At 36.5% G+C, this 70,503-nt stretch overlaps 7 protein-coding genes across 9 annotated transcripts in view; 3 read left to right on the top strand and 4 right to left on the bottom strand.

Annotated features, from left to right (window-relative positions):
- Positions 1-259, bottom strand: part of LOC135640478 (NAD(P)H-quinone oxidoreductase subunit T, chloroplastic-like) — a 967-nt gene extending 708 nt beyond the window's left edge. Inside the window, exon 1 of the mRNA XM_065154942.1 lies at positions 1-259. This exon is cut by the window's left edge and continues 78 nt beyond it. Within this exon, the coding sequence (XP_065011014.1) occupies positions 1-200 (200 nt within the window). The 5' untranslated portion in view covers positions 201-259.
- A 2,450-nt stretch (positions 260-2,709) lies between these two features.
- On the bottom strand, positions 2,710-12,519 carry LOC103989382 (protein ACTIVITY OF BC1 COMPLEX KINASE 1, chloroplastic). Of its 2 annotated transcripts, XM_009408209.3 has the most exons (14): positions 12,072-12,519; positions 11,768-11,974; positions 11,584-11,673; positions 11,355-11,501; positions 10,540-10,704; positions 10,297-10,437; positions 9,947-10,126; positions 7,400-7,595; positions 6,398-6,525; positions 6,118-6,189; positions 5,094-5,209; positions 4,863-5,010; positions 3,163-3,232; positions 2,710-3,074 (listed from the first exon to the last, which is right to left on the bottom strand). In XM_009408209.3, exons 1-14 carry the CDS (start codon positions 12,387-12,389, stop codon positions 3,007-3,009), a joined length of 2,046 nt encoding a protein of 681 aa, XP_009406484.2. In that variant the 5' UTR covers positions 12,390-12,519; the 3' UTR covers positions 2,710-3,006. The 2 variants fall into 2 exon arrangements, with proteins under 2 accessions (XP_009406484.2, XP_065010189.1); XM_065154117.1 differs by lacking the exon at positions 12,072-12,519 and having other exon boundaries at positions 11,773-11,897.
- Positions 12,520-14,998: 2,479 nt separating this feature from the next.
- On the top strand, positions 14,999-20,891 carry LOC103989381 (methylthioribose-1-phosphate isomerase). The gene is made up of 9 exons (XM_009408208.3): positions 14,999-15,158; positions 15,254-15,309; positions 16,294-16,449; positions 16,603-16,702; positions 18,446-18,588; positions 18,798-18,903; positions 19,624-19,762; positions 19,875-20,143; positions 20,534-20,891. The coding sequence occupies exons 1-9, from the start codon at positions 15,057-15,059 to the stop codon at positions 20,600-20,602; spliced, it is 1,140 nt and encodes a 379-aa protein (XP_009406483.2). The 5' UTR covers positions 14,999-15,056; the 3' UTR covers positions 20,603-20,891.
- A 3,414-nt stretch (positions 20,892-24,305) lies between these two features.
- On the bottom strand, positions 24,306-31,761 carry LOC103989380 (MICOS complex subunit MIC10). Its single transcript, XM_009408207.3, has 3 exons — positions 31,528-31,761; positions 25,502-25,653; positions 24,306-24,565 (listed from the first exon to the last, which is right to left on the bottom strand). Exons 1-3 carry the CDS (start codon positions 31,673-31,675, stop codon positions 24,551-24,553), a joined length of 315 nt encoding a protein of 104 aa, XP_009406482.2. The 5' UTR covers positions 31,676-31,761; the 3' UTR covers positions 24,306-24,550.
- A 1,533-nt stretch (positions 31,762-33,294) lies between these two features.
- LOC135639403 (serine/arginine-rich splicing factor SR45-like) lies at positions 33,295-41,408 on the bottom strand. Its single transcript, XM_065153144.1, has 12 exons — positions 41,096-41,408; positions 39,631-39,696; positions 38,517-38,605; positions 37,690-37,736; positions 37,526-37,606; positions 37,276-37,441; positions 36,823-37,048; positions 36,667-36,732; positions 34,714-34,839; positions 34,041-34,110; positions 33,894-33,931; positions 33,295-33,622 (listed from the first exon to the last, which is right to left on the bottom strand). Exons 1-12 carry the CDS (start codon positions 41,293-41,295, stop codon positions 33,562-33,564), a joined length of 1,236 nt encoding a protein of 411 aa, XP_065009216.1. The 5' UTR covers positions 41,296-41,408; the 3' UTR covers positions 33,295-33,561.
- Positions 41,409-45,489: 4,081 nt separating this feature from the next.
- LOC135586829 (calmodulin-interacting protein 111-like) lies at positions 45,490-57,564 on the top strand. Of its 2 annotated transcripts, none has more exons than XM_065153224.1 (11): positions 45,490-45,940; positions 47,689-47,847; positions 48,070-48,935; positions 51,572-51,761; positions 53,216-53,423; positions 53,969-54,411; positions 54,888-55,314; positions 56,011-56,091; positions 56,223-56,413; positions 56,810-56,959; positions 57,259-57,564. In XM_065153224.1, exons 1-10 carry the CDS (start codon positions 45,620-45,622, stop codon positions 56,951-56,953), a joined length of 3,030 nt encoding a protein of 1,009 aa, XP_065009296.1. In that variant the 5' UTR covers positions 45,490-45,619; the 3' UTR covers positions 56,954-56,959; positions 57,259-57,564. The 2 variants fall into 2 exon arrangements, with proteins under 2 accessions (XP_065009296.1, XP_065009297.1); XM_065153225.1 differs by having other exon boundaries at positions 45,491-45,940; positions 48,070-48,133; positions 51,580-51,761.
- Positions 57,565-59,065: 1,501 nt separating this feature from the next.
- On the top strand, positions 59,066-66,500 carry LOC103989377 (auxin-responsive protein IAA25-like). The gene is made up of 11 exons (XM_009408204.3): positions 59,066-59,284; positions 60,419-60,445; positions 60,533-60,650; positions 61,307-61,537; positions 61,754-61,837; positions 63,083-63,269; positions 63,342-64,162; positions 65,146-65,429; positions 65,935-66,049; positions 66,140-66,201; positions 66,286-66,500. The coding sequence occupies exons 7-11, from the start codon at positions 63,774-63,776 to the stop codon at positions 66,321-66,323; spliced, it is 888 nt and encodes a 295-aa protein (XP_009406479.2). The 5' UTR covers positions 59,066-59,284; positions 60,419-60,445; positions 60,533-60,650; positions 61,307-61,537; positions 61,754-61,837; positions 63,083-63,269; positions 63,342-63,773; the 3' UTR covers positions 66,324-66,500.
- Positions 66,501-70,503: the final 4,003 nt, after the last annotated feature.

Here is a 70,503-nt window from a genome sequence, read left to right as displayed (position 1 = left end):
GTGTCGGGCTTGGTCTTTCCCCCGACCCAACCTTCGTCCGGGCTGGACCAGTGAATCCTGGTGTCGACGCGGCGCTTTCGAGTTGGTTCGCCGGAGGAATCCGGTGCTGCTGCGACGACGTGCATCTGCCGCACTGCGGGTGTTGCCTGCTTCCTCCCACAGAAAAGCGGAGAGAAGGAAGGCGAGGCCGTGGAGGCCATTGCAAGAGTAACAGCAAAGCTGAGAAGACGACGACACAGAACCAATAGATTTAGTAAGAAGACATTAACCCACAGGAAAGAACGAGTGACGCAGAAAAGAAGAGGTTGAGCTCTCTTTCTACATTTTTGTGGTTCATATTTCACAATTTTTCACATGAAAACAAAGAAAGAAAGAAAAAAAAGGTTCTCGAGACTAGACATGTTTGATTCAGAATTTGTATGGTTAGGAGTCGGCAGGGGATAACATAACATCTGCCGTATACGAGACCAGTGTTCTGACCATATGACACAAGCCCTTTTTCTTTTTAAGTTTTAGTGTTCTTTCCATTCAAGAATTATTGTACTAAACAATTACCGCACAAATCATATATCCTCTTAGCCATATGGTCAGTGTGTTAAATCTTAATAATGCTCTCTAAAGAGATTGTTACTTATTGAACTTTAGGTTTAATATAATGATACGTGTAATTTAAACTTAGAAAATGATTAAGATTTATCTTGTCGAGGAATGGGAAGTGGCGGAGGTCGTAACGATGGACGAAGGCGGAGAGGTAAAGATAGAATAGGCCAGAGGCGGAGGTGAAGGAGAGATGGACCACCACATCGTAAGCGCAACGAGTGGGGGCGCAGGAGAAGACGAAGTGGGAAGCAGTAGGAACGAAGATGCCCTGGAGAAGGAAGAGGGACCAAGAGACTATTATATTTCAACGCTCATCAACTTGAGGTAAGATCGGAAGCTCCTGAGTTCATCGTTAGCGCAGGAGAGGCTATGTGCGTATGACACCCTACTAGGTAGCAATGACTCGATGTTGCTACTAGTGATCGCTTCCATGACAACGCCTTCTTCCACCATTGATGGTAGTCTCAATTTTTTTTAACTTAAATTACATATGTCATTATATTAATAGTTTATTATGAGTCAGCATATCACGTAAGCATATTCTATTCTAACGTCTGTTAATTCAAACTTGATGAGAAGAGCTTATATGCTACGTTTTTAAAAATATATGAGTTATTTTAGATATAAATAAACCATAAGAGCTTAAGTGATCCATGGCCAAAATTACAAGGGCTAAAATAAACCTTAATCCTTTTTAAACTTAAATTATATACCATTATATTAATAGTTTATTGTGAGTCAACATATCATATAAGTAAACTCTAGCGTTTATTAACTCATACTTGATGGGAGGGACTTATATGCTACGTTCTTTAAAATGTATGAGTTATTTTAGACACGAGTAAACTATAAAGGCTTAAGTGGGTACCACACATTTCAAGAAAATACCTCAGGTTGAGGTCCACTTGACCCTTGCAATGGTCTTCCGAGATGAAGTTAACGTAGCAAAGACAAAGACTCCTTAGAGATCGTATAAGATCATAATCGAGCAAGCAATGAATTGTCACATGATCGTGTATAAAATGATGCATCGATGGACATATTGTGAGATCAAGTGGGGGAGTGACACCAAAGAATAAGGCATATAATAAAACTATGAGAATGGACATTGAGCTCAACGGATGGTTGACTTGTGTAATAGTGGTTGCAACGGCCACAACTATATCTTTTAAGGAACTTAATCATACAAAGGAAGGTTGGAGCTCTGTGAGCAACACCACAAAAAAAAAAAACTACAAACTAAAGGAGTGTGTTCTATGGTACCATCTAGGTTGATCTTTTGTATGCACACCAAATTCACATCAGTTGAAGGCTGCAAAAATGTATAGTATCATAGAGGTCGATCATCAAAGTGCATATCAGTATCACGAGAGACTTGATTATATGAACGTACGATTAGAGCTTCTAGATTATAAATTTCTCGAGAACTCATATTTGCTCGAGCGAGCTCCAACACAATCAACAAACAAGGTCAGCATTGCTATCGATGACACATGCAAAGAGGAGAGTCGGTATTAGACTTGCAATACAATGGCAAATGTCATACAAGAGTTGTGGTCTTTTTTTCATTGATTAAATGAGAATTATTGAGAGAATATAGCAGTGCTAAAGAAAGAAGCGAAGTAGTGATAATGATTAAAAAAAATTAACTATTAAAAAAAAGAGAAATGATAATGAAAGTGAACTCGGAAGGAGTGTCACGATGCCAAAATGATATATTCAAAAGAAAAGAATGCATAGACAACATGATTAACAATCGAGTCATTGGCATGATTTAAAGATGATCCAACTGTTAAGATCCAATGCGTTTATAAACAGTTCTCTGGTCCACGTGTCTTAGTAATGGAGTGGATTGATGGCATTCGATACGCTAATCCACAGCTTAAACTAAAGTCGTATCGACCATTTACCACATCTTCCTTGTCAGGCACAGTAAAATATTAGACCACATCAGAAATGACAATAATATTTTAACGTTTCATCCACATCGTCGTTAATCCAGACTACAACTAGCAAAAATGTAGAAGACATGAGAGGTTCTAATACATTCATGAATCACTCGATCCAGTATAATATGCATTGGACTTCTTTCTGTGTCAAAGACCAAGAGAAACAACTAGTTTCATTCTTATACCATGCCTACTATACTCGTATTTCATATCTGCTTTGTTGTACAAAGAAATGTGCCAAAAAAATGGGCATACTTTGGATACATTTAAAAAGACTTTACATATTAGAGCCTATAAGATTACAACTTATTCTACAATACAGTGAGGTGAGGAGAGGGTTTAGGATTAGTAGATAGAAAGAAAAAAGAGGTGATTGGGAGGGAGGTGTGAGAAAATCCAAAACTTGGGACATGGCAAGATCCTGGATGCATACCAGACTGCAGTGCAATCGCCACCGTTACCACCGGTCTGATAGGACAGAATCACTCCATGCAAGCATAAAATCACGTGTGACGTTAGGCAAGTCTGCATCAACAACCAATACGAGCATTCACTTCATAGGATCCACCAAACAAAAAACATATTTTGAGTTGCAGACTGGCAAGTACTTCACCTTGCAGAACCTCCAAAGCAACAGAAGGTATATCTATTTGATCCTCGACCAACCTGTATACATCTACAAGCTAACAAAAAGAGACCGAGCACATTTCAGTAGATCAGCAACAACAGATAGAAAATTGTTTCTATTTTCTAACTTATAATTCAGAATGTCAGGAATTTTAGCAGGTATTGCATCAGAGAGAAAAAACAATCAATAACGGATACATTATGGTGTGAGAGGCAACCAGTGGTGCAGTAATGGTAACACGAGACAATAATTCTAAAGGAAAAAAAATATAGTTCTTCTGCTGGTTTAAATCAGGACATTCTTACTTTAAGCATGATACTATCTTAATCAGCACCCACTAATAAGAAGACAAATTGCAAATTATAGTGCATGGATAAAGAAGATATTCAAGTAGTTTATTCCTTTTCATGATAAAACACCAAATAGTTTTGGCATAATATGAAGATCTTCACAGGAAGGATGAGATAACCAATTATAAGAACTCACAATGGCTAAAATGACCAAAATGACCTATTAGTTGGTTGGATGATGCATATAGAGTAACCCTTCATTCCATGCAACATGACCCAAAGAGAATTAAACAAAGTTATTAGCAGGCCAATAAATCCATATATATAAGTCCATCATTTCATTATTTTTCGATGGAGGACTAACACAATATACCCTGTTCAGATTTTTAAGATCTTCATCAGGAACCTCTTATAGGTCCAACACGTTACAAGCTCAAAATAAACTCCAGATCAGTAAGCAGAAATAAACCACCATATTATCATATGTTAGCTCACATAGAGAGGCCTGCACTGTCCTTGATACCTAGTATTCACTAAGAAAGATTGTAATAAATTGGAATATTCTATAAGGTCTTTATCCTTCAGCAAAAAAGAAAGAAAATCCAGTAAACATTTCAGTATTGAGTATATTTTCATAGTTACATGAAGAATGCTTTGTCTACATCATAGACCTGATAAATTCAAAAGCTGCATAAAAAAAATAAATAATGTCACAATATCAGAATACTAACTCTAGGTCAAGGTCTACAACTCCAATGAGGCCACTATCACGATCAAAAGTGAACTGGATAAAGTCATCAGGTAGGAACCACCAGATGCATAGAATGTTGCTCCAGCGATCAAATATTCTATAACCCAGATATTGATCTTAATTGATGTACCAGATATAGTTTGCTTTCAAGATTTGAGAGGTAACGTAACAGCCATGAATTATATAATTGTTACAATATTATGAATTCAGTGTTGCTTGCAAGTTAAAGTTTGAGATAGCTGGCTGTATTAGTTTTCACCATAACTAACAATGAGATAGATGAAATGAACTTAATGGTTCCGAAAAAGATCCAAAACATGGTAATGAAATCCACTAAGAACCTATCGTGCAATAAGAATCAGTTATATTTGTTCATTCATACTAACTGGTTGCAGAAGAAGCAACGAAGATACCGAGCTACCATTTTCATTATTTAATATTTATATCGAAACAACTACTAGCATCAGTCAATGGTGCCAATCAAACTCCTTGATGAACCACAACTTTATCTTCTCTTCAGATATCTTTTCTAGTAAATATAATATTCATTGACATGCAAATTTCTTATTAGTGCTTCTAGTGTATATCACACGTTTCAATCTGATATTCCATAATGCTAGATTTCAGCAAAATATGTTGCAAACCTCTTGAATGTGAAGCTTGGAGTCTTCTGTTAGAGCCATGATGAGTTGACGTCGAATCCCAGCATCAATTAGAAACATACGTGCTCCATCTTTTATGGTTTCTGTGAGGTCCAGTTTCTTCTCAACTTGCAAGCTCCTTGAACTTCGGCTGAATAGTGATCATAAATTAGGTTGTGAGATGCCAAATACACATTAAAACAGTAAACACAACAAGTGGTTCATGTTACAGACGTGCTGCTCTTTTGTTGTAATGCAGGGTTGCTGTTCATCTTAGCCACATTTTCCTTGGCAAGAATTATAAGGTTTTCAAGTCGTTTCCACTGAAACACTCCATCTTTAAACAGAACCTACAAACATTAAGTAATATAAGGCCAGATTACCATTTGCAATAAGAAAACAATTTTTAACATTAACACACTGTAGAATGCTTTAGGCTTGCAACTTGGAATATCTACCAAAAGGCCTGGCAAATTTCAATTCATCAAAGATGAGAATAATATGCTAAATCTATTCCTCCAAAATGAAAGCTCATCTCCAACCAATGTTTTAAATACCCCAATCCAGCACCAGTTTCAGCAACCTGTCAGATCAGTATGATTCTTGTATATTAAGTGGCATACCGACATGCACTGCCCAATATCATTAGACAACAAATAAAAAGTTAAATGTCGACCAGGTGCTTGGTCTATATGATACAATAAAATGCTTGGTTGGTTGACAATTACTGGTCGATATTTGAAACTTCATCTCCAACAACACTGTTATTTCCTGAAAAGTGGAGTCAATATAATGCTTCATGAAGACATTTCTAAACCTTCAGCTTAAACAATCAATTTCAGGTTTCATCCCCATGTGGGATTCACGCCCTACTTTAATTTCTACAAAAATCTAGGAAACTGCAGCAGATTTCTCAAATAACTAAGACAAAATTCAAGGGAGAAACTTGGGTTAAAAAATGAAAACAACAATTTTAAGCACTCTCACCTTCTCTGATCGAGTATTTAATGATCTCCCAGATGATATTAGCGACTTCCAACAATTGATTAGATGAACATTGAGAGATAAATAAATAAAAATTAAACTTAAGTAGAACTAGCATGATCAGTCCCACCTCTCTGTTTTAAATTAGGAGAAATTGGAAAAATAAACAAAAATAACACTCCAAACATATAGCACTCATACAACCACAACACTTTTAGATGAAAGAATTTATAGTGGGTAATACCAATCAAAGAAAGAATTGTTAGAAACTAACCTGTATGAGACGTTCACGAAGCGCAGGATTTGGATCTGTTAAAAGGCGCTTTGCTACATATGGATATGCAACCTACATAAATGTATATTTCAGTAACAAGCACCTCAGAATATGAAAGGAAAACATCTATATACAAATTATTCAAATATTATCAATAATCAAAGACTGCTCTCCGGATATTTTGAAATATATGAATGCAAAAGATCTATATATAAATTATAAAAAGTTACAAATAATCAAGAACTGCTCTCAAGAAAATAACAATAAGATCTTATATCACCTCAAGAAATTTAAAATCTGGCTTAAGCGTGAAGCAGATTCCTTCTTGAGTCAGCAAAGAACGAATAACAAGAGAAAATCTCTCCGGAATGCGAATTGGGTAATTATAGACAAGTTGATTGAACTTCCCTGAAAATTAATTTTGGAAAGCAACAACTATCATCAAGATATGGCAATTCCTCAAATTGTGCACAAAAAAGAAACCAAAGTATGTCATAAATGTCTTATGATGTGTTTAGTAATGTGGTTTCATATTTGCACCAGCTCAAACTACCACTGCAGAAGTCTTATGTGCTGACATTAAAAGAGATTGCATAATAGAATATGCTAAGATCATGCACATATTTACACTAGTTCTAATTTTCTTAACATGCCTGATAAGGAAGCAATATGTCAATGCTCCCTCTCCCTTTCTCCCTCATCACCTGCAATCTTTATATAGCAAATAGCTGTTCCTTAAAAACATAATTTGGAACCTTCAAACAGACAAATGTCTTCCATTAATTATTTAATCCTGTTTAAAGGTCCAAATGCCAGTGGTTATAGTTTTGTTTAGAGCCTATGCTTGTTCCCAGTGAACTCTCATAAAATGCTAATCACCTGCCATATAATGGGATGACAACGGGAGAAGGTACCATCTAATATGAAGTGGTCACATTAAAGACCAGGACCAGAAAACCAATAAGAGAACACTGTATGGACCTGCCTTGGCAAATTGACAGGCTCAGTTCTATGGCTTGTTGCTGCATAAGAAGCTTTTGACAGAAATCAGTGAGAACCGAAAGATTATTGCATATAAAACATTCACATATGTCAAATCTAATGAGATGGTTCACTCATTGAGGGAACAATATGATTATATAGGTCCAATCTAAAAAAAGATAAGCAGAAGCCAAGTGGTAAATTATGCAGAGTCAAAGAGAAGCAGTGGTATGTGAAAAAAACCGTTTGAGAAAATTGTAACTAAAAACAATGTTGAAGACTGCAGGATTAGAAGCTGTACCAGTGACACTTCGAAAATTGAAGTCAGACAATCCTTTCCCAACTGAGTTCTGCCATATAGCCTCTAACGCTGGAATAATAGGAGAGACATCTGTTCCACTAGCAAGGAAGCCAAGCCTAGTGAAGTCATTTGCCATCTCAGCATAATCCTCATTGACAGCATGGACAACGGCATCAATCAAAATTTGCTTATTTTGCTGAAATTCAAAGAATAGGAAAAAATACACTTTCAGAAATGGAATATAAGCCAGATAACTCGTAGACTAGCTCTAATTAAAAGCTCCAGAATCCATAGTTTATAAAAGGAAGAACATTTTTTGAGAATTTCCAACAACTTGGATAATTTCTAAACTTTAACAAAAAAAGAGAGTTCCAACTAGAGGAGCTCCCATTCTACAAGGTCAAAACCCTTTTTTACTCCAAAACTTTATTTCAGCTACAAATCTTTGCTCTTTCAGCAAAGGGATAGTTGTGTTCCAGGCAGTACCTTATCCTGTGCAATGTATCATGCTAATATGCTGAAGACAAGATCAAATGTCACACTCAACATCTGTATGCAGACGCACAAATGTCTAAATTTTGTATAGTATCTAACTATCTATAAGTATAACCTATAAGATCTTTTGTCATTAGGTTGCCAATGAGTTCTCTGTCATTTATGTGTTCTATCTTCTGAGATTGGTCATGCCTCCTTTTATAACAAACCACCATAGTTCCCTAGTTCCCATCTAGAAAAAGCCACTGTCTTTCGAGATCAGGAAACATTTGCACTACAGAATCACTTTTGAGAAAAAGAAACTAGCTCCCTATCTAGTTTTTATCCACGCTCTCTAATGAACAGATCCACATGGTGGACATTCAGCTGTGACATCGAGTGGGTTTATCATGATTGTAAATAAAGATTTATCAGCCTATAGCAGCAAGAGGAGCAAGGTGGCTTTTCCCCAATTTAAGCTGTCAACACACTGAAATAGGCACAGTAACAAAACAGCATGTTGAGTGCCCATAACCCTGTTGAATCTAAGTTTTGGTCCAAGTACGTATATTTAATATGGCTTTGTTTGACATGGGATAAGCCACCAGAAAAAAAATACTATACAAAAATTATCAACATAAGAAAGGGGTGTTTGAAAAGAGAAGAGAGGAAAACATCCATAACAGAAAAGAAAATAAGTTCAAGAAAAGGAAGAAAGAATGAGCAGGTACATTTCCAGACACACACACACCAAAAAAGAAAACCCTAAAAGAACACCTAAAGCAAAAGGAAAAGAACCACAGAACAAATACAACACTATGGCAGCAAATGAGTTTGAAGAACATGATCATCATCCTTCAGTTTGGTTTCCAGTCATATCTTACCTTAATGTTTGAAGTCAAGTAGGATGTTTTATAACTAAAATCAGAATTCTTAATTTATAAAAAAAGATATAACATGCCTTAGACATATCATACAATTTGCTATCAAGAAGAATCAAAGAAGAGTCTTGATGAAGTATGTGTTCAAAATTTTCCCACAGGAAATATTAGATCAAGTTATCAAAGGAAAATATTAGAAAACGGTAGAGAAATAGAGAAAAGAACATATCAGATACGAAATAGCAGAACTCATGGCCGAAGGAAACTATAACCTTTCAGTTACAAGTCATCAATAGAACATTGTTTCATCAGCAGAATGCATAGATATATAGATGGCCTAGCTATATCTTACTTCCTAGTCAATCTAGGGCAAAAAATAAGGGAAAATTGATGAATGAATATTGCCATTCTTAGAGAATCCATAATCATTCAACTTTCAACAAAATATTTGGAATTCTTCAGATTTAAATACTAATGGCTTAACAATTCCCTTAGTCCATATTAGACCTGAATTAACTATTCATAAGCATAAAAAAAACTCAAAAATAAGAGACTAAAATTCCTCAAAGACATTTAACAGAAACAAGGAAAACTACAAAAAATACCAACGTATGACTAAACTCAATCGACTCAACTCCAACTCAACTGAGGCTAAGTCACAACTTGTCCAAGACAATATGTCTTTGATATATAGATGAATTTAGAATATGCATGTGAAATTTTCAAAGATCATGTGTATGTCTATACATGTGGATGAATAAGTGTGCATAATTAAATGTGCACAAACAAAAGTTTCTTACATAGACACAACAGAAGATAAAGAATCTTTCAGCAAGTTTAATCTAATGATCAAAGAAGCAAACTCACAAAAACATAACCCTGTCTATTTTGGTTTTGAATAATTACTAAATAGTTTATGAAATGTTATAGTCCTCTTGGCTTAAACAAAAAGGACATGTTACCATGTTATTTTCAGTTTTGTAGATAGATAACATCGTTACATGTTTTCTTATTGAAGTGGCACATAAAAATTTTCAAAAAACCATAAAAAGACTGAAACAAGTATAAATACATTTTGCAATATATGTTGTACCAGAACTGACATTCTTCTCAAAAACTAAGATAACATCACAGAAAAAACCCATCACCCTTCAACAAGGCAGAGGCACCTTGAAAATTATTTCCAACTCACCTGACTAAGCTCGGCCACATTTCCAAAATCAACATAAGCAATACGGCCATCACGCATGGCAAAGATATTTCCAGGATGTGGATCTCCATGGAACAGCCCAAATTCTAGCAACTGCCTCAATGCAGCACTAACCCCAATTGTCAAAAAACCATTTACATCGATGCCTGCTGCTTTAATGGCCTGATTTTACCAAAAGTAAGTTAAGAAAAATCAATTACTAATGTTAAATGAATAAATGTGCAATATTTTCTTCCAACTTCACAATAAAGAAATGCATGTAAAGTTCAGAAGATTCAGCTAAAATAAACTTGTGGAATAACAGAGACATCATTTCTCATTAGCAAATTAACCTGTGGATTAGTGCATCGAATGCCATCAATCCACTCCATTACTAAGACACGTGGACCAGAGAATTGTTTATAAACGCGTGGGATCTTAACAGTTGGATCATCTTTAAAGTTCTCCAAAAAGTCCTCAATGTTCCGAGCTTCCTGTTCAGACATTAGCAAAAATAAGGTATCTTCCATAATATGGTTTCAATTAAAATGAGTTCAGTACCATTTGTTTTCAAAAACAGCATCAGGCAGACTTACAAGAGTGTAGTCAAGTTCTTCCAATAGCTTTTCACCAAATTCATCAACAATAAGCTCTGCATTGCAACCTAGTTTCTGCAGACTGATACCATTCAAAAATGAAGCCAGATTGCGGAAGAGAAAAAGATCTCGGTAAATTATAGGCTCTATCTCTGGTCTTTGCACCTGAAGATCATACTAGTTAGTTCAAAAATTACAAGATTTGAGAAGAGAAAACAATTACCATGCATCATTTATTCATTTCTCATCTAATGAAATATAAGACTCAGAATTATATTCTACAGTGACTTATAGTATGCATCTGGTCATAAAAAGGAAGGGCATGTGAAAAAATTAATAACACGTCTCCAATAACTTCCCACTCAATGCTTTCTGAATTACTGTTTTTCATACCATATGAGCTATTTGCATTGGTACTCACATCGGATGGCTAAAAACTAATAAAATTAATACATTATAAAATGTTCAAGGCATAACTTGAGATGTTTCCTAACAACTTAAGCTTTTGATAAGAAATAGAAGCTATAAAGTGCTAAACTATAGATTGAACTCTTTCCTAATAACTTAAGCTTATAGGATAAATGGTAGCTCAACAAAAATCTTTATCATGGTATCAGAGTATGTCATGAGTTTGAATTCTGGCTCCTCTCTTATTATTTTACCTGGGAGGATTTGTGCAATGTTCAACGACCTGTGAAGGAAAATGTTAAGAGTTTTATTACAAATTGGGTCCTTTCATAATAGCTTAAGTATTTGGGATAGTTGGAAACTCAATTTACTATTCAGTAAGTGTGTTTAGTTGATAGTTTTCGAACCTTTATAGCAACATCCTCCCCTGTTTCTCGTAGAGTGGCACGGTAAACTTGACCTAAGCTGGCAGCCGCTATAGTCTGCGACGAAATTCTACTGAACACCTGTTCGAGTGGTTGCCCAAGATCCTCTTCAATGATAGCAAATGCCACCTGCAAGTTAGCTCCATGCTCAAAGTCAATCAGGAGAAATCCTCAACCCAGAAATTATTTGTAGCAGCAATCAAAACCCCACCTGACTCGGGAAAGGAGGGACATCATCTTGGAGAATGCAGAGCTCGTTCATGTAATCTTCTCGAATTATATCCGGTCTATTTGCTAGCACCTAAACAACGATTGCATGCATCGGCCAATTTCAGCAACTAGTAACTAAAGACCATCTAGATAAGGAGGCCAAAAGAAATGGGACAGTCATTGACCTGACCGGCTTTGATAAAAGATGGGCCAAGGTCGCAGAGAAGCTTGCGAAGCTGGCGAGCGCGGTAAGGGACTACTTCCTCATCCCTTCCAACTAAGCAGTCGTAGGTGAGTGCCGACCAGTAGAGGCCCAAGTTCCAGACGATCTCCACGCCACGGCCGATTAGCGACAGTATCGACCCCCTCGATTCCAGAACCTTGTTCCTGACCTAACGTCAATCCAAGTCGAGCAATTATCTTCAGCGACGCGAGGAATCGAACACCCGCAAAGCCGAAACAATGGCATATCAAGTCGAGGGTTCCTACCGTCTCGGGAGTGTACTTGCGGAAGGGGATGCAGACGCCGCGCTCGATGTCGAGCTGCTCCATGGCGCTGGTCACCCTCTCCGCCGGCTCGTTCCGCCTCGATATCGGCACCAGCTTCCTGGTTGCAGTCTCGGTCGCCGCCGCAGCAGCAGCAATCGAAAAGCGAAGCGACGAGGTCCTCCGATTCCTCCTACCCCTCCCCCTCCTCCTAGACAAATTAAGGCTGCTGGAGTTGGAGACATGGCTGCCCCATCCCGGCAAGAAGTGGCAAGACGCATCCGAAGAAATCGACAGCTTCGTGGAGTAGTACAATTCCATGTCCCGCTGAACCCTACTTTTCGGGGGAGAGAGAGAGAGAGAGATCGATCCCAGAAGGATTCACACAGCCACGGGTTTGATTTATAGGCCGTACAGTAGCTATGGAACGCTGCTTCCAGATGAGTGTTGAGGAATGATGGGCAAATTAATTGAAGGACATCGTTGCTGTGATGTGAAACGAGATAAGACCGTGGAGAAGTCTGCCCCGTGAGACGTGCTCGCTTCCGCACCACTGTTAACTGCTGCTTTTGGATGACCACACAACAATCAACATGGGATGAGAGGATCTCATCCAGGAGTTGGTCTCGTCTTTATCTCAATCCATCAGTTACTGTACTTGAATGGGAATGCTTTGAGCATCAATGATTTGTCTTATTATTTGTCTTTTTTTTATCTTTTTCTATGCACTGTATTTTGTATTGAGTTAGATACGGAGGGATAGGAACTTGTAACTGATTCCTAGCCTAACAAATTTTGATAAGGAGTTTGAATCCAACGCCACAGCAGGTCTAACTCTTTACCTCGATGGTTTGATTGGCGTATGATCGATAATTTTATATATAATTTTACAATCAACTTCAACTATTACACTTCATCTTTTAATCTAATCCTAATTAAATTAGGGGGTGTGGTGGCTATGATTTTTTGAGAAAAAAAATGACAATAATAAGGAGGACAACACAGAGACGGTTCTCGATCATCCAAAAGTGTTATCATCTCATGTTAGATCAGATCTATAGTAGATTCTTGCTACGATTACTTTAGAAGAATTTGGATATTGTGCACGGTGACATAATCCTTCTATCCTAATTATTCTCTTAAGATTATTGATAAAGTTTTGAGTAAGAGATTAATATTTATATATTCATTATTATTATAGTGGATTTTCTCTAGTTTGTCCTGTGATTTTTATTCTTCATATTGGAGAGGTTTTCCACGTAAATCTTGGTGTTCTATTTTATTATGATTCCATTTAATTATAATACGTATTATGATCTACTAATATTTATTCATATACAAAAGTTTATTTCTTCTTTATATCCCATCAACTTAAGCTAATTTTCTTCCTAAGCTCTCTAGAATAATTTGAGTGTATAACTTATTTCTACTTTCCAAATCCATCAAACATCATTCTAACTTAACAATTGAATAAGTTTTATCGAACCCTCTTGCTTGCCGTCAATAAGCTTGCATCAAGCTCATGTTAATTTAACTTGACACGAAGAATCATGCTAATCTAACATGGTTTGAATTAAAATATTAAATACTAAAACAATATGATGATAATTAGTTGACAACATAATTCATTCATTGGTTAGATGTTATAAAGATGTAAATGTTCAATTTAGACATTGAAAATCACTTTATATATATATATATATATATATATATATATATATATATATATATATATATATATATATATATATATATATATATATATATATATTAACATAATTATTTTGTGGTATAAAGTTATTATAAGAATTGGCAAGGAAACCTCCACTATAACAACTTTTGGGCACAAATAATGGCAACTAGCATGGCTTAGTTAATTACTAGTCAATAAAAATAAATTTTAAATTTTATCGGACGATGATATACTCGTATATCAGTTAAAAAAATTTTAAATGATAATTTTTTTTTAAATAACATCAAAATGTATATACGATCTAAGATTATTTAATTTTTATTCTTCATATTAAAATCTTTTTTATATAATAAACATATAATTTTAATTTTAATACTTAGACCGTCACAATATCACATGCAATGGAGCTGACAGATAACATCATTCATTGGTTCTAACCCTGTGAGTTACTTAAATTATATCAAATTGGTGCGGTCATGTCTGCCAAAATAGTATTCTCTCGCCATCTTGCTCATCAATTATCATTACTTTATATTGTACTACCACACTATTTCATGGTGCTCATGATTTCAACCATTATTAAATCATTTGAGCTAAACACATAATTTTATTATTATTTCCTTAGCATGCTATAATGATTCTTAAAGTCTGTGACAGAGCTGTCAATTTGACAGAGAATAAACAAAAAGGAGATGCCCCATCAACAGAGACAAAGAAACTGACATGCATGCACCAATTGTTGCATTGCACATCCCCTTTTATGTGCACAATGATATGGTAATCAGTGAGCATACAAAGTAAAACCCTGAGATTATTTTTCTAAGGACTCTACTGATAATGTAAATAGTATAAATTTTAAGGGAAATATTCCCTTATAAAATCCAATTTTCATCCAGCAGGCTTTTTCTAATGGAAATAATCAAGCAATGATCAATAAAATTACATCTAATAATATTAATACTACAAAATTATATATATATATATATATATATATGCACTCTGAAAAAAGAGAATAATTTAATTTCTGGGTTTGACGGAGATACCATTTAGAATTGGAAACTTTGAAGGGCTTTAGGGTAATTACGTCTTTCGCGTTGTTACTGCTACGGCTTAAATGTACATCTTTTAACGGCTGTGATGGGCCGATGCTGCAAATCCAACGGATCAAAATAATTTCGAGATTTAAGGGGTTAAATAATAGACTGTAGCTGGAGGAGTCCAATACATATACTGTCGTCACTTCTCTCGAGCTCCTGAAGGATCGGAGAGTAATCATCTAGGGCTGAATTCCAAGGATGTCGGCAGAAGCGAACGGTTCCTCCGCGGCCGCTACCACCGCCGGTGGCTCGCTCCAGTCCATCTGCTACGAGCGCGGATCGCTTCGTCTCCTTGATCAGGTCCGTACAGCCTCCGTCTTTGCTTGATGGATGCTTGGTATTATTCGTCGCCTCGCGCGAAACTCTGTAACGAGATTTGATTTGGTGTCGGACAGAGAAAGCTTCCCCTCGAAACCGTCTATTTGGATGTTAAGGATTCAACGGACGGATGGTGAGTTTAATCTGTTTCCTTTTCTTCCTTATTTGTTTCTTTGTCGGTATTAAATTGATGTGCTTATCTGGTTTTTGTTAGCGCTTTGGATTCTTCTTTTGGTTCAAGTAATGATTTTTGAGGTGAATCAAGCAGAGTTAGCGTGTGCGGGTTTCGACCACTGCCATCATTTCATTTTCATAGCACGTGCTTGTGATTTTTTGATTATATGTTGCATTTCAAATCGATAATCGTTCACTTGTAAATTGCTGCATTTTTAAATAAGGTAAGATGTCAATTTTCTCGATTTGTATTAAATTAATTGCCTTTCGGTTGTTCATTGCAGCGCTATCTAATCTTATTAGGTAAGTGAACTGATATGGCACTTAGGAGCAGTTTGCGTATTGGTTAAACTTGGAAGAAATGGATTGTGTTGTCAACAAGATTTAACACATTCATTTATTCTCGAATTCTGAGTGCATAAACCTTTTGTGTTGTCTTTTCCCTTTGGAACATAGGTGGCTATGGGAAATGAAGGGCCTTAAGTATTCACCTTATAAAAAAAAATGCCACTTGATTCTCTTAACCAAGAAGATAATATATCGCAGTTCTTCTGAGAGGTAGTTTGAATGCAATTATTAAATAGGCATGAGCTAACCATCTGAATATCTGATTATTTTTTTCCTACAACTTATTGAACTGTAACAGATATGTACTTCAAGCCAATTTTGTCACACATGTTGTTTTTGAATTTTTTCATGATCTTCTATGGTCCTTAGGTTTTTGTCATGATCCTCAAGAAACATTGGCTTTTATTTTATAAGATTTTGTTGGGCTTTTTCTTTGAAAATAATTGTCAACAATATGAGGAATTCAACAGATGGTTTATTCATCAGAATTTACCTTTATTATGATATTGTCTTGAGTTGAAGTTCTTATGCTTTATTTTCTTTTAGTTTGATGTCATCTGTCTCTTCCTTTACAAACCTCTTTTTTACTTTACAGGACTGCGATAAGGGACATGGTGGTCCGTGGTGCACCTGCAATTGCAATAGCAGCAGCCCTCTCACTAGCTGTAGAAGTTTGGAACCTTGACTTTAATGGAACATCAGAAGATGCTTCTTCTTTACTCATCAAGAAATTGGAATACCTTGTTTCTAGGTACCATTTGATGGTTTAACGCTAATTCAGACATTGTCAAACTAATAGCACAATGATAAGCATTCTTATTCTGCATTAGTTGTTATTAAGTGTGGTGAACTTCTGCCATTGCATGGTCCATTGTGCTTATTTGACACGACTTGTTTATGGCAGCCGGCCAACCGCTGTGAATCTTTCGGATGCTGTTGAAAAGCTTCGGAGCCTTGTGTTAAAGACGGTAGAGACAGCCACTGAGGCAAAAACTGTTTTTCAGGTTGGTTATATTAGTTGCATCTTTGAAGTACCATATTATGATTCCTTAGTATGAGAACATTTATGTTCAACGGGCCTAGGTTGTGATTGATGAAGTTTATGACTTTCATTACAAAGTGATATTTTATGATCATCCAAAATCCAAATGTATTTCTCCTTTGGTATTACAAAATTAATCAGTATATTCATCCCCAAATTTGATAATAGAATTCTCGCAGAACCAATGATAAAAATTGAAACATGAAAGCATCTACACATAAGGTCATTTAATGGATTTGTTTTATTACAATAGAAAAATAAGTAGATGTTTTTCGAAGGATAAAATAGGGCTTGAACTGTTAGCATCATTATTTTAATTAAAAAACAATTTTCGTTTTATTAAAGAATTGCTGTTCAGTTGATATCAGCTACATAAATGGCACTTGCAATTTCTGTAAAACTCATTTTTTGTCCTTCACTATACTTCTAGCTTTCTGGTGACATACTTGAACAAAGTGACATTCTTGGCTATGCTTGTCTCTCAATCTCATTCATATGTTCACTGCCACAATGACAGTATTATTATTTGGCTAGATTTATGAACCTGAAGATTGAAACTGCAGCTCTTTCTGCAGTATACTAATTTGTAAAATTGGATTTTCTTTTTACCAAGGATTGCCCATCTGCATGCAGAGCATGTTCCATTTCCTCATGGTCCATGCCAGTTGCATTCTATACTAAGATGTTTTTTTTGTGAACCTTGAACCCTGGTCACCTAGGTGGCAAAGGAGCAGCTGTGGTGCTGCAGGTCACCCTCTTTTGTAGACAACTTCATTCTCTTATATCTCAATAAATTTCTCTGTTCTTTCGAAAACAGCCATTTATCTACTCCTCCCATCTTTTCTTCCAATTTGGTTCCCATTGTTCTATTTAGATGACACTTCCAAATTCCAACTATCTTGTCCTTGATTTTGATCCTCTTATCCAAGGCAAATTTTCTTTTGGAATTATTTGCTTCCATGATAATTAAATTACCATCTGAACCAGCTTCCCATTGATTGTTTATTAGACTGCCATCTGATTGCATTTGTACGTTCTCCTCTGTCTTTAATTATTTTTAAAACCTTTATTTTTCGGTTTAACACTTCCTTAACCTGAAAATTGTTGGTGAAACTGGGATGAGTATTGCTAGGTGGAAGCAAGAAAATATTTATTAACAAGCCAAAGTGGCCATGTACAACAATGTTCTTCCCCCAAAAGGGGCCAAATATTATGTGCCTATTTTTAGAATTCTTTTGAAACAATATGGGGCTGGCCACATATTCATTGGGTATTAATGCAATATCTTCTTTTGAGAATTAGCACGCTTATGATATTGTCTTTTGTATCCATGTAAACACATTTACATTTTTCCTATGGGCTTCACGCCTAACTTACCTAGAAAAGCAGTTAAGCAGTTTTTTGTAGTTGTCAGTTGTGCTAGTAAGATTATCAGTCAGCATTTGCAATAATTTGTATAACTTCTCTGCTAAAATATGGTTATCAGTGACGTTTACTTGTCATCCAGGTGGTCAATAACTTGTAGTATAAATTAAACATTGAAGTTTAAATAATACTTGCTATATTAACAAAAATTACCCCCGTATATGTATGTTTTCTGCTATTTTTTGATCTTATACATATTATACCTATCTCCAAAAAATTATACCTTCATGGTGATATCTCCACTTTATATGCTTGTGCTCTAACACCCCTTTGTTTCCAGGCTTATATTGATGCTGCTGAAACTATGCTTATTGATGATGTTGCTTCTAACAAGGCAATTGGATTTCATGGAGCCAAACATCTTCGATCCAACCTAGACAGCTTGGAAAAGATTTCTGTTTTAACACATTGTAACACTGGAAGGTTAATATACTTGATTTTTGTCCATGTATAATGTCTTAGAAAGATAAGATTTTGAGTCAAAGAAACAGTCTCTCTGCTTGCTGGGGTAAGGTTGTGCACATTGACTCTCCTTAGATCATAACAGGAGCTTTGTGCACTGGGCCACCCTTTTGTCTAATATGATTAACAAGAATATCATGCATTGTTGTTCTTTCTTTTCAATTTGACAGTCTTGCTACTGCTGGATATGGAACTGCACTTGGTGTTATTCGTGCCCTTCGGAGTGAAGGATTCTTAGAAAAAGCTTTCTGCACCGAAACACGACCATTTAACCAGGCACGTTGCAGCACTACAGTTGAACTTGTTTTAATTTCTTGGTTTTATTTTTCATTTGTTTGCTTGAAACTATGGTGCTCAGTTTTGTTGCTTTTTTTTTCGTCTTGTCATCAACCACATATGAAGATCAATAGCTTAGTTCACTTTTGTTCTTTTCTTGTCATTACTGGCAGTGGAGCTGCATTTCCTGTTCGTTGATTAGGAGTCTTTCTGTAAATTTTTTTTTTTAGCAATAGTCCATTAGGAACATGTATATTAGTCTGTCAATTCTTCATTTTTTAAATCCCTGTACTCTGAAACCATGTATGTGCATTCAAGTTCCTTTGAGCACATTTAACAATGATATAAAGGAAATTTCAAAGAATATTCCTTTAAGGAAGCTTAGTAAAAATAGTGTTAAGATATTTTAGAATTTTTATCATTTCTTCGATGTTAAAGTTTAATGGTCATGAAGTTCAAAGGAGTAATTTTTTCTTGTTGTGATGCTTTTGCAATTTTTTAAAAACTTTGGGCCATCCTGTTATGTTTCCGTACTATTATTTTTTGTACTTAATCTATTTGATTTTATTTATTACTTAGAAGTATTTTGGAATGAGATTTTCATTTTTTATAGGTTTAGTCCATCCTTCAATCTTGTTGATTAATATGTTCATTTTCTTATAATATATCAACTGACCATTTGATTTCTCTGTTTGCTTTCAATACACAATTAAATTGCAGGGTTCCAGGCTCACAGCCTTTGAACTTGTTCATGACCGAATACCTGCAACTTTGATAGCTGACTCTGCTGTGGCAGCTTTGATGAAAGCTGGGCGTGTCAATGCAGTCATCGTTGGTGCTGACCGTATTGCTGCAAATGGTACATATGAGCAAAATGGAAAACTAAATTGTTAATTGAATGTGAATACATATATAGCGCATAATTACCCAGGAAAAAGAGGTGTTAATATAGTGCATGAATTGCTTTCCAGGTGATACTGCCAACAAAATTGGAACCTACAATGTTGCGCTCTCAGCATTTCACCATGGGATACAATTCTATGTTGCTGCACCGATAACATCTATAGATCTCTCAATTTCTTCAGGAGAACAAATTGTTATAGAGGAACGATCAGCAAAGGAGTTGTTGCATTCTGATGGAGGACGAGGAAAGCAAGTTGCTGCTTCTGGGATTTCAGTTTGGAACCCGGCTTTCGATGTTACCCCGGCAAGACTTATAACAGCCATAATAACTGAAAAGGTATCACAATTTAGCAATAACCATGACCTTAGATTATTCTGTTACTTTTATTACTTTGATGATACCCTCTGTATTCCAGAACACTCGTAGAAACATAATGGTTTTATGATGCCATGCAAATAGACAGAAATATAATCCAAGTTTACACAATCTTGGGCTTATGCTTTTTGTTGAGCTCAATGCATGAATGCCGATATAGGTGGGTGAAGCAAGTAGCCAACTTGGATTGGAAAATCCAATCATTTATGTGGCCAAGCCTCTTTCTGGTGCTTGCTTTTTCTTCATTTGGATTGGAAAATCAAATCATTTGGTTGTTCTGATAAGGAGGTCCCTGTAGATCTGTTTGTGATTATTTTTTCCACTAACATTTGTCTTTTTTTCAATGTACAGGGTGTCATCATAAAAAAGGCTAGCGATGAGGCTTTCGATATAAAAGGTTTCATAGAGAATGCCAAGTAAAAGGAGCTGGATTAATATTTGCATCTGGTTTCTGGGGATCCAACAGGCCACCTGGCTCCCATAGTAGATAAGGGATTTGGTTAGCATCTTCTTCGTCTGTTTGATCCATGTTTAACTGTAGAACTGTCTATTTCTCTTGTTAAGTGAAGAAGGTGACCAAGTAAAGAAACCCATAATGGTATATTTGTATTATCTTGTGGCAAGGTCGTTTGGAGTGTAGTATCTTCAGTCTGGTCTGGAAAGACTACCGGATACAAACCTTTGGAATAAAATATGAGAATTCCAGAAATTGGCAGTGGTTGAAATGGCACGGAATAATTCTCATAGTTTGTTGTTGCAGGCACATGTGATTTGGTCTGGCCACCTTTTGGCAAATGTGGAATAAATATGGTATGACACCTGTTTGGGGAAATCGTTGTCCACGTCCAAGTCAGTTGGACATGGTCCAAACGCACAGGAGCGTCTGAAGTGGCTCCGAGGTGTGTATATAAGGTGGGGGGTCGAGATTTCGAAATGTAACATGCACTAAGGCCGTTATTGAGAGAATTTTTTTATCTTAATCCCGTCGATGTTTAAGTTAACGTAAGGTCTTTTTTGGGGTATGAATTTTTCTCGAAAATATAATCCCTCGGTATAATATCGAGGGTTAGCTTTTATACTTTATCTATGGAGGGGATAGCCTGCAATTACCCCAACGTATGTCCCCCCTTTGACGTTTTGTTCATGTGGGTGACAAGGGGAGATAGGTCTAAACAACCTCCTATGGATTGTTGTCCACGGAAGCAGACAAGTGGAGGGTGTCGAGGACCTTTTCTTTCTATGCCAGCCTCCATATGGCGACAAGTGTCGGATAGTGATTAACCATCAACATGTTCCATATCGTTTGTCCCCCCCCCCCCCCCCTCTCCTCCTTCCAAGGTGTGTTTTGAGGCTCCTATTAGAGGGGTCTGAAGTACGACATTCAATTCACTTGATAGGCTTATCGCTAACCTGTTCCTCTATAGCGTGAAGGAGATACCAATAGGCATGAGTCGAGATTTTTGACTCACACGCCTTGAGCACATTTGACCTTACGCCTCCACCATAATGGATTTATCTTAACATGGCTCGGATTTCTTGACTCACATGCCTTGGGCACATTTGGCCCTACACCTCGGCTATAACAGGTTTATCCTAGCATGGGTCGGGTTTCTCAACTCACATGCCTCGAGCACATTTGGAACTACACCTTCGCTATAGCGAATTTATCTTAGCGCAAGTCGGGTTTCCTAACTCACACGCCTCAAGCATATTTAGTCATACATCTCCGCTATAGCAGATTTATCTTGACGTAAGTCGGATTTCTCGACTCACATGCCTCAGGCACATTTAGCCTTGTGCCTCCGTCGTAATGGATTTATCTTAGCACAGATCGGATTTTTTGACTCACATGCCTTGAGCATGTTTGGCCCCGCACATTTTCCTTAGCAGATTTATCTTGACGTAGATCAGGTTTCTCGACTCATATGCCTCATATTTCGTTAGTGAATCGAGTAACAAAGTCGGAGAGTATCTCTTCTTCCCCTTACCTAAGTTTAAGCAACATCGTCGCTGATGGCCTCGAGCATATATTCCTGGGGAAGTAGAGCTCGAACTCCTTTGCAAGCTGAGCGAAGGAGCCAACCAAGAGTGGTTCCAATGATGGAAGGCGAGAGTTAGTCGGAATTGGTTCCTCCTATATGTTCTAGGTGAATGGGGATCCATTCAAGGTAGGATCGATCTAATTCTCCCCCTTGGACTGTTGGAACTCCCGTCGTATCTCGTCTGAGCATTGGTCTATTTATTGTAGCTAGACCCTCAGGGAGTCATCTATCGAATCCATCGACTGGGTCTTGGATTCGAGCGGAGTAGAGTAGTGGTATAGCAATGTGCTGAACTCAACGGTTGGGGAGCGGGGTGCTCCTTTTGTTGGCAGTTTCGTGGGCCTTGAGTGATCTTAAGATGTTAGCATGACGTCAGTCGAGGGGCTTTTAATGGGTGCCGATGCCAATGGTGGTTGAGGTGTCGATTCTGACTGAGATAGTGGTATAACTTGTTGAGTTAGTTGAGGCAGGAGCAGGGCGATAGCCTACATCATGCACGTGAGCATTTGCACCTAATGGGTGAGGTTCAAAAACAACTCGGAGGGGATGAGCAAGTAGCTTAATTCGTCCCTAGGGTAAGAGGCAGAGGAAAGGTCTCCTTGCTAGAGCATTCATTAAGAGGATTGGCGGGTGAACGTTTAAGTAACATTAGGCCCTCCTTCTAGCACCAAAATATTAGAGAAAATCATCGTCAACATCTTAGTTAACTCGACGTAGTCTAAACTCGAAGGCATAGGAGCATCCGAAGTGGCTCCGAGGTGGGGGTCGAGCTTCCAAGGCATCACTTGCACTAAGATCGATGTCGGAAGAAGTTTTTTTATCCGATCCATTCAACGTTCAAGTTAGTTCAAAGTTCTTTCTAGGGTATGAGTTTTTTCTCGAAAAGAGAGCATCGACACGACACCGGAGGTTAGCTTTTAGACTTGGTCTATGAAAGAGATGGCCTACAATTGTCCCAACGTTTCTCTTTAACGTTTTGTCCACATTGGTGACGGGAGGAGAGATCAAACGGTCTCCTTGGACTAGCAAAGGGTGATTGGGACCTTTTCTCTTCACACTAATCTCTATACGAGGATAAATGTCGGATAATGGATAATGATCGACCGTCTGCTATCAACATCAAAGATTGTGCTGGAATCTTGTTTCAATAGAATGTCAATCAAATGATTAACACTTGGGGTTTTTCTTTTCTTCTTTTGGATCTCCAAACCAAATGATCTGAATCTTTCATATGATATTTTGGTGTAAGCATGTAATTCGTTTTTTTTTGGGGCTAATAATGCTTAGAAATTCAAGAACGATGTTTTTTTTTAATTATTTTCTTTCTTATTGCCTATTTTACTAGTTATTTTAAAAAGTGACACTTGTGTATGAGATTTGAACGTAATTTTTTATTCAGATTGATCATCAAACCTAAGAGAGTGATGGAGAGAATGACGTGAAAAAATGTTAGCTAGTTTAGTTGTAAAAAATTTATCAGATGATCGTAAGGTCAAAATTTGTAACTTGATACAGAGTTCCGTAATCGGGTTTGGATATGGTTAGCGTCTTACTTTTATGATTTGAACAATCATAAATTGGCAGTAAGTCAATTTTTTGTACTTCAACGCCCATGCATATCAGATCAATAAAGCTACTTTATGATGCCTTTAAATCAGATTTAGGATGAAAACAATCAGAAAAGAAAGTGTTCCCGAATTCATCTGATACATATTAGCATCCAAGTTGATCGTATTAGAGAATCTAGATAGTTAATTCAACCTGGAAATAAGTATGATGAAATCAATGGATAGATTTCTGTTGAGGCCTACATTTTGATAGAATACAATATCAAAGATTTAACCCTGAAGGGTCAAAGATGTCATGAACATGGACATGAACATGAACATGTACACTAACTTAAAATGACTCAAAATTATTTTCGTATAAACCAAAAATAAATAAAACTAATTTTTCACGTAAAAAAAATAACCATTTTACTCAACAAATATGAGCACTTTTTTCTTGTCCCTCTTGTCAATCCTTTTCCAGCTAAAACATGCAAATTACTACTTGAACCATCAAAAGAATTCTCCTTCAACTATTAGAATGATCAAACAGCCTTGCTGTTATTGTTTATGCTCATAAAGCAATTATTTTCTGTTGTGCATAACCATGCCATGTCACCAAGTTAATCATTAGCATTCATTATCTGCTTCGCAATCCATCCAGGTGGGAACAACTTTGACATTAATACAAAAAAGAGAAAATAAACATGCTCTAAGATCATCATTTTTTTCCGAGCAATTGACCAATGTTGTCAGAATTTTTTGATGCTATCGCTCGGTCATTCATCATCCTCCTACATTTAAGTGGTAGATCAATTAAAAACAGAATGCATAAAAGAATGCCTCCATTAACTAAGACGACAATACCTGAATCATAAAACATGAGATGCACTGGATACGAGCAAACAGAAGGATAAATTGAGATGCCTCTCTACTTGGGTTGATTGTAGGCTATTCAGTGTCCCAGATATTGAAAAATATTCCATTTTGATTACTTGGAGTTCACTGTAATCTTCCAATCTCATTCCAACACTAAAACTGGAAAAATCATCTAAATTTAGCATCTTAAGACTGAATACTAAAACCCTATCAACTAGTACTTGGATTCTCTTTCCGCAACTCGAATTTCTGTTTTTAGGCACGTCCCACAATCACAATAATTTTATGGGATGATTGCTATAGTAATTGCTTTTTCTTTCATTGTGCATATTTTGGTTTATGATTCAAGTACCTAATATCTTTGTCCTGCTCTAATACTTAAAACTGGTTGGTAGACCTTTCATAGCTACTCTTTTATTGCTAGTCATAGTATCTTCTTGTGCCAAGTACTATCTTCTTTCATAGCTACTCGTCTGAATTTCTATCATGTGGATTAAGCATGTCATATCAATTTTCAACTGGTTTCCACTGCGTACGATGCTGAATATACCATGTACGGATAATGAATGTTCTTCTTTTATTATATTTTATCATTTTAGTTTCTCCCTTAGTCATGGCATACTATTACAATATCTGTTCGTGCTCTTTAGCAATTATATTATTTCAAAACTATATTTTATATTACATTATGCACATTATTAAATATATTATAACATAGCATTTTGTTACTAAATTTGTTACCACAATTCTATCTTTACTAATATTCAGTAAAGGGTTACAGATTGGCAACAAAGCACTAGATTGTGAACATAGATTATTTGTAGCAGCAAATGAGTAAGCATAGATCTTACCCGAGGAGGAGGACCAGTAAATATAGCAGAGATTTTTGAAGATGAAACTTTTGGAGGAGAGCCACCAAATATATATGAGCAATCTGTGTATGCTGATCCAATACCCAACCCCGCACCAAATGCTACAGATGCCCATCGGGTAACTGGACTTCCTGTGTAGAAGAAAAAAGAAAAGTAAGGATGGACTCAAATGAATTTGGTGAGAAGCAAGTAGTTGACTGCAATTCTATTTAAGCTGTTAGGGGGTTTCTGTGTTCTGTGTACCAGTATTCAGTAGGTTAGTCTGCTAGTAATTGTCAAATTAAGAGAGTAGAAACATTTTAGCCAAACACTTTACATGACCATCCACCAAGTCCATGTGTTTGACATCTAGAAATTAAATAGATTTCAAGTCCTTACACAATCATAGTCCATGCATAACATGGTTACAAATGTGGGGCCCCTCAACCAAACAATCAACATTAGCAATCAGGCCTGCTGCATTCCAATGACCAGTAACCACCACTGCTCCCATGAAATCGACTGGCAACAGTGTACCAACTCTTTTGATGTCGTGATTAACTGTCATTAATGTAACCAAATTGACAAGGACAGCACCTACACTAAGTATGATCCTCTCATTGCAAGGCCTACCAAATAAAATCAAACCTCCTCCGCTAGTAAAAAGAATCCAAATTCTTTCTTTCTAGTCAAGCCATGTTGAAGCTTTTATACCTCCATAAAAACCCCTATCAGGATCCTACCTTGAGCAATGGAGGACTGGTTGGAGCCCCATGGCCCCGTGATTGACACCTTGGACTCTGTGACAATCAGAACCCTTGATGTGCAAACCCTTCTGATGTGGCATCCACGAGAGCAAGAGAAGACCCTGGCTACCTCAACAATTGATTCAGCATGATGACAGAGAACGCCATTATCAACACCAAAACAAGTTATTTTTCTACTTAACAACCCTATAGCAGGAACTTATTCAAACCATTGCGTGATGTGCAATTTCCTCTTCTATGATCACTCAGAAACCCATTTTCAATGCCAAGTCCATCTTAGAGGCAACCATATAATTGGAAAAATATACCAACACCCTCCTAAGTCCTATGACTACTATAATTCACTATCATCATCCATAACTATGCAAGACTAGTCACAAAAGGATCATCAAATGAATATGAACTTGTACATTACGACATTTTTTTCAATTGACCCACTTACACTAGTGATGTACTAGCTTATAGCTTAAAAAGATGTAGCTGTTGGAGGAAATATTGCTCATGAAATAATAAAGGGATTGCTCAAGATAAAAAAAATCTCTCCTCTCCTGTGACTCTACTCTACTTTATGTGTTCATTCTCTCACTTGCCCTCCCTTATGGTGAGCAGCATCTTACAACAATGATAGGCAGTAGCAACCAAAGAAAATGATGTGGTCAATGAGAAAGGTTAAGGTTATTCCTGCTCTTAATCCTGGCTGGTTAAATCAAGATTGACTAATTCAATGTTTTCAATTCATAGAGACAATTAATGAAGAAAGCATAAAGAAAATTTTATTTGATATTCACTGTTGGAGAGAAGCCTACATAGGTGCAATGTATTGGGCTCCTAGAAAAGAAAGCGTGATAGGGATCAAGGTTTTTAATTTTGTACCGTACCGATGTTTTGAGCTTTGCTTGATATAGTACGGTACAGGCATACCGAGCAGTACGTCAGGGTATACCGCTCGATAAGGAGGCGTACGCTGCCTTGGCGTCGTCGCCTCCTTTTCTTCTACTCGTCTCGTCAAACGAGGAGAAGAATGCGGCCTTCTCCTCATCTACGACGTTTGACAAAGACGTTGTAGGCCGCAGACATCTTCGGCCTTCGGGCACAACGCGATGAGGAGACAAACGCGGTCTTCTCCTCATCTACGGCATTCGGTGAAGACATCGAAGGCCGCAGATGTCTCCGACCTTCGGCGCGACGCAACGAGGAGAAGAACACGATCTTCTCCTCATCTACCACGTTCGGTGAAGACGTCGAAGGCCGCAGACGTCTTCGGCCTTCGACGCGACGCAACTAGAAGAACGTAGTCTTCTCATCTACGACATTTGGCGAAGACGTTGAAGGCTACAGATGTCTCCGGCCTTCGGTGAAGAACGTGGCGAAAGCCACTGGCGTCTCCGGCCTTTGGCGAAGAACGCGGCGAAGAAGAAGTCGAATCGTCACCTCTCTGTTACCTCCTGGATTAGGATCGTTGAGGGAGGGCGGTGTTGGATCGGAAAGCGTCGAGGTTCTCCCAATTCTCCCTCTTCTTCGAGCGCCTTCTCCCTCTTCTCCCTCGACGCTTCTTCTTCCCTCATCGCAGCCAGGTTGATACCGCCCAGTACGAGTGGTATCATTCGAAATTAAAATCCTTGGTAGGGATTATAGGTATATGAATGTGATAGAGAATTTATAAATGTAAGGATGACAGAGGCAAACAAGTGAGTTCTCAGTTCCTATATAGTTACATCAAGATCAGTCTCTCAGGTTGCAGAGGAACCTTACCATAGTATAAGGCCTGCCCCCATGCTGCACTTTTGCTAATGACAAAATTTTGATAGACGATCATAATAAGATCTAAATACATTACAAAAGCAAAAATTAAATATCAAGGATTTTAATTAGAATGATTATCCAATACCTAAATGGAACATAGCAACATACATAGAAGAGACTGTATAATAAAGACCTATGAACAACCAAGGAAAAATTTTCCAATATTTTCAATGTGCTATTCAACAAAAGAAGATATTGAAGAAGATACTGGTTTTAAAATAAAAGTGGGATGACTACAAATAGAATGGAGCATCATGAGTGTTACATTACCTTCGACTTCAATTGCCTATCAGATTAAAAGAAAAGTTCCATAAATTAGTTTGGAAACAGAGTAAGTTTTAGAATTTTGAATAGTAGCAGTTAGGAAACAACATATTTGAAATTTTGGCTGTGTTACCACAAAGCAATAGAGTAAGATATTATTAATTATGTGAAAAATAAAGAGGATAAAAATAAAAAGGACACATCAAAGGTTATGAAGCTATGTCCAATGGAAAACAGCAAATACACCACTACTGAGATACTTGATTCAAGTTAATGATGCCGTGGTGATAAAAAGAAGATCCAACAGAATTTGAATGCAAAAGATATAAAAGAATAAGATGCCCCTTTAATTATATGGTAAAGTAGCATTCAAAAAACAAGCCAATGGTTGGAAGAAAGCCATTAAACCAACCTTAAGAGTTGGCAAAAAGGCTCCCACTATTGAAAAGGACCACAGAATACTTAATCAAGACAAATAACAAAATGTTCAGAGAAGATGACAGAATGTTGCTAATAGTAAAGCTGAATGATAGGAGAGCATTCATGTGATAAACAGATAGTCTGGCTACTGTTGTAGATATTATTTAACCAGTCACATGATAAGACCAAAGAAACATAAGCTATTACAGATTTAAACCTAGGTACAAGTATGAACTAATCTAGATGTCAAGAATTATGAGGACGAAGCTAAAAATTGAGATAAATCTATTCATTTGATGTTTGCTTTACCATTTCCAACAGTTGTCTACAAGAAACTAATAGAATATTGATTTTGGTTTTAGCTTGGTCCCAACAGTTAGGATTTTGGTTTCACTGACATAGCTGGTTATAATAGTTTTGTACATGCACTAAACAAACAAAATAATTGAAGTACCCAGAAATGTTGTGCAATAATTTGCAGAACTAAGTTCATTGTTTGGAAAGATACCAGAGTTTCTTCTTGCAATTTAACACCTTGTATTATTCAGTTACAAGAAAACCCTTCTCTACCCATATTTACATTCTTCACTTTATGATAATAGCTCATTAATTTGAAAATAAGTCACTTCCAGCTAGCATAATTAACAGGAGGCATATAATCTAGTTGACAATTTCTTTTAATTGCCATCATACTCATCTAATTTTCCCCATCATATTCCTTTGCCCTACCTTTATAAAAGTGGAAACAATGTTAAACACCAGTGGAATAGATAATAGTGATATTGATGGTGTTGACTGGATAATGTTTGTGGTCATGTAGGTAGATGAAAAGAAAAGATGGTGTAATGGAGAAAATAATAGGGGCAAGACAAGGGGTGGACAGAGAAAGACAGGAAATCAAAGCGGCAATGGTTGTCGTAGTATCAGTGACTATGAGAACTACGGCTGACAAAGAAGAACAGATAAGGTGGGTGGTGGCTGAGAAATAAGAGCAGAAAGAAGTGCAAGGGTATTGGCAGGTTTTTGTACTAGATGAAATATGCAAAACAGCAAAAATTATGCACAGAAAAACCAAAAATTGTATCTATGTTGTTGCTATCAGAATTATGGAACACAACAAAATAGTAAAAGGTTTCTCAAGTAAATGGTTTCCTATTGTAGAGATACACATGCTATATGATGGGAATACTCTAGAAACAAGAACATCTATATCTATATCAATTATATTAAATTAATGCTACTTTAATAATGAAATTATATAGATGATTAATATGAAGTGTTGTAATTGAGTTGCTGTGTTCCTCCATTCAAAAAATTACAGCAATCAGAACTTTAGAACTTGATACACTCCCAAGGCATTTGTAAAATAACAACAAAACAAATCTTTTATTAAACATGGTATTCTATCACCACATAACATACTCACTAACAAGTACTAAAAATATCTGAATCAGCTAATCTCTCACATATAGATAACAAAAGATAAAAAATATCACGTGAAACTTTAAAAGTGATATTCTTAACTTTAACTTGTTCGCTCGTAAGTACTTAGGCTCTATCTAAATGAGTGAAACTAACCTTAAAGTTGGATTTAAGTTTGAAACTACTGGAAACACCAAAATTAAAAGAAGAAGAAACTTATTGAGATGAGCAGGAACAAGGTTTTCCATTTCACCTGGACTAGTGTGTACCAATTACCATTTATCAATCCGCGTATGACCTCCCTCCCTACCTCCATCCCTGTCTCTCGCATGTGTGAACTCCCCTTGCTCTTGCTTCCCTTGTGCTGTCCACCGTCCTTCAGTATCGGCTCACCATGGCATCTGATATTACTCTCCTACATCTACTCTGCAACCATCGCCTCCTCATCTTCACCTTCTCCTAATCAACACCAACCCCCTCCCCCTCCTTCCTTCTTGGTATCAGGTACATAATAATATATTGTGCGTCATTATGCAGACACGGAGCCAAAAAGTACAGATCCAGCAACGGATAGGGATGGGTCTAGTAACTAAAATAATGAATCTTGGGCAGGAACTAACTAAAAAAGATTTGAATCCAGAATATTTATCTTTCCTTTAAGATACATCTCATGTAGTTTTTATCAAGAATGTGTACAGTACAACTATGTGGAACAATTGGTTGGATTACACATTAACTCAGAAAGTGTGTCAAAACATTTAGGCCACTATTGATTTAAATTTCACTTATATATAATTTATCTTGGTTTCTTTTCAAAATTATTATATAGTTCGTATAAACAAAATACAGAAGGAAGCGAACCTTTATATTCGGATTAAAGAACATCACCAAATAATTAAGTACAGGTTATTAATGTGGAGATGCTTCACTGTCAAACCCTACAGTTCTGCAGCTAAGACAATATTCTTATTAATCTCCAAAGGTATTGCTGGTAGGTCATGAACCTTACACAAGAACATTGAAACCCTAAAAGACGAAGGACTCAAGAAAATCCAGAAATAAAAAGGGAAAATGCAACAATTTGATTGTAGACGCGACGAATCCTTGCATCATATTTAATTAATATTATATATACACAGACATAAAAGAAAAGTCCAAATCTTATGATTGACAACTTGATCAAGAAGGCAAGAACGAGTAGAGAGAGCTAGAAAATAACGATCGCTTGAGACTATTGACCGAAGAAGCACATTCGAGCGACAAAAGAATCGATATTGGTAGAATTCGACGCAATGGGCTGGAAACAGAAAGAGCGAACAGGTATATAGGACTGGGGTGGTGAGGACTCACTGAAGAAGAGAAGGGCGGTGAAAGCTCCTGCGAGAGAGGAGTACGCGAGCCGCCGCGCGGTGAGATCTAGGCAGGCGTCCCATTTGGCGTTGAGATCGTACGGCGGCGGGAACCCCTGCGCCTTCTTTTGCCGTTGTTCTTCCGCCATGAGAAGGCAAAAGGTGCGAGCGAGAGAAATGGGAAAAAGCCTCTGGTTCGGTTTTTCTTTTTCTAACGACGGGAAGATGGCGAAGTTTATGTGTGCCTAACCCACTTTATAGGCGTCTTGGTTTGGGTATTTAGCAATTGTTTCCTCTTGATCACACAAAATGAAAAAGCCTTTGTCTTTTAGCTCTTCAATTAAAAAAATATTTATATATAAATTATTTTTTTTAAATGATTATTTTACCAACGACCCTCGTTCCTGATCGAGGATGAGACCTTCCATGGAGGCACAACAATAACAATGAAGCTTCCATATCTACCAAACCACCTAGAGACGAAGGTATAACCTCCACCTACGATGAGAGCAATACCTCATTCCACAAAGGCAAAGTGAGGACAGCAAAATCTTCGTCTTCGCTAGACTCACCTAGTGATAAAAGCATATCTAAACCCAATGACGATAAGGGTGGGCCATCAGTAATGATGATCATCTATGTCCTTGCTCATGCGAGAGCGATAAGGGCAATCGTTGTCGTGTCCCCCTCCTTCCTCACGCGAGAGCAATGCATGCAGGGATATGTCCAAGAAAGAGAACACAACACAAAGGTGGAGGTGATGGAAAGTGATGGTATAAGAGCAAAATACTTTTTTATGTTATTAAAAAGTGTGCTCCAATATTTTATATATGACCACACCAAATAACTTTGATTATAATTTTATGAATGGCCAATTGTTCGGACGGAAACAAACTGAAATAATTCACCTATTAAATTATTTAGGTATTAAAAAGACTTAAATATCCATGACCTCTTTTTTTATTATTAATTTTTTCAATGACATTTAGATTAAAGAGAAAAATAATCATATTTGTTATCATCTCATCCCTCTATGATCGTCATTGTAATAATTCTCCTTCACCATATCATACTATTTTATTTTAAATTTATTAATCCATAATTTGAATAATTAACCCAGACTCTGATAATTATATATTAAGTAACAAAAAATACCCTCATCTAATTATAAGAACTTTTTCACGTACACCAGCGGTGCTTCGTGTCCTTCTCAAACATGATATTTTTCATCTCGTCAAATAAACAAGGATTTTAACTGGCTCACTGAAACATCAATCCAGATTTTACTAGCACTGATGCTGGCACAAAATCCAACTTAATACTTCTGTCAAAGAATATGAATACGATATATGCATATTCCACTTTGTTGTTTTAGCAAAATTTATCATATTATATATATCGCATAAGGGAAGTGGAAGTTCAAAGACTCATTAAGCAGTTCACTGTAAAGCACGTCAATAAGCAGAGGCAGGCCTTTACAGGCAGTGACATGAAGTAAAGCAGAGGTTCTTGTAGCTACTCAAGTTTAGCATATACCAAACTCCAGCAAGTTCCTGGTGAAATGTCAGCTCATATCATCTCATGCTGCAATTCTGCCTGTTCTATTTATTATTGGCAATATAGTTAGCCTAGATCCTGACAGAATGCAGTAATCTATAGGAAAACAACTGTTTAAATGCAAAACTCATAATTATCTCTACAAAAGCAGGAACAGCTGGCAATTATGCTATTGAAGTCATATTAATTCAAAAGCATTTCTGAATGCAACTCGAGAAAGCTGGTTTTCTAGGATATCTAACAAGAAATAATACAGAAAGACATTGTCACAACAAGATCTGTAATTACATGGTCTTCAGACAGGCCGACAAACTCACTATGGTCCAACCGAACAGCTAGATGGAATCAAACCCAAGAATCCTGGGAGACATATCTAATCCATAAGACTTCTAAGAATATCCACTGCTCACCCATCTTTTAAACACTCAAACAGATGGTCTCCACTCATGCTGCCAAACATGGTCATGCAGCAAGTGGGTCAGTTAGCTTTACGCAGAGGGGAGCTGCTGCTCCTGCTGTTGCTTCTTCCTCTAACAGGCCTACAGAATGAATTTACAAGATGTTGTTCAGTGGGTGTGAGAGTTTTTCTTTTGCTTTATTTCCATTTCAAAAGGGAAAAAAACAAAAACAACATAACTCCTCTTAAGAGAAGCATTTTTTAGGGTCAAGAAAAGCATCTGACATATAGTAAAGTTTCAGTAGGGAGTAGGTGCCAACACACTATAATCATGTTTATGTTATAATATACAATTCAAGCAGTGAAGGAAGCATGAGAAATAAATATGCTTAATGGAAGATGCCAAACAATACCTTCTAGGACTGCGACTTCTTGATATTTTTCGAGCTCCCTGGGATCCAAGAGGATTTAAATTGTCAGATATGCATAAATTTACATAATTAAAATACATTAAATAACTTTCTCACACGTGTGTGCACATGTAGCATGCAATGGTTTACCTTGCGAGGGCTGGGAGATCCAGAATATGATGATTCAGAGCTTCCACGCCTTGGTGGTGGTCCTCGACCCCTAATACAAGGATCATCAGAATTTACATATGTAATGACAGGCAATCAATGTTTGAATAACCTTGCAAAGCTAGACAAAGATTCTATATTGGCTTAGAAAACAAAATGGGTGCTGTATAAAACCATCAAACATTTCAATTTTAAAATGTCTTTTGGTTCTCTTATAATAAACATACAAGGTGTGGAATACCACCAGTACAGTACGGGAGTATTTGCCGACAACTTACTGGAATGCAAACCTGGGTAAACCGAGCAATTCACCCAGTATTGAGCCTGTGCCACTTGGTACGCATGATACAGGGTCTCTACCACCAGGTGCACACAGTATAGGACCTGCACCGCCCTTTTTTTTTTGAATTTTTTAAAGTCTTTTTCCAAAACTCGGTACACCAATAATGGCATATCCTTTAGATATTCCATCAGATTTCATTTGAAGAACTTATATTGTTGTAACAGGATAGAATTTGAGCCTAAATTTGTACAAATAACAAAAGATTGATGGACTTATGCATTAAATTGAATGACTAGGGGAACTAACAAAGATGAAAACACACAAAGTAAAACCAAATGTAAGAAATGAATCATGATGTAGCAATACTGTTACCTGCGAGGAGAAGCTGATCTAGAATGAGAACGAAGAGGCCTCCTTACTGGTGAACGGCTACGACGTCGAGGCGGTGGGGGCGGCGGTGACCTCCTTGGTGGGCTCCTTGCTCGCCTTGGAGGTGATCTGAAATAAAAGTACTTCATTAAGGAAACTGACACAGGAGAAGAGTGAAGCTTAAGTTTTTTCAATATATAACATGCACGCATCATCATGAAGAAAGAAGCAAATTTAACTAACATTGTTGATTAGAAGAATAAAAGGTCAAAGAAGACCTTTAAGTTAGATCACAACATGTAATGAGCAGAGAAATACAAGGTTTTCGTAAAAAATTGTGTCAAGCAACAAGGCCAGACAAACTTTGGGTCTCAAGGTGCCGACATTACACTTTAAACATACATGCTTAGAAGGGAAACCAGGATACAAATGAGTGTGGCTGCATCTAACAAAAAAGGGAAGCCATTTGATGTAGGGCACAGCTATGGAAAACACAGGCAAGGAGAATCCAAACTTCAGTAGTCAGATTAGAATGCATACAAATATGGGAATGGCCAATAACCGGTGACAACACCTTAGATGTAGATCAGCAAAAAAATAACATAGAACCTGAAATAACAAGAAATAATACACAGGTGAACTTGGATTGAACATCATAAATAAATTTACTTAAATCTGCAATAGCTTTCATTCATCTCATTTTTGGTAAGATAAAGCTTGCATGCTAGCTGCGCCTAATTAGTGCTGTTTCCGTAAGGCATCAGCAAAATCTACTCTAAACTATTTGGAAATAGACTTATTCGTAGGGTGGGAAATTCTCCTGATAGGATATACTATTTTATAAACTTACATATGTATATAGGTAATAACAATCTCATATGTGAATCACAATAAGATCAACCTTCATATAAACCTCTTCCGTCTATAATACAACTGATGAAATTGTTGTTCTAACTTCTAACCAGGGTTCTCAATTTCGATGTGTACCGCCCAGTACGGGCAGTAGATACAGGTCCAAGAGAACACAGCTACACGGACCGCCCAGTGTTTTGATCGATACCGAGGCGTACCGATTAGTATCGCTTCGGATTTCGACCGTTACCGAGGCATATCGATCGGTATGCCCTGGCATGGTAGGCGAAGGAATTTTTAACATTTTAGGGTATACCATCGGTACGCCAAGACGATACATACCGGTATGTACCGTACTGAGCAGAGCTCAATATGCCGGTACGGACCGGTATTCAAAACCCTTCTAACTATTGGTCAACTACCCATACAAACTAGAGAAATTGTTCCTGACAGGCCTAATTGCTGGAGATTCAATTCAACAACTAATATTTACAACAAATTCTATGGTGAAAAAGTAAATCTTTAGCTTATGTCAACAAACAATTGAGTAAAATGTGTTACTACCTCACTGAATGATTTCAACAGCCTAGAAAGAATTAAAATCCTAATGAAGTTGCAAGCTATAATGCCAAAGGATAGGACATGTAGGAGATAAGTCTTGACACTTCACAGCGAAGAAAACACATGTATAGCCCAGAAATTTCTCATTGATCCTTTATTATAACAACACTTTTTGGAATACTTGCATAGAAGAGATCAGTTGGAATATGCTACTAGATAACCAAGATGTCCAGTACATGAATATATATATATATATATATATATATATATATATATATATATATATATGTCAATTTCTGCAACCAATTATGACAAAATTGTTCTAATATTATTTTTTACAAAACAAGAATGCTCAACATCATTGTTTATCAGATAAGGACTGCAAAGAGAACTTAAAAACATGATAACCTTACATAACCATTTTTTAAGAGAAATCATATCAAAGTGGTCTTCTTTTAATGAGATGTCATAATAAATTATATTCATAATTTTTGCCTAAACACAGCCCAAAAGAGCAGAACATGATCATGAAGAATAACTTACCGCCTCCTAGGAGGAAGAGGGGAACGTTTACGAATAGGGCTCCCACGTCCCCTTCTTGGAGAAATTCTACCAACATATACAATTATATTAAATACACCAATTGACAAGATGGAAACAGATGAAAAATTCATGCAATTAACTAACTGAACAGGAGACCTGTGTCTTCGAGCAGGAGAGGGAGAACGTCTTCTAGGAGATGCTACTCTTCTTCGAGGTGGTGTCTCACCACGTCGACGCAAAGGAGAATCTGCCCGGCGACGAACAGGAGATTCCACACGACGGCGAGGAGAGGAATCAGGTCGGCGTTTGGGAGAATCAACTCTTCTATTTGGAGGAGGGGATCGCCTCCGTGGTGGCGATGGTGGCTTCCGCCGTGGAGAAGCTAATAGATAAAATCAGGTCAAGAAGATAGGTTTGTGGAATCTCAGTTCTAAGAAAAGCAAACAAGACAATTTGTTACGTGATATATCAATTTTAAGCCATAGTAATCATCTGAATGTAAATAATTAGAGTGATATAAGTTGTCACAATAAAAGAGACTGAATTTGTGCAGAAGAAATTTTTTCAATGGAGCTAAGAAAGATAGCCGAGTAAGTTCTAAATACTTACGCTCCCTAGGCCGCTGAGGGGCATCTTTTTCAGCAATTGTACCAACTTTATCTCTAGGTGGAACTTCCCTTTTTGGAGCTGCAGGCATAACCTTTGGGGGGGAAGAAGCTTTTTGGCGTTGTGTTAATGTAAACCTCACACGGACAACACAACCATCAATTTGGCCCTGCAATATATGCAGTGACAACATAAGACGGCATGAATTTTCTCTTTAACATTCTTCAAGTGGAAGGAGGGAAAATTAACATACACCATCCATGTAAAGAAGAGCCTTCTCAGCATCAACCCTTTTCTTGAACTCTACATACCCATATCCTCGAGGAAGATTTACCTGAATAGCATGTATAACATATGGTCACATGAAAAATATAGCATTTATAACCAGGGATCACAGAATAAAATTTGTTAACATACCAAGCGGTCCATCGCCAGTTCAACATTAATTATCTCACCAAAATTACCTACAAAATCACTAATATGGCATCATGAACTTTCTTCCCCATAAACTGATCATAATGGACAAAAGAATTCAAATAGATGTAATACATATCAGCTAGTTGTCTGAAAGCACCAAAATTTACTGGAAGCCATATCAATCAATAACATTAACTTGAAAGTGTTTTCCAAGCAATCAACATGGCTCAATTAAAAGGAGATATCGCCAAAGAATTAATTGAAATCAATTTCAAATTTCTTTCACTACTAAGCAAACTCTCACCTGATAATCTGATTTAGTTTATGAAAAAATAAGATATATAGCCTAAGCTCAATGCTCTCTTCTGAACCTACTTTTGTATCATCGAAATATGAAAATACTACACAATCCCACATCTCTTGACAACAAATCATCAATTACAAACATCAATGAGACCTCTACCACATCACTGTAATCTCAGCTTCAACTACCATAAAACAGAGATTCACACTATACTTTATATGCATATAGGTCAATGCTAATAATTACACAAAATGAAATGATATCTAATAAGAAAAAAAGTATAAATGAAAATCTGATCCACCTATTCATACAAAGATGCAGATAAAATTGGTCCACCTATTCATGCAAAGAAGCAATTGAATATAGAAGAAATCACAATGCAAAAAAGAGTTAAGAACTTAAATGGTCTTTACATCTATGCTTATACACTTAAACAAAGTTAAAAGGCCAAATTTGTATATCAACTATGTAATCTTGAGAACACAATCTTTTACAATTTGCAGGGAAGATAAAATCAACTTACCAAAAATTTCTTTCAGATGGGCTTCGTTTATATTTCTTGACAGGTGATCAATGTGAAGAACCACAGAGTCGGGTACAGGAGATGCTTTCCTGAAGCAAAAGCAAATTCCATCTTATCAAATTACTTTCCATCTTGAAGAAAATTGGGCAAGTTCCCTCCATCGGAGTCATTATCAACAATATCAACTGTAAAGATGTATATACAAAACGATATTTTATCCAGAGAAGAGCACAGACCCGTAATAATGGAAGTTATTCACATTTTGTGGTTTCTGATGACACATGTATCTGTTGATCCTCTTTATCTCACATCTTAAGAACTTTTTAATCATTCTTCACAAGAATGTTATTTTTACAATGTATCATATCACATTTGTACAGTGTCAGAGCAAAACTACTAGTCTTGGCAACGATAATCTGTGGATCATATACATAGTGTAAATTGTTGCCATTTCTCCTGCATTCTGGAAGCTATTTGCAAATAATAGAAAGCCAGAAAAGTTCAAATAGGAGTACTACCAAGATCAGCATATGTTAAACCTGCCTAAACTGTAAAGACAGCCCAAAACAAACTCCAAATCCCAAGTTCACAGTGCAGTTTGATCGATAATCACCATACAATTTCATTATTGTTAAGTTATTTTCCTAGACATGTTTCTATCTGAGTTAAAGCAGAAATACCGAATGACCCCATTATTGTTATAACAGCAAAGGAAAGATATCAATAAATTATCACCTTCATACTGTAACCTTTCCTCTAAATCATCGATTAATTCTCTATACTATTTTTTTTATTAACAATTAAAAGGAAACCAAGATGTGTGTAAAGCATGTGGCAAACAGAATCATAACTGGGGGTCAACAGAATCACGACTTTGAGAAAGGTCATGTGGGATTGGACAAAACAGGACCACCCTGAGACCAGTGATAATCATCTACAAGTAGCCTTAATGAGCTTGAACCAGCCAGGACATCTATGCTGCTTCCCTCCATTTTAATTCAATCTCAGGTTTCCTAGAGATTGTGGGGTCAGCATTACAATCCTCCTAATCGAGATTGGTCTGATGTTGTGTATAACAAAACAAGGACCAAAAAAATTCTAAATGTAATCATACCGTGGAGGTGAAGCTTTTTTCGGTGGTGATGTTGGCGAACGACCTCTTTTGCCAGCTGAAGTCGGACTGAGATGACAATCACCATGGATCAAACAAATTATCGGTAACTGACAATGTCTTAAAAAAGTGGATCAAATATGTACAGAATAGTAGACTACTAAACATATTATTGTAAACTTATTATAACTAAACATAAGAATCATTCAAAAGCATAAAAACTTATTCAAAGGGTGCAAAAGAAAAACCTGGTATGTATGTAGAAACCCAGATGAGAAACAAGAGGTGCACGAAAGATATATAGAAGTCATGTTTTGTAACATTATCTTGCTATATTGTTGCATAAAATGCTATCATAGCAATTCAAGAAAAACAAAACAGCAGGGAGAGTATTAGAACCACCAACAATCAGGGATATACTGCTTGCTTTAATCGACACTAGGTTAATGGCAAGAAAAGGAAAAGCTTGATCCAGTTCCAGGAAGAATATCATGCCAATACCATTAAATTCAACGATGATAGTTAGGAGAAAGTACCATTGAAATGTCCGCATTGCAATCATTAGATCAAAGCCCCAGCTTAATTGTAGCTAGGTATGGAAGAAGATATGACAGAACCAAGGTATGCAATTTTGGTCAGACCAGTTCAAAACAGTTACTATTTACTGACCTGACCATGAGTGAAAGAAATACTGCCAAGCGTGCAAGAAGATATGATAGATTCAGTTTGCAATTTCAATCAAATCGGTCTGTCCTCATCGGTATCTTACCAATTTGATCATATATCGACAGACCAGACAATTTTGCCTGATCTTGGTTCATACCTGGCACACTACCCATATAGGTCATCATACTGTGTCAGTTGGCCGATATATTTTCCGGGTATTAGGAAATCAATGAGAAGTTACTTTGCATTTGTTTGAGAGTGAAACCAAAGTTAAATCAACTAATACTATTTACCTCCTCAAGAACATACTACTCCCACCACCAGTGAACATATTTAGCATCAAACTAAAAATGGCTTTTACTTTGCACCTTTGCTCCTAAACATACACCCTTTATCCTTCTAATCTGAACAAGAGAAATTCGTATTTTGACAATAATGTGCTTTATTCCCACCAAGAGCTTGTGCTAATCAAACACTCATCATCTTTTCCAAGTTGTAACCCTGACGACTCTTCCCCCACCAGTTTTGTGCTAAGCAGGAAACAAAGACAACCACTCCAAAGCAACCTGAGCAAATCCTATTATTATAACCCACAAAGAAAAATGAATAAATAAATTAGAACGAAATATTTCATACTACCACACACACTAGAATAAGACCATGAACAGACTAGCGAACCTGGAACAAAGAGAAATTTGTCGAGGTCAACATATCAGATTCAAAACCCTAATTTCTTCGGAGGTCCAGTGCACTTCTAACCGACATAGACCATAATAACAATAATTAGACAGCACTGACGCACCTCTTTCTCTGCGGTGGAGGGGACCGGCTCCGGGAGCTGGCGCTTCGGGAGGGCGACGAGGACGAGGAGAATGACCTGGATCGAGATCGGGAGCGGGACGGCGACCGGGAGCCCGAGCCAGAGTAGGAGCGAGATGGAGACGAAGAGCCGGACGGCGACGCCGATGGGCTCCTCGGCCTAGCTCTGCCGGGTTTCGCCATAGATGCGGCGGTCAGTGGAAACGGTAGCGGGAAGGCCAAACCCTAGAGGAAAAGCGAGAGTTTTATGGACTAATACAAAACAGAGGAAGCACGAGAGTTGAGAGATGTCCGACCGCCTTGCAAAGGGCATTTTCTACCATCGTGCTTCGCTTGTGTTTAATCATAACAAATGGACGGTGGATACTGGATGGACGAGAAAAGAGCATTATCTGTCCAACCTAACTAATTACATTAGTAGTAATTGGATCCTTAAATTTTAAAAAATTATATTGATATTCTTATAATTAAAAAAATTAAATTTATTTATCCTAATGATATCAGTTTTATTAATAAAAAATAAAAAATAAAAGATAAAAGGATACTTTTAGCATTTCAATTGGTGGTGACGAACGACATCGATGGTGTTGATGCCACTGGCATCGATGCCAATGCAGTTGCCAAGCGATTCTTTTATCGCTCTACATTTATATCCGTACTCTATTACTATAAAATTTATCACTCTACATTTATATCCTTACTGCTCGCCTCCTCAACCACCACCACTCATCCATGCCCAAGGCCTAGGAGAACGTTATTGTTGCCCTCCTCAACCTCTCCATCTCTACCCATGAGGTGCTTATGTGCACCTTGGGCATCCTTGATGCCCTCGCCATCACCCAACACACCATTGTAATCCTTAACAATCTCCTCTCCATTAAAGCATATGGCTCCATCATTGGGCAAAGAAGCCCCTCGTCACCACCCATGTGGATCTCCTTGATACCCTAGAGCATCGATTAGGTCCACCAAGGATACGCTCAAGGCTCTCTTCGGTTTGGTCCTCTACCTGCTCAATCACACTTGTCACGCTCCCTTCGAATTATCACATTCAAGAGGGGTAACCCTGTCTTAAATCGATAATATTATAAGTCAGATCAACAATCCATTTCAGGATCCAAACACACATTTGAGGATCACTGGGATATTTAATATATTTGATATGTAAAATATATAGAGGTCTAGTAAACTATAGTGATCAGTGAAAATTTTCTTTGATGACTTTTAGGAATTTAAGAGGTCCTCTTGCTTAATCATCTTTTGAATAATTGAGTGAGATGAAAGTATCGATCGGGGAAATCAAATTAGAATGAACTAGGAATGATATAATTTAAGGAGATTAGTCATCTTAGTTTTAACGATGAGCATGATCCAATGGTAGTAGAATGATGGATGAAGAGAAAATATTTGACATCTTAAATTGTCTTAATGATAAGAAGGTTTTTCTTACCTCCTTTATGTTGGAACGAGAGGCTAAGCACCGATGGAGAATGATTAAAAGGATTTCTGAAGTCAAACATGAGCCAATCACATAGAAGGTATTCGTAAAAAAATTTAATAATAAATATTTCCCAGATTACATTAGAGAGCAGAAAAAATTAAAGTTCTTAAATCTCATATAGGAAAACTTGATGGTAGCAAAGTATAAATCTCCATATTTGCTACTCATATAATTGATGATGAAACTAGAAAAGAAAAAAAATTGAAAGAGGCCTACCGCCAGCAATAAGAAGTCAGATATAACCTTAAAACTCCAAGCATAAGTTGATGTGGTAGAAAGGGCTTTAATAATTGAAAGAAACTTAGAAAAAATTTAGAAAATCAAGGGTAAGAAAGATAAAGACAAGTTTATCGGCAAAGTAAGAGATGTAATGAATATGAAATAAGAAACAATTAGAGTAAAAGTATATGGATTTGAGAAAGAAAAGCCACCGCAGAGGACTCAATCATGTGCAGGTTAAATCATGAAACAAGTCAATATTTTTTAGTAACTAGAGCTTGTTTTTGTTCGTGGGAAGTTGGATCATAAAATAAAAGATTGTCCTCTAAAAAAGAAGAAAGTGTCATTGCCTCCTAGACCACTAGATTATATGTTATATGTAACCACTACTGTTGGCGATTCTTTAACTACAAACTTAGTTTATCCATCTTGTTTGATTTCTATCGAAGAACACGAACTCCTTGACTGACTTGATTCTCCTAGAGATCCAAGGTTTTAATATTATATTTGGCATAGATTGGCTATCTTCCTATTATGCTGGTATTGATTACAAACAATTGAATCAGACGACAAAAAAAAAAGGAGAAGTATCCCTTACCTAGAATTAATGATTTGTTGGATCAATTGCAAGATGCATAAATATTCTCCAAAATTGATTTGAGGTTAGTTTACTATCAATTAAAGATCAAGAAGGAGAATATCCCACAAACAACTTTTAGAACTTGATATGGTAACTATGATTTTTTTGTAATGTCTTTTGGTTTGAATAGTGTTTCTATTCTCACCGTTCCAAGTGGTAACAAGGGATATGTAGTTTATACCGATATCTCGAGAAAGAATCTTGGATGTGTTTTGATGTAAAAAGAAAAAGTGATTGCATATGCTTATAAACAACTAAAGAGTTATGAACCGAATTATCCAACTCATGATTTGGAATTGACAGTAATTATTTTTGCTCTAAAGATTTGGAGGCATTACTAGTATGGACAGACATTGAAGTTTTTATTGATCACAAGAGTTTAAGGTATTTTTTACTCGGAAATAGTTAAACATGAGGCAATGAAGATAAATAAACCTTATAGAGGATTATGATCGTACTATTTGTTATCACTCGAGGAAAGCCAATGTTGTAGTCGATGTACTTCGTAGAAATTCTATAAGTTTTATGGTCAGATTGGTTGTGAAACAATTGAAATTATTAGAAGAAAATTTTGATTTAAATATTATGAGAAAAAAGTAAGACTCAATGATATTGATAGCCTATATCGAGATGCTATCTTGATATCATTTTTTCGTCGAAGGAGGTATGACAAATTTAGAGGGCTAAAATTTTCTTTCAATGATGGGAGAGTAGAACATCTCTCATTTTCAAAAATTTTATAAGGGCTTATTTGTAATGTAGGGACATAAATATAAATATTAGTAATTGGATATGATTTATGAAAGATTCATATTAAGGTTTTTTTTTTAAATGATGGACGTGTGTCACTAGCTAACTTAAAGAAGGGTGTCACTTACGTTTGTTCTAAGAATGACACATAAGCTTCTTTCATGCTTGTCACCTAGCCATTATTGTGTTAACTAAACCTAAGTAATTAAAGAAGAAACTAAAAGAAAACTTAAGAGCTGCAACCAACAATTTGAGAAGAGAAGGAAGATGAATTGAAGTAGAGGAAGGAAAAGCTTTGCTTTGACTTAAGATTTTGCATCAATTCATACATTTGAGACTCAAATTTTTCTAAGGCAAGTATTCTAACCCCTTCATACATAAATCTTGATTTCTGATTTCATCTTGGAAGATTTTGGATCTAGGAGAAACTAAACTGATTCGAAAATAGAATCACAACTCCTTTTGACACTAAGATCGACAAATTTAGAGTCTATTTGCCTATCCAAACTATTATTTCAATTTATCTTATCAAAATCTATAAAACATAGACAGTTTATTTTTATCTTTTAGTATTATCTTGCTTAATTTATTAGAAATTAGACTCGTAATCCGTGCATAAATGATTTGAAAGATTTAAAGCATATATATTTCCATTTGTCACACCCCCTTGTGATTTTTTATTATAATTTCTATGATTTCGAATTGAATTATACTGTTAGATGAAATCAATTCACTCGTTAAGCCAGTTCATTTTTTTTATATAGGTTATTTATTATATGGCAGACCATTTAACCTTTAAGAATTGTTTTTGGAATTAATTATACTATGTAATAAAAAATTATTATACTATGTAATAAAATTTAAAAAACAAAAGAGAGGATTAAGTAATAATTAATTATATATATGTAGTAAAATTAGAAAAAAAGAAAAGAGAGGATTAAGTAAAAAGTTCGAAATTTGGAGTTTTTAAGGTAAATCGTCCAAAATATATGGCATTTGCAATTACTTGTTAAGCGGGGAAAAAGAATAATATAGTGGGCTTCTCAGTGAATTGGGATGTTTTCCAATTCATATTGCAGAAGCTGATGAAAGATTAATCCCATGAGTGGATAAGATTAATCCAGATGGGGTATACATGATCGAACGGTTTTGATGTTCGATAGGAGCGGAGGAGATTGGAGATGAAGGAATTGGAGAGGGAGTTGCATGTATCTATCTTGGAGATGATCCCATCTCATACAAACCATCGTCTCACATGATACGGAGCCCCACGCCGCTTCCCCAGCAGCGCGACGCTTCTGCCTTCTTCAAACCGCCGCCGCGGTCGCATACAACGCCGAGGCGTCGTAGAGTGAAGTACGACGAAGCAAGTCGCTGCCTTGCTGTTGTTTCCGGAGATGCCTCCGAAGGGGAAGAAGCCGGCGAGGGCTTCACTGCCCGTTGCCATGGCCTCTCCTTCCGACCGCTCTCCTCTCTTCCCCGGGACGCCGATGGATCCATCCCGAGGGTCTCCGGCTGGCGACGACGACGAAGCTGTTCATCGCCGCCTCCTCGCCGCGGCTGCGGCCAAGTTCCCCGCCCTAATATCCGAAGACCGTACCTTCTGCGGACGGATCACCGAGACGGAGTCGTCGCCCTCCAACGGAAGCCATGCTAGGGTCTGGCTGTCCTCGGCCGCCATGATCTCTACCTCCATCGCCCCTGGTTCTATCGTCTCGGTACTGTACGGAACTTATGTGTTTACTTATTATTTTAAAGCGCATTTAGTTGTAATTTCCATATGCTTTTATGTGGAATCTTTACTCTAAAAAATGATTAGAGAGCTTGATTCAACAATTCTGTCTATTTTTTCCGTTTTAGCTCCAAGATACAAGACATAAAGCGCTAAAAACAGCATTGGCACAAAGTTTAATACTGAAGAACTAGTAGTTATATTAGTGACAGCCTTCATAACGATAAAAAGAAAGATATTGTAATGCTAGGAACAAGTAGGTAAAGTTCCAATTTTCCATCACTCCTTCAAAATTATCTAAAGCAAAATCAAATTCAGCCTCGACATCATCTCTAATTTTCCTGACCAACATTCCTTCAAAAATAGCTTGTTTCCAAAACACCGCTTATTCATTTCAGTCCACATATTATAAACAAAATAAGCATGCTACCCTGAAGGAAGGTACCACAGATTCCCACTGCCATTGTATACCAAGAAATCTCTTATTTTGTAGAACCCCACATCTGTGTTGGTCTTACAAAATCACTGCAACTCATTCCACACTTTATTTGAAACTTGAAACTCAAATGCCGAATGAGTGACAGTTCTAGAATCTATCGGTATCTTAATCAGCTTTCCCTTCCAGAAAAAGCATTATACTGATTGCTGAAGAAACTTTCTGCAACATCCTTTCTCTTGTTTACAATCTGTTTTAAATTCCTAATTGCAGGATAATGTTCAGGGATTTTTTTCCCTCTAAACGAATCCTGTACCAGTCTTTGTTCTTTTCTCTCTGTATAATACATGAACTCACTGTCTTAATGTGAAATTGAATTTTATGAAGGGAGCCATATTGCTATATCATCATAAGACAGAATGTAATTGCATAATATGTGCTGTTCCACATTTTCAGGTTAAGGAAGAACTATGTTTTATTCACAATTAAGTCACTATTGTATGTTCTTCGATCACTGAGTCGCACATAGTTTCCATTTCAAAAAGCTTCCATAATTCCATATTTTTAACTCCAAATTACCCCTGATCTTTTCTATATAAGCATCTCTCTAGCTTTTGATTACATATCATTCCAGATGAATTTCTGCAAATTTTATATACTTTATAATCTTTTTGACAGAATAAACAGGCTGCACTGCACACGTGTAAACTGAATGCACTGAATTGATTAGCTGTAATCTTCATGCAAAGCATTCTTGGCATTGTTGTTTGAATGTATTTCACATCTGAGCTTAAAAGGGCTAAAGATATGCTACTTTTAGTGGCAATACCTTATGCATATGCCCTTTTAGTTCACTTTGCAATTACACTTAAGTCTTCTACTGTTCAATTTTTTTGGTTTTGGAATTAGGGTTTAAGGTTTAGGGTTTTGGTCTTGCTGGGTAACCTATTTTTGCGCATGTTAACACATTTATACATATTTTGCATCTAAAATTTGCAAATGGATTTGGGGCTCAAAGATTGCAATGGAATGGTATCTTGCAATAAAATAAAAAAATTATCCACTAAGCATTTCTGTTGCTTCTTTCCACTAATGGACTTTGTCATGATATTTGTATCATCTTCTTTTCTGTTAGTGCAGTTCCATATATTGGTTTGAAACTTTGAATCATCTGTCACATGTGCTGTTGATGCTGGGTGGTATGTAACATGCCAGCACAGTAATTATTAAAAAAAATTTGCTTGTTTTGTCTTTGAAGTCTTTCACGTTGAATAATGATAGTGTTACTTTGTTGACAGGTATCATTTCCTGCCTCAGGCAAAGCATATCTTAACAACTTCCCACTTAATACTTTAGCTGAGGAATGTGCTCCACATTTTGGCTCGGATGTTGATGGCTATATGGCCAACAGACCAGGAAGTTATTTTGCAATTGCATCTGTATTTCCATCTCTCAAGGTATTCTGTTTCTACTATCATATATCTTTCAGCAAATTTTCCTACTTACCATTTGTCATGTATGATATAATATACCAAATTGGTTATGTTCCATTTTTATTTGAGGCTTTTTTTCTTGATTAATCCTATTCCCAATTTTAAGTTGCTGTTTTGTGCAAATCATTTTTAAAAGCTATCTCTGTTTGCAATTTATACGATAATAAACTTCATTAATTTTTGCAGGTTCTTAAGGATGGAGTAAGACTGTCATGGGGTCTTTCATGCACCATTGGCTCTCCTGATCTGGGTAGGGCAGTATTTATTTGCCCTATTGAAAAATTCTCTATACCACATTCTTTAAACAATTCTGATAGTGTTGCTCCTTCGTGCTTGTGTCAATGCAAGGACCTTTACCTAAATCTGGTGGTGTCTAAGGCTGGACTAAATAGTTGCAACAAAGAACAATCAACCAGTAATTCTGGTTTGAGCTCACTTTGTCTTTTGACCAGAAATGGTGAGGTTGCATCACCACAGACTCCATCTCATCAAAGAAAACTTGCTACAACCGCTGACTCTCCGATGTACTTGAGAAAATCTCATAATCTTCTACCAACTTTAGATTCATCTTCTTGCTTGGATGTGTCTTTTCTAAAGTTGGCATTAGCAGATGAGAAAATTAAGGAGTTACTCCAGATATATTCTGGCCGGTGGCTTTGTGGCCGTCATTTGCTGAAGGGAAACTCTGTGAGCGTTCCAATATGTGGACAAATCTGTACTTTCCTGGTGGAAGGTGCTGATATGCTATTGGCTGGCAAAGAACTGGATTCTGAGAAGACGGTTTTGCAGCCTGATGAGATACTGATATCTAGACCTTTAGATCAGCTGGATGCTGTAATAATTGTTAATACAACAACAAAAGTGCATTTGTCTGATTCAACATCTTCAAAGCAGGAATCCTCAAATGAAGTAGGTTTCATGAATGAGCAAGAAAGAAGTAAAGTAGTTTTTGATAAGGAAAGTGTTCCAAAATTGGGTGGCTTATCCAAGGAGTTTGCAGCATTAAAAGAAATTATCTTGTTCTCACTGGATGATCAGGATTCTCTCCCTAGGTCTTCATTCCAAACCTTTGTGTCAATTCTCTAAATCCATTCCCGGTTTTGTAATTGCTTTTCTATAATTAACGTGCTTTATTGCTGTTACTTAAAAGTTCACTGACGTTTGTGTAGAATTTAATGTTCAAGTATCTTAAATGTCCATGATTATATCTCTAGTTGGATCTAAGAAGCATAAAATTCTTGTCAAAAGAAAACAATGAATTAGTTCAAGTATTGATAATTATCACAGAGATACATTTCATCTGTTGCTTTGAATACTCTTTCTAATGTGATTGCAATATAGTTATCAGAACATATGATCTTAATTTTTGATTTCCCGACATGTCTTTGACTACTCATCATCATACGCCTTTTTTGGAATATATGGGATGTAAATGGACATATTACTTGAAGTTTATTTGTACACTTTGATGGCTTAATGTTTGTGTTTTTCTGTTTGTAACATGTTTGCCCTTCTTTAGTTTTGTCCTATATACAAATTAGCCTTGTTATTTGTGGCAGCAAGTTATTGATTCACAAGTTTTTCTTTTAAATATATCATATAAAAAAATGAAGTACACATGTATACCTGTTGGTTCTTTATTTTGCTCTAGTTTTGGTTGGAAGCTACACTCAGTGATTTGCTTTGTGTTTGCCATGAATTGCATCAATTTTATGTTGGCATCACTTGGACGCCTAGGACGTCCAAAATTTAGCTTCTTCTTATTTTATACAGTAACATCTCAACCTCTTTGATATGCTAGAAGTGATGCTTTTTTGTCTAGCAATATGATTGTATATCTTGCATTTACTTAGAGTGTGTTATATTCACAACTGTCACCTTTTCCCATTTTGAATATTAAATCTAGGCCATAAACTTTTTTTTTTTAAAGTCACTATTCTTTTTCTAAAGGGTGAGCCTTGGCGTCATGTTTATGATGCTCCTTACATAACATATAGGAGCCTCATGCATTGGGCTGGCCTTTTATTTGGTCCTTGTAGCATTAGCATTCCCTGTAGTTCATCTTGATTTAGTCAATTGTCTTCACTGGCTTATCATTTGTGGAACATGAATATGCATATAGGATTTTGCTAACACATGATGAGGATAGACCAGTGTATTAATTCTTAGAAACAAAGTGAAATGGATACACACTAAGAAGTGTTTAAATTATATATATGTTGAAGTATCACATATATTGTTGTGTTCATTGTTAAGAGCAAGGTTCTGAATATCGTGCTGTACTGATGTATCGATCAGCTATCAATATGGTACATACCGAGCTGTACCGATTTGTACCGAGCATACCGGCACATGGTACACTAAGGTGCACTAATGTACCACTCGTACCGGTATATACCGCCCAAACCGAGCGGTATGGTACGGTATTGCAAACTATGGTTAAGACTTAAGAGTACATATTTACATATCATGAGAGATGATAATAGGTAAAGAAATTGCATCTCTTAACTGCTCATCATGAAGGATGTTACTTTTTTTTTGAAGAGTGTTACTTTCAGCTATATAGTTTTTCAATAATGTAGTGAAGATAGAGCTTGTGGTAAGTAAAGTTAGATAACTTTTTGTTTTATTAATCATATTTTAATTCCTAATATGAAAAATATATAAAAATGAAGACAAAATAACTGATCACTGATCCATTTTGTTCACAATCAGAAAATTGATATTTATATCTTTTTTCAAGGCAAAGCATCATATTTTTTAATGAAGCTTTCATAAGTTTAGTAAACTTCCTATCTTTTTTCTAGCCAATGGATTCTTCCTAAGATCAGTTAAAAATTTTGGACAAAAGAGATATGTGGAAGATTTAGATATATTATGTGCTATTGGCGAGAAATGAAGTTCACTTGTTAGGACTTGTTAATGTCTATATTTAGTCAAATGAGAAATTTCTAATGGAAACCATGAAATACAAGTCTCTTTATGATAATTTGTGGTAGTAAGTTCTGTTTATTATTGTTTTATTTCTATTTGTTTAAATAGCTTCCAAATTTGGGGGTCCATTTTGTTAGTTTATTTGTGCTTTCAAGATGAGATTACTTACTATGACTAGTTTTTTCACTCTCTTCTCTTTAGAGGGATCTTTGAATTTGCATGAGTTTGAAGTGCAAAAAGTAAGGCAAAGCTTTCTACTTGCCAACTAACATTGTAGGGTCTTGAGCTAGTTACTGTTACCTAATTTACCTTTGGTTGGAAAATTGACACCTCCTTCAGAGTTCGGAATATTCACCTTGTTAATCAATCATGGAATTTGTCAGTTCTCTATGGAGCATTTTCTGTTTATTTTTCAGTTATGCTCTATAGCTGATCCACTTAATGGGATGTTAATTTTACCAATTTATTATTGAGTATATGTGCTGTGTTGTCTTAAAGTGCTTGGAATTTTGATGTTTGTCAACACGTCAGTTTTCTTGATACCTTGACTGTCACATTGCACCTTCGCTGTGTAAATTCTATCTGTTTCCTTACCCTTGGTGTTGTCATTTTATGTCTGCTTAATAAACCCTAATTATAGTGTCTCTCATGTTTCTTCCCACAGTAGATAAATGATTTAAAAAATATAGAAATTTTGAGCAGCGCTTAGTTTATATTTGTTGACATTACTTAGTCATAAATGTTTTTAACTTAGGTACAAAGGGGTGCTTCTTCATGGGCCTCCTGGCACGGGAAAAACATCACTGGCAACTTCTTGTGCTCGTTCAGTTGGTGCTAGCCTTTTCTCTATCAATGGGCCTGAGGTCATTAGTGAATACTACGGAGAATCCGAGCAAGCACTACGAGAAGTTTTTGATTCTGCCAAACAAGCTGCTCCTTCTGTGGTTAGCTATGTTTTTTGTAGGCCGTAACACTGTTATTATTTTTCTGTTTTCATACATGAATTACTTCATATGATTTAATTCTATATGAGTTTTATGCTACTTTTCTGATTTTCTGCCTGGTAACACATTGTATTGGATGGAGGAATAAATTCTGAGATGCTTGGAGGTTTATGGACCATTTTCCAGATTTGTATTTTGTACAGTACCTTTATTTTAAACTCTAAATCCAATGTTACACACTATTAGACAGCACTGTCCATTATATGAAGGTTTTTTAAATAGACTTAGTGATTATTCTTTTCATGATGGTCTTAAATGCCTTGGATTTTGATTGCAAGGTTGTACTTGATATTTAGGACAGAGCATGATCTAGCCTGTTTAAATTTGTCATAATGCAATGACTATTAGAATACAACATGTTTAGTAAAAAGTCGTTTGTGGTCCATGATGCAATTTTCTCATATTTAGTGTTTGCTGTGACCGTAGGCTTATATGGTTCACACTTCACACCATAGAGGATTGGTTTTGACTTTTGATGGTATAGAGTTGTGCTGGTGATTGAATAATGAAAATATGTGTTGCATGTGAGCTCAACTAGCATAAGGTTCAGTTTTGAAATTGTCATGGAAAAAAGGACCTTTTTCCAGTGATAGTTTGCTCTTATTGGTTGGATCCTCCGGATGGGAGCATAGGTCAAAGCTCATAATATGATGGAGATTGGGGATTGGTGTGTAGTTACATATCAAGTACAAACTGATCCAACATAATTTTTTGCTCACGAGGGAAGAAAGTAGGGTGTATGTTATATAGCACATTGCTTTGATATAAAATCTGATATCTTTGATGAGCAAAAGAAATAATTATCTGAGAATGGAGAAAGGGAAATGTGAGGAAGGGAAAGATAATAGTCATGAAAGATAATAGAAAAATAATAAATGTCTCACAATTTTACACTTCTTGTGCATGGATGATGAAAATTTACGAACAATAATGAAACATTATTTCTCACAATCACATTAGTCACACATAATATGGGAAAAAGAATTTGGTTCATTCAAGCATCCTATGATTTTTTTATCATGATCTCTTTTTTCTCTTTCTATATATCCCGAATGGAATGAAAATTATAGACATGAGGAAGAATAAAATAACATCGCATAATTCAAGACATTATTAACCATTGCATCTTCGTTTTTCAAGGAAGATATATTTTCATATTTGTTTTGATGTAGGATTTCTTGTTTTTTGATTTTTTTACTTATAATGAAACTTATTTATGGGGATGATATCTTCAATCAAGCCCAAGATGTATCTTCTTGCTTAATCCTTGGAATCTCTAATGAAGTCTAAGAATATTCTTTTTTGTTTGGCTTCTGAAGGGTGTAATTTTAATTTTTAGATATGTTATTTGGTTCTCCTGTATATGTACTATTAATAGTACTACTGTTTTTAAGGTTTTTATTGATGAATTGGATGCCATTGCTCCAACACGAAAAGAAGGAAGTGAAGAATTATCTCTTAGAATAGTTGCTACACTTCTGAAGCTGATGGATGAGATTAACATAAAGGACCGTGTGCTTGTTATTGCTACTACAAATCGCCCTGACAGTATTGATCCTGCCTTGAGACGACCTGGAAGATTGGATCGTGAAATTGAAATAGGTATTTTTTTATGATGTCTTCTTTTCCTTCTTTCAATATTGTGATGCATACTTTTTTGTAATTGTCCATCCATATACTTTTTTGTTGTGGAATTGGCTCTTCGATGAAGTCTGATGATGATGTAAGATATTTAGTGATTAAATGTTGAGATTGGCATCAATGACTCAAGAGACATCAGTATATACTTGGCACACCATTTGCATGATCGATTGATTTTTTTGGAAATAATTAGTTTGTTCTTGCAAATTCTTTCTTTATCTGTCTAGAGATAAAGCTAACAAGGGAATAGTGCAATAATCAGAATGTTTTTTTCTCAATGTTACAAGTAACTAAAAGTCTAAAAGCATATGCCTTTCATGAACACATTCCATGTGATTTGCAATCTCATCAGTCAGAATTTGATAATGAACCTTGCAAGAACAACATACTGTTCAAGCGATAATACCTACTTCATTTGTTTATGTTGCTTGGTTGAATTCAATATGATGAATAAGATTCTTTATAATTGATCCCTGGCATGATTTTTCCTTTACTTTTTCCATCAGGGGTTCCATCACCAGAACACAGATTGGATATACTATGCACCCTACTAAATGAGATAGTTCACTCTCTCAGCATCAAGGAAATTCAATCTCTGGCTTTGGGCACACATGGATTCGTCGGTGCTGATTTATCTGCCCTTTGCAATGAGGCAGCAATGACTGCTCTTCGTCGTTACATAGGCCATACCTGTGATCCTGGACTCCGCAAAGATGAGGGTGTACAAACTGCAGATCCAGTAGATTCACTATCTTCATCACTGTTTGCATTGAATATGTCATCAGAACAGGTTGCCTCTATTAGTGCTACAAGGCATTTGGAAAGTTCCGGTGCATCTCAGCGTGGATCTTATGAATCTCAAAAAGTTGAATCAGAAATGTTGCTTAAAGTGACTATTGAAGATTTTGAGAAAGCCAAGATGAAAGTGAGGCCTAGTGCCATGCGCGAGGTACTTTTGTGAAGTTACTTGGGATCTTCTATTAGTGCTGTACCTTGTGCTAGTGTTCTGCATATTGATAAAATTGATGGTAATTTGTAAGTATTTGAAATCCATAATATTTGTCTTTGCATGCTGTTAGCTACTTGACCAATTTTCGTATGGCCTTCTTTCATCCTATTTTTGTATGTATTGTTAATGAAGTTGCAAATAAAGCATTCCATGATCGACGTAATCTGGATCTAGTTTCCATCTCATGGATTAATATAGGCCAAAACATAGTACATAACCTGGTTAATCCCTTCCTCTGATATAGTTATAATCCAAATTGTACTTTCTCTCCGTTCCATTTGAAAGTGATGCCATTTAATGATCTTTAGTGGTTTTCTGCAAACATCTGTAAAGGACTGATTTCTCAATTAGGACGTCTATTATTTTGTGTATTTAAAATATGCCTAGTTAATTATTCACTCCATTTCTACCGTTAGGTAATGCTTGAGCTTCCAAAGGTTCGATGGGAGGATGTGGGTGGTCAATCTATGATAAAAAGACAATTGATTGAAGCAGTCCAGTGGCCACAAATATGTCCTGATGCATTTATACGCTTGGGTATTCGCCCTCCAAGGGGGTTATTGATGATTGGTCCCCCAGGCTGCAGTAAGACCTTGATGGCCCGTGCAGTAGCTTCTGAGGCAAAGTTAAACTTTCTTGCAGTGAAGGGTCCCGAACTCTTTAGCAAATGGGTTGGAGAATCGGAGAAAGCAGTAAGATCATTGTTCGCAAAGGCAAGGGCTAACTCTCCAGCAATAGTTTTCTTTGATGAAATAGATGGCCTTGCAGTTACTCGTGGGCAGGACAGTGATGGTACATCGGTTGCTGACAGGGTTCTGAGTCAGTTGCTTGTGGAAATGGATGGTAAGTAAATGTTGATTATTCAGCAAATTCTGAGAACAGGATTAGTTTGAAGCTTAAAACATAATGATCTATATATCTTCATCTGCATCTTTTCTTTCTCTGGAACTATTCTCAAAATCACTTCATTTACAAAGAGAATTTAGATAATTGAGAAATCTTCTCCCTTTCAGATACTTTTTCTCTTCGTTAGTCAGTTGTCGAAAATGATTATGATTTTCTACAGTCAGATATAAAGTTAGTGGGTTGGTTATCATTTTTGGTGTATTTTCGTACATGATTATTAGTTGGGCTGCAGTGGGTTTAGATTTACTAACCCGCGCTGCAGAACATTGCTATTTTTTAATCATTTCTGCCTTACTCATATGGGCACTACAATCTATGTATGTTCTTTTAGTTGCTAGAAGTATACTTTTGTATAGTATATATATCCTTCTATTACATGTAATCATTTTTGGCTTACTCATATGGGCATTATAATCTATGTATGGTAGGTTATCATCTATATGTAATATTATTATACAGTCCTGTTGGATGGAAAGCCAACTATGGATCAAGATTGTTCAGGATTATTCTATCATTGAATTAGTTACAAGGGCCCCTATATTATTTGATTGTGCCTTCCATCCATTGTCATCATTTTCAATGCAAGACATTATTATAGCTCCTATTCACAAAAGCTTACTGTTGTTATCACAGGTTTGGATCAAAAAATTGGTGTTACGGTTATTGCAGCTACTAATCGTCCGGACAAGATTGACCCTGCCCTGTTACGGCCAGGTTTTTTTTCCCTTAGTTAATGGTCTCTCCTGCTAATTGGGTCCCTAACTTCTCCATTTGAAGTTGTTGGCTCTTTTGGTAGGTACTGGATTTTTTTGTCATGCCTGGTTAATATGTGCCAGTTTGAACAGGACGTTTTGACAGGCTATTAGATGTCCAGCCACCAGATGAAAATGATCGGGAGGATATATTCCGTATCCATATGCGGAACATGCCTTGCAGTTCTGATGTTAGCATCAATGACCTTGCTCAGCTAACAGAAGGTTACACTGGGGCAGACATAAAGTTAATATGCAGAGAAGCAGCTCTTGCTGCATTAGAAGTATGTTAATTACTTGCGTGGATCCCAACTTTTATATTGTTGACATAAGTTCAGACTTGTGCATGGAACCCTTGGTAATGTTTCCATATGTATAATAAGTTGGTATATGAGGAATATTGTCAATCAGCATCTCTTTGTACTTTTGACAAAAAGCAGGTGACAAGCCCAAAAGAATCTGACCTAGTCCAATTCAATATATAATCCTATTTGTCCTAAAGGGAACAATTTTGATTAAAATTTGGCAACAAGCAATGTTTTTAAACAAAAATGTAAAATTTTCATCATGTTTTCTTTATATTATCTATTTTTTTAATCAAGACGAAGATTATTAATGTGAGAACTGATGTGGCAATGTCTTTTTTAAGATCTGACTTGAATGTTGTGAAACCTCATTAGGAGAGCTTGGAGATATCTGAAGTATCAATGGTGCATTTCAAGTTTGGAATTAGTCGTGTCCAGCCATCAGATCTCAAATTTTACAGAGAACTCGCAGCACAGTTTCGAAGGCTGGTGGACAATCAATCTGCTAGGGGTGAATGATAAAAGGTAAAGTGTTTGCTATCCCTCTGAAAAGTTGAGAGATAAGCTTCTTTCTAATACCTTTCTTACCTTTCTGATTGGATAACATTTGAATGATTTCGTGAACTTTGCCAGCTTTTTGAGATCTGATATCCTTGCTCATATGGATGTTTGAATTGAAGCAAACAGCTAAAAATTATAGTTACTTTTTGTTTGTGATCTTATTATATGATGCTGATTTCCTTGCTTGAAATCTTTTTCTGGTAATTAGTCGTTTTTGTAGCTCAGGGCTTGCTTAAATCCTGTGTCCTTCGAATCTAATGCAGGTTTTATCTGTCGATCATTCATGGGTTGATAGCCAAGTTTTGAGTGTGACCGATAGTACGACATCAGTTTCAACATTTCCTCCTGTGAGGGTGAAGTATGACCGGAGATTCCTGTACTTCACAGTTCTAATGTCAAAATGTTTCATTTGTTTTCACGCCTATTATTCTTTCCTAAGCATGCTAGTATGCTAAGTTTTGAGTGATTTTTGGGTTTTTATTTATTGTGGCTGGAAGTCGTACATGAGGTGACGTTGAATCAAGCTTTGCTGATAGGAATCTCTGTTGAGATTTTGGTGACTCCAGAAAGGTGGAAGTTTATGATCCTCGTACAAAATAGGCTTAAAAGTGAAGATATTATAAAAAACTCTGCCTTGTGATCATCTTAATTTTATTCTTTTTGACATCCTTGAACCTCATAAAACATGATAACAAAAGTGGAGACTCTTCTGATGTTAAATGTTTTTTGCTCTTTAATCTTTCAAAATTTGTATTTCTGTTATTCTTTTTCTTCTATGAATTTTACTTGAACATATATTTGTTTAGCTAAAGTTATCTGTTTCGTGATACAATATAGATTACCAATTATTTGTGAGTATAAAGTGTGTTTTAGGGTGCTGCAATGATTGACGCTTTATGTCGTTTGTCATGATAAATAAGTCATTTTTTGGTCGCGCAAGTCATTGATGAGCTGCAGACAGCGAGTGAAGTAAGGGGCAGCATCTTCCTTGTTACTCGAAACATCCGTCCAATCCTGTCTCACTCGAGGGATTCCAGGGTGCTAAGATGGTTGTCGTTTCACGTCATTTATCGTGATCATTGTAGTTAAATATTGTTACACTTAAATATTTAACTAAATATATGTTACTTAAAAAATATTTAAAATTATAATAAATTAGTGCAATAATATTTTTTATTCACATAGCTATTTGAGTGTAACAACATATTTTATTATCCAAATTATCTTAAATTCACATAATCGAAGGATCATAATACGACAACAATGATTTCATCATTATCATATTTAAAATATACCAAATACTCAGGTGGTGCAACAATCAAGTGACCATAACATGACAATAGTAATTTTATAATTTATTACTATTTTAATTTATATTTAGGTTTGACATATTTTTAGAATGAACTTCTATTTTGAGTGTAATGTCGTTAATTATGGTTCAACTATATATTTTTTTGTGTGTAATTTGCTTTAGATTTTCACAATCAAGTAACCACAACATGATAGTAGTAATTCTATAAGGTATTATTCTTTTTGTTTGAATTTTAAGATATTTATATTTATATTTGACACAATCTAAGTATGATACTTGAGCCTAATGACTTTGGATATGAGGCGAAGGACATATTTTATTGTTTATTTTATCTCAAATTTTCACAATTGAGTAACTGTAAGATGATGGTAATGATCATATAATTTTGTTATCATTATTATATTTTTAATATGTTTATATTCAGATTAGACCTTTTTTAGCAATGATACTTTACCTACGTATAAATGTTGCCTATTATTCCACCTTAAATCTTCACAACCAATTGATCATAACATGCATTTGATTTTATTTATTATTTATTATTTTCATTGGATTTTTGGCCTTCGTTTACTCTCACGCAGCCTTTTTCTTGGGAAGAATTCTCATTGGTTTTGGCTATAAATTATAATAATAATTATTATAAGTTCTAAATTATAATTATTATTTTGCCAAAATAAAGAAAGCACATAGATGGGCTTGATGAACCCCAGCATTTGGGCTTGGGCCGAAACGGAGCCCTCTTCCAAAGTCCTAAGAAGGTGATCCCGCTCGGCGATGGGCGACGGCGACGACCCGTCACTGGCGACGCTGTCGTGGGGTTCCCCGCAAGAACTGCAGAAGCTGCCGAGTTCTAAGAGGAGGGTTGCGGATCGAAACCCTGGTGTGAAGAGTTACTTGGTCGCAGTAGAGTGTATTGGGACGCGATCTCAGGATTCCGGAAGCAGCCCAACTGCAGAGGCGTCGGTGGACTTCTTGAGGTTCGTATTTTTCGACGTGAAATCATCTGAAACGTTGTTTAGGAAGAATAATATTCGACCAGTTCTCAGATGTATATTCGTATTTATCTTTTACATTGTAGGCAAAAGTAATTGAAATTAGAACAACAAGAATCGTTTATATTATGTTGAAGAAGATTGTACTTACTCAATCGGACTACTCAGAGCAAAGTGTTTTTGCATAATGCATCATTGTTTCCTGTATCATATCCATTCTTGTACCGCTTGACGTATATGCATGGCCCAGTGGTGCAGCTGCAGCAACATGGTGAACATCTGTATAATTTGTTCTTGAGGTTTGGTTTGTCCATTCACATCAGTATCAAACTTTGTGGGGATGACCTTAGTGTTTTTGAATTTCTTGCCTTTTTTCTTGAGTTTTTAGAGTTTTCCTCTGAAACACATGGTAACTGATATATTAATCAGCCAAATATCTCTCTGGAATTACAGAGTTTGCAATCAAGGGTGTCTAGAGAAGTAGAAGATGAATAGGTGGAATACACAATATGCTAGAAGGGTGTTCTCTTTTGTTTGTGGTTTCTAGGTGATGCTTGCGAGAGGAAGCATCCAAAACAAAAGGAAGAGGTTGTTTATTTGCTTCAGCACTCTTGATTCAGGATCTTGTATACCTTTCAATTAACTTAGGTGACTGATTTAGAGAATCTCAATCATTTCCATGCAAAAATAGTTTTTGTATCATTCTTTGATCAAGTAAATTTTTTGCTGTATAATATACCATATTAAATACAATTGTTTCTAAACTACAAATCTACAAATCGCACCATGTTCATCTATTGTTGAATGCTAACTCGTTCCCGAGTAACTTATCTGTGTGTTGCTGCTGATCGTACATGTATACATTAGGCTGCAGCGCTAATGCATTACATGTTTAGTTCTTGAGAAGTAGCAATGGAATAGTATCGGTAGGTTCAGTTGCAACAGATGGTGTCGGTGAAATAATGATGGTGCTATATGCTCTAGTAACTAGCAAAAGTGGTATATTAGTGTTGAAGATTGCACTCATTTGTTTAATTCGTCTTTGATTAAAGAACTCAGATTGGATCAGTACCCAATTATTTAATTTACTTTCTAATTATTGATGTGTATTTGATACAGAGTACTGGAGCGAACATGAGATTCCAGGTAAGAACTTTATGAAGGATTTTTTCTTTGTCTGTCTTGAGCCCAAAAAAATGGTAAAACTAACTGTTTTTTTTTTGGACAAAGCAGATTAACTGAATATTTGAAGCAGTCATCATAAAGTGCCTTGTGATGGATCAGAGATTCCAAACGTCATCATGTCTTGTGACAAGCAATTCTCTTATAGTGATGATCTGCTTCATGATAGGTAAGAATATATATACTCATCATGGCCATTTCATTAGTAGCATTTTAGAGTCAAGGTATGCATTACGAAGGGCAGCGATCCACATATCTTGGTTTATATGGAAACAGCTACCAAATCTAAATGTCAAATTGCCCATCCCTTGATCAAAAAGATATTTGCAAATCTATTATTCATGAGATAACAGTCAATTCAATTTGTAAATCTCATTGAAAATGTAGTTTCACCAATAATGATGAGATCTACACAAAAACTATTTTCTTGAATTCTCAGAATGATTCTTCATCCATTTCTCCACATCGTCTATTTGTAGGCCACAGCATGTTTGCTCGACTTGCATTCAACACAGTAGTATTTTTGGTACCGAATGCTCTTTATCAAGAAGTTCCTGAACCAGCTATGACTTATGACACAATTCTTAACCTTAATAACATATAATTCTACACGAAAAATAAGAAAATTTGAACTTATCAATTGTTCATGGTTTGAAAAGAATATCTGGAATTGGTCTGCCGTCTGCATATGATCCTTGAAAACCCTGATTTTTCTAGTTCATTGTGTGAAAAAAAAAAATCTCACTTGCTTTGTGTTCCCCTCTTCTAATCATCGAATTTCACTTACTTGAACTGATGTAATAATGTGTGTTGTATGTTTCTTAGGCCTTCAATAAATGCTGGAAAGGTGGAACGAAAAGAGGCCGATGTCCGAAATCCATGCAAGGAAGAAAGCAGGGAAATGAAAGGAAGTTAAGGATAGGCATTGAAACGCCCTTCATTTCTCAGGTCCAGTGAACAAAGAAAAAAAAGGAAGACACTGCACTGCTGCATGAGATAAAAGCACATATTCTTCTTTTTGGCAGTGCAGTTTTGATTCAAATGATGGCTTCACGGGTAACATTTTTTTTTCTCCTTTTTCTGCTGCTACTTTCTCTTCACCTAAGAGCGGCACACAAACATGTCGCCAAGGTTCATGATGATCATTGTTGGATGTGGGGCTTGTGCTTCACTGGAGTCCATTCTGTCAACAATAATTGATGTTTTTTTCATCTCAATAGTTAATCCATATTGTACAAAGCTAACTTGACACAAGAATTAGTGGGGTTCCAGGTGAAAGCTGGAGCGCCATCAGGTTGATTCATGCAAGGATTCAAATCGATGAAGACAAACGGGAACCAGAAATTCAACAAAAAGGTATTCTATCCGCTTCTTATAATTTTATTTTCGGATACCGGGTTCTGAAATTGATATTTGGCTTGCAATCAGAAAATATATTAATGCATTGAAATTCAAGGATAGGTTTTGATGATACTAATTCTACGTTCATGACAAAATTATCACCATAGGCTTCTCATACTTCCACTTAAACTATTCACCATCATATTATCATCATATTATAGAATTTCTTATTTTAAAGCCATTGACTTAACTAAATTGGGGATGGGTTATCAAATTGTTAGGATCAATATAGCTCCTAAAAGTTCTTCTATTATTTTTTTCTCTTTTTGGGTGACATATATTCCAGCTTTCATGATCAACTTTAATGGCTAGTTAAAGGTTCAAAGTAATACTTAAATTTATCCTTTATGAACAACTTTAATTCCTTCACTCTCTCCTTTAACATGTCTCCTCTCTTTCTACACCATCTGTTAAACTTTCCTCCCCACCCCGTGAGATAAAGACGGGAGAAACAAAGGAGGGAGAAAAGATCTGTAGATCACAAGTAGAGGTCTGCATGCATGCCTGCCTGACTCAACTTTCTGCACCGCGAAGAATTCATCCACAGTTGTTTGTTTAAGGAAAGAAAAGATGAATCGGTTTAGCACTGAGGATGCGTTGGGGACCTATGTAAAAGCAAGAAAGCTTGAAGGTGATGATGGTTGTAGGGTAGTTTAGATGGCCACCCCCCCCTATTTGTGTGTGATCATGACACACACCTTTGCACTTTAGCATTCTCATCTCTTCACCATCATCATCTCAATCCTTCCTACCTGTGATCCACACAGGAAGTGAGTGATCTTTTCCACTTGAAGTGGTTCATTAGTTCTGTCATGTCAGTCTACAAGACAAGAAGCCAAAGAAAAAAGAAAAGAAAAGGCTATTATTCTGAATATACTCACCACTTTATGGCTAGCTTTGCTCACAAATCTTTTCTTCCCTGCAATTTCAAATTCATCTCATTAAACACCTGTGTATCTCAAGAATGTCATCAGTGCATGTTTGGTACATCATAGCTTTGCGGTCGCAATCACGTGTGTTAGTCGATTGTTAAACAAGAGAGCAATGTACTTTAGTATGACTCTGGGAACATTAAACAAGGATTGACAAGTACTGAGACTCTCAGAATGATAGGAAGTTTATCTCATAATAATGCTTGGGTTAGCAAAAAGGAACGCCACATCTCATCATGGATTGACAACTCTTGCATCTCTCTAAAAGGTCAGAATCGAAAGAAGAGATAGCAGATAGCAGCAAAGATTTCTGCAGCATGCAGCAACAGTGGCTTCTGGGCGGAGGTATCACGAGAGAAGAAGATATGATGCATCATTGCCATCATGAGCCGCAGATCTCCAACCCAACCCATACTTCGCTCGAGAAAGGGAGGGTCTCCCCTCCTTCACCATCGGTACTTAATCTGCCTCTGTTGTTGTGGTAATGATTGGTTTTAGCTAACAGCAAGCTTTGTTGGAAATTGCAGGTCATAAGCAACCCTTCCCGACATGAGTACATCACGCTTCACTTCCCTGCCTTAATGCAGCTTTGTAGCGCCATACCACTTGTTGACCGAGCAACAACTGCAGGTCTAGCCGCAATGATTAGTGATCAAATGATCTCCTATAGCGTTGTTAACCAAACCAAGCTTTGAAGAGAAAGAGAGAGAGAGAGAGAGAGTAAATTCTTTGACTTTGTAGGAAAAAGAAAAGCCAATACTATAGTCGGTATTTGAAAGCTCCAACAAAGACACCATCCTTCCAAATCAACAGTATCTACAGTTGACCCTCCTCTCTATGTTCTATCAACCATCAAAAATCTTATAAAGAAGCACCTCTTCCAGCTCTGCGGAACTCTTCCCTTCCCTCGTCCCATTCCCCACAAACCTCATTCCTTCCCTCTCCAGTGGAGATCGATCATGAAGCCCATGCTGTTCGAACCTCGTTTCACAAGACAGGAGGAGGGAGGAGCAGTTGATGATCACAGTCAAGCCAAGAGAGCAGCCAGTGGCCTCCAAAGCCACTTGGAGCTCAGTCTTGGCATCTCTTCAGACACCATCTTCAACGTCGCGACCGGCAGAGTTGGTGAGAAGCGCCACCGCGGTGGTTCCGGTGAGCTACCTGCAGCATTCCCAGTTCCCATCGGTGACCTTGCGTTGCACCGAAGTGACGAGGCCAGTCTTGTCGAGGCCATGAAGCGCTGGTCTGCAGCTGACATCCACAGTGGATTCGTTCACCCATGGAGCCTTGCTGCCCGGCAACAGAAGGCGGTCCTCGAGCAAGCCCACCGTTCTCCTTCTTTGACAAGGTTGGTACAAGCTGCTGCTCCTCTTCCTCGTCCTCCATCTCCATGCATGCTCGTGCATGCAGTTCTGCAAGGATGAACAATGTTGTGAGGCAATTATTATGATCTTGTTCTTGTTAGCTAATTACTATTAATTAGTCAATGAGGGATAGAATCTTCATAGCAGATGCAACTGGATTTGTTTCACATACGTGCAATGATTAGTTGGGATGGTTGGCGCTTCTCTTTCCATTCGCAATGGATTGTTCTTCATGATGGTTGTCCGAAGGAGGACAGATTAGAATGAGTGGCAAACTGGTGGTGCAATGAGTAGACCCTGAGGAGCAGTGGACCACCAGAGGGATATGCATGTAATCATAGTTGACCTCCACCGAGACAGCAGTAAATTTTTTTGGGTACATTGTAAAACCGGACCGGACCGGACCGGCTGGTTTAACTGGTCGGACCGAGAATAAAGAATGCAGAACCGGAAAAACCCAACTTTTTATTCCTCAATTTCTTTCCTTCCGCATTAAAATACAAAGGATTTATGACATCATAGGGATGTCAGTCCGGTCGAGCCGGGATCGGGTTGACAACCCGGCTCAAACCCGGTCTAGTTTGGGAAGATGGGTTGCCAGGATACGCGTGTATAGAGTTCTTATAGTGTGTCGTCAACTACGTAATCTAATTACTATTGGAGATACTACTGGCACACTCATAGTTCTTTCTTCTCTTTCATTGAGTAGCTATACTGACAAAGTCAACAGATGGTCAGAAGCCAAGCCATGTGTGATGGCGTCTGTTATGGGTTGCCACATTATTGCTTGTTCAGATTTTGCTGTAGTTGCTCACTGGATCTTCACCTTCTACCTGTCAGTTGACTTCCATTACCCTTCTCTCTTCTCATCCACGATCTACCCCATGTGTTACGGTTCTGATGTATGTTATCATGAGCTTCATATGATCTCGCGTTTTACTGTATGGATTACTGTTTCTGCTATCAGAGCTGCGCATCCTGTTGGCTGGCCACCGGTGCGAGCTTCGCGAAAGAACATAGCGAGTGCGAACTTGGTGAGGGCGGCGGAGATGGATGGAGAGAAGGATGCAAAGAGACCGAAGCTGGGAGAGGGGGAGGCAGCAAAGAGCGAAATCAGATCGAGATCTACGATGTTCGTGAAGGTGAACATGGAAGGGTACGTGTTCGGGAGGAAGATCGACCTCAAAGCCCACGATGGCTACCAGTCACTCTCGCGTGCCCTCTGCAAACTCTTCCGCAACTTCCTCTCCTGTACGTGACCCCTTGTGGATGCATTAGGCTTCGATCTTGCATGCTTTGCATGAGTCCGTCGTCGAGAGGTCTTATGGCCTCTTCCTTCTCTCGCTAGATCTTGGCTTTTATTCATGCACCTGTGTTTCAAACTATGTTTCTGCACTTTATTTGAGATGCTAATATAATATAGATTTTTGACATATATAATCTTTTGGTTTCAGAAATGAATAGAAAGAACTCAATTCTCTCTTTTGTTGTTTCACCAAACAGTGCAGGTTTCTGTTAATATCATATAACATAATTCATCTCTACTTACATTTTGATGTGTCTCAGTCTCATCATAGTACATTCATTGAAGCTTTCATTTGAAAAACTTGATGAGTTTCTACAGTTTTTTATAGATTTGCAACAAACCTTGAATAAAAAAGAGATTTAAATGATAAAATTGTTCTTTTGAGTTTTTATTTTCCTGATAATTTTTAAGAACCAATCATAAGTCTTTTTTTATCCCTTTTTTTTCCAGCTAATTGTTTAGGCAATTCAGAAGAGCAAGATGATGAGGTTGTTGATGATGGCTTCATTCTTCTTTATGAAGATAATGAAGGTGATCAGATGCTTGCTGGTGACATCCCCTGGGAGTATGTGACTTTGGCCTTTCTTTCCTGACTCTTCTGAGAAAATATCAAATGGGAATGGAACATAATTCAAGTATAATTTTCTCTGTGTAGGTTGTTCATTACATCAGTGAAGAAACTCTACATTGCTCCCAGTCCAAAAAGGAATGATACAGGTGTGGTTATGTGAAACTACATGCTTAAAGTTGGGAAGAGTTCCAAGCATTGGTGAGCAATGAGTTTGTGTATGTTTGGTGCAGGTGGAGAGCCCAAAAAACCTACCTCAAGCAACAATTAGACTACTGAATAGAGGTGGCAGGAGAAATGAAGCACATCATCAACTAACTCTTTTGTTGTGCCTTTGTATCACCTTTGTGTTTAGTGGTAATGGTTTAGTGCTTGTTATTCATATCTGTTTGTTGTATGATGGGAGACCATATATGTTTTAGGGACTTGATCAAATGACAGAGTTAGGGTTTTGAACATGCCAATGGTTTCAAAATAAATGTATTGTATGTCTTTGCTAAAGAAAGTTTTGAGTGCTCTCTCTCTCTCTCTCTCTCTCTCTCTCTCTCTCTCTCTCTCTCTCTTTAAAAAATAAAAAATTATAGTAAAAGACATACATAACATTTTCATAGAGACTCGAAGCTGAAACTTATCACTTATATAATATAATACACTAACAAATCAGATGTCGTGTATAACCCGTTTTGTTCAAAGAGTCCTGCCTAGATAGAACAAATGATTCAAAGAAAAGAGAAAAGGATAAGAAGAAATATATGTAATAAATATACATTACACAATATCTAATTAAATCAGGGATAAAGATGTAATGTTTTCTGTATAAGGTAAGCATGAATAAAATGATGGAAGTTCTATGATAATAGCAGCAATAATGAGAAACCATAAAGAGAACTTAGATATTAGGAGCCCTGTGGATTTCAAGGAAAAATTAAAATAAGAATCATAAAAGAAAGGGATAAATTTTATTGCCAAGTAGTGAATTTATTTTTAATATACAAGAGATAAATTTTAAAAATATATAGTAAATCGAGAAAAAAATTACATTTATATAACAATTAACCTTGGTGAATTTTCATGAAAAGCTGCTGATTTTTCCTTGTCTATGAGAAGTGCTTATGTTTTGGTGAGAACTTTCATAATAGTTTTCTGATTTTGGTGCTTATGTTTTGCTTATTTATATTTGTACTTATGTTTTACTTATTTATATTTGTACTTATCGAAAAGTCTTAGAATTTTGATGATGAATTCAATTAATAAGTTTATGGACTAATAAACATTTGAGATAAGTGACGTATGAAAAACTTCGATCATAGACTTGAACCATCGAAAAGCGAATCGTTGAAGTAGGAGAATCAAACGTTGGGCCGGAGAGCATCATGTCAAAGATTGGATGTCAAGTCGAAGGATTGGTTGACGTGTCAAAGGATGGACTTCGTGTCATGAGTTTAGGCATCGAGTCGGAAAGATTTGATATTATGCCAAAAAAATCATATGTTGTGGGAGATTAGCATGTCAATGGATCGAACAATACGTCGAAAGAAAGGACGATGCACCAAAAGTTTGGACGAAGTATCGGATGAACAGATGACATGTTGGACAACGTGCTGAAGGCTTCATGATTGTAATTAGAGTAGTTAAATCTTGATCGAAATGACGTAGAGTCTAATTGAGTTGGTTTTGGACCATAATTATGTCAACTTAATTAGAAGTCAATTAGGCTTGAACTAGGGTGAAGTTGGGCCTATTAAAAGGCCAATTCAGTAACTTAGAGTTAGGCTAGGCGATAGTACCATCCAAGCAGGCGATGGTCCTACCAGAGCCTAGGTTCCTAAGCTGCTAGATGATGGTTCCACCCAAGCAGGCAATAGTACAGTTAGACTATCAAGTGGTAGTACCACTAGAGCCCTGGTTTATAATCTTTGTCAAGTAATAATATCACCCGACAAAGACAGTAGCACCTCAAAAACGTAAGGATTTAAAATTTTGACTCCATTTTTGAAGCTATTTAGGGTCTATAAATACCCTACTTATTCTTGCTTAGTAAAAGTATGAAAACTTACGATTTTAAGTATGTAAACTCTCTTGAAAAGTGTTGAATCTCTCCCTTCTTGAATTTAGAAGTCATTCTGAGGGAGATGTGAGATCTTTTTATAAAAAAGAGATGTGAATATTCTCTCCTAAGCTTGTGAAAATGATAAAAAGTTATAATAAGGATGGTTGATATTCACTCATTGAAAAAAAGATCGGTAGTGAAAGCCAATGGCCTCGAGGGAAGAGGAATCGAGAATGAACATAGGTCGGGACAATCGAACCACTATAAATCTAGTTTGCATTTCTCTTTATGCTTTTACTCACTATTACTTATAGATTTAGTTGCTCACCACCCTTACTCACATTCTAAGTTAAAAGCATTTTCGATATGTATTTTTTTTTATCAAATTTTTAAATCAAAATTTTATTTTAAAAGTACTAATTATATATACTAATTATCCTTCTTAAGTGTCTTTATGATCCTAACAAGATGAGCTTGTTCTTAATAAGAGGAGTAACAAATCAAAAGACATGTGTATTATACTAATTATATATTCCAAGAGACAAACACTCGATATCCTAATTTTGAAAAGTTGACCTACAGGTTGATCTTGATAGCTTGAAAATTTGACTCTACCTCTAGGCTCATCATATCGTCATCATGATAAATCTGCATCAGATTCTTATTAAGCTCGATCCCATGGGAATGCTCTTTAAATAGACAATTGAACTTAGTGAATTCAACATTTCTATCATCAAAGTATGGCCCTCGTCCACTTTTTGATATAAATGACTCTCATTGAGGAGATATTTAAAGATGTCAAATGATAGATATTGCATGTAAATTGGTCAGCCACACAGGCTAATAAAGGAGCGAACCTTGTCTTGAAAAGCCTGAAAGGGGATGTCTATAAGCATGCACTATGTTTCAACTCTTAGGTTACTAATAATGAGACAGAATACGAAGCTCTTTTGTTATAGTTCAAGCTTACTAAAGGCATGAGAATACTATATCTAAAATTATACAATGATTTCCAACTAATTGTTAGCCAAGTCAATGGTGCTTATGAGGCTCGTGACTCTACTATTGTATCCTACCTTGCGAAGGCAAGATTAATGATAATCAACACCTCAAAGTATGAAAAATAATATTTTATTATTTTATAAATATCAATCACATTTATCTTTCAAGTTTGGTAAGAAAGGAGCCGAGAAAATGCTATAAATCAAAGATCATCATTTCAAGTATTGGATCCATTTCAATGATTTAGTCAGACTAATACATATCGATCAGTATCAGTACATTGTGTGTTAGTATACTGATATATATATATATATATATATATATATATATATATATATATATATATATATATATATATATATATATATATTAATATTTCAAAGAGAAAAAAGATGAAAGGGCGGTGGAACGAAGGAGGAGGAGAAATAAGAAAAAAGGGGAAGCAATTGAGGAGGAGGGAGAAGAAGAAAAAAGATGGAATGATAGACGGGGAGGAAAAGAGGAGGGAATGTAACGAGAACATCAACGGGTGAGGTCTCGCGACGACGAATTTATTTATTTTATATTAGATTTGGATCAAACTATCGAAAATAGGAATAATTCGTATACCTATCCATGTTTGGATCGATAAGTACCACTTATTTCATTTCAGATAAAACAATAATCCTTGATATAAATATTATCATATTTATGTAAATTGGATGATGATATACAAAGAAGTTTTAAGCCCGAACCTTAATTAACTCAAGAAAATGATGATGGTACACAAAGGATGATGACAATTGTTTTTTTTTGTTTTAAAGGGGGAGAGGGTTGTGAAAGAAACCATGACAATCATTTTAAACTTATTCACATATTAATCCCATCTCTAGTATAGATAGAGAGAGAAGATTTTCTTTCGATTTTTGGATCTCTTAATATAATTCCATTTTGGCCTCTTATTTCTGCAAGTATAGAACATATATTGTGCAAACAAGACATGATGTTTCGCAAAAGTTTCATTGTTGTTTTGAGCAAGCACAATTTTCAGTAGGGAACACTCGTGGTAAGTGTGGGGATTTGGGGATGGCTTCTTTCGAGTTCCTTTTCTAAGCTTGTTGTATGGGGAGTCTTTTGGATGTCTATTCTCGAGCTCTCTCACTCCACAACCATTTGTTGTGTCTTCTTATTAGGCCAAGTTGCCATGCTCTTTTCCAAGTGCATCTGCTCTACTTTACAAGATTCATTGAGCTGATTCATTGAGCACACTTCTTTACAGGACAAGTCGTTCTTGCGTAACGAAACCCATTTCTTCCTGAATTATTGCCTTATTTTTCGGATGTAGGACTGCAATTTGCAGAACATTGTAATACCAACACAAACTACTGCGGACTGTGCGGTGGCTGCTCCTTTCTACTAA

This window comes from Musa acuminata, chromosome BXJ3-6 (genome assembly GCF_036884655.1).
Source record: "Musa acuminata AAA Group cultivar baxijiao chromosome BXJ3-6, Cavendish_Baxijiao_AAA, whole genome shotgun sequence".
In the NCBI taxonomy this organism is placed as follows: domain Eukaryota; kingdom Viridiplantae; phylum Streptophyta; class Magnoliopsida; order Zingiberales; family Musaceae; genus Musa; species Musa acuminata.
The sequence above is the reverse complement of the archived record's forward strand: the minus strand, read 5'-3'. Positions and strand labels throughout refer to the sequence as shown.

Coding starts and splice junctions, on each gene's coding strand:
- LOC103989380 (XM_009408207.3), bottom strand. CDS start 31,675: ATGGCGGAAGAACAACGGCAAAAGAAGGCGCAGGGGTTCCCGCCGCCG. Junction 25,654..31,527: donor CACCGCCCTTCTCTTCTTCA/GTGAGTCCTCAC, acceptor TCTTCTACACAG/GAAGTCCAGTTACCCGATGG.
- LOC135586829 (XM_065153224.1), top strand. CDS start 45,620: ATGCCTCCGAAGGGGAAGAAGCCGGCGAGGGCTTCACTGCCCGTTGCC. Junction 48,936..51,571: donor GATCAGGATTCTCTCCCTAG/GTCTTCATTCCA, acceptor TTTTTAACTTAG/GTACAAAGGGGTGCTTCTTC. Junction 56,092..56,222: donor CCCTGCCCTGTTACGGCCAG/GTTTTTTTTCCC, acceptor CAGTTTGAACAG/GACGTTTTGACAGGCTATTA.
- LOC103989381 (XM_009408208.3), top strand. CDS start 15,057: ATGTCGGCAGAAGCGAACGGTTCCTCCGCGGCCGCTACCACCGCCGGT. Junction 18,904..19,623: donor AAACACGACCATTTAACCAG/GCACGTTGCAGC, acceptor ATTAAATTGCAG/GGTTCCAGGCTCACAGCCTT. Junction 20,144..20,533: donor CAGCCATAATAACTGAAAAG/GTATCACAATTT, acceptor TTCAATGTACAG/GGTGTCATCATAAAAAAGGC.
- LOC103989382 (XM_009408209.3), bottom strand. CDS start 12,389: ATGGAATTGTACTACTCCACGAAGCTGTCGATTTCTTCGGATGCGTCT. Junction 11,674..11,767: donor CTTTTATCAAAGCCGGTCAG/GTCAATGACTGT, acceptor ATCGTTGTTTAG/GTGCTAGCAAATAGACCGGA. Junction 7,596..9,946: donor ATGTGGCCGAGCTTAGTCAG/GTGAGTTGGAAA, acceptor TTTGAATTTCAG/CAAAATAAGCAAATTTTGAT.
- LOC135639403 (XM_065153144.1), bottom strand. CDS start 41,295: ATGGCGAAACCCGGCAGAGCTAGGCCGAGGAGCCCATCGGCGTCGCCG. Junction 38,606..39,630: donor AAAAAAGCTTCACCTCCACG/GTATGATTACAT, acceptor CTTTTGCTTCAG/GAAAGCATCTCCTGTACCCG. Junction 33,623..33,893: donor AGAAGTCGCAGTCCTAGAAG/GTATTGTTTGGC, acceptor TTCATTCTGTAG/GCCTGTTAGAGGAAGAAGCA.
- LOC103989377 (XM_009408204.3), top strand. CDS start 63,774: ATGAAGCCCATGCTGTTCGAACCTCGTTTCACAAGACAGGAGGAGGGA. Junction 64,163..65,145: donor CGTTCTCCTTCTTTGACAAG/GTTGGTACAAGC, acceptor TTCTGCTATCAG/AGCTGCGCATCCTGTTGGCT. Junction 66,202..66,285: donor TCCAAAAAGGAATGATACAG/GTGTGGTTATGT, acceptor TGTTTGGTGCAG/GTGGAGAGCCCAAAAAACCT.